This window comes from Oryza glaberrima, chromosome 8, assembly GCF_000147395.1.
Source record: "Oryza glaberrima chromosome 8, OglaRS2, whole genome shotgun sequence".
NCBI classification, from domain to species: Eukaryota; Viridiplantae; Streptophyta; class Magnoliopsida; order Poales; family Poaceae; genus Oryza; species Oryza glaberrima.
In genome coordinates this window covers 7,019,392-7,090,378 of record NC_068333.1, presented here as the reverse complement: position 1 = coordinate 7,090,378, position 70,987 = coordinate 7,019,392, and the positions used below count along the sequence as shown (strand labels likewise).

General features: G+C 39.1%; 5 protein-coding genes and 1 non-coding gene across 8 annotated transcripts; 3 read left to right on the top strand and 3 right to left on the bottom strand.

The window, feature by feature from the left end:
- Positions 1–1,378: 1,378 nt before the first annotated feature.
- Positions 1,379–6,498, bottom strand: LOC127782460 (NADPH--cytochrome P450 reductase 2). Its single transcript, XM_052309652.1, has 17 exons — positions 5,983–6,498; positions 5,169–5,228; positions 4,973–5,049; positions 4,601–4,742; positions 4,451–4,487; positions 4,302–4,371; positions 4,011–4,202; positions 3,812–3,904; positions 3,452–3,680; positions 3,281–3,364; positions 3,033–3,184; positions 2,850–2,946; positions 2,500–2,649; positions 2,334–2,411; positions 2,120–2,242; positions 1,909–2,022; positions 1,379–1,806 (listed from the first exon to the last, which is right to left on the bottom strand). Exons 1-17 carry the CDS (start codon positions 6,361–6,363, stop codon positions 1,726–1,728), a joined length of 2,160 nt encoding a protein of 719 aa, XP_052165612.1. The 5' UTR covers positions 6,364–6,498; the 3' UTR covers positions 1,379–1,725.
- A 6,220-nt stretch (positions 6,499–12,718) lies between these two features.
- On the top strand, positions 12,719–12,825 carry LOC127783409 (small nucleolar RNA R71). Its single transcript, XR_008019313.1, has one exon. It is a non-coding gene; the product is annotated as a small nucleolar RNA R71 (small nucleolar RNA).
- Positions 12,826–32,193: 19,368 nt separating this feature from the next.
- Positions 32,194–37,743, bottom strand: LOC127782634 (uncharacterized). Of its 2 annotated transcripts, XM_052309903.1 has the most exons (8): positions 37,508–37,743; positions 36,932–37,107; positions 35,306–35,370; positions 35,116–35,217; positions 34,855–35,010; positions 33,411–33,509; positions 32,954–33,074; positions 32,194–32,852 (listed from the first exon to the last, which is right to left on the bottom strand). In XM_052309903.1, exons 1-8 carry the CDS (start codon positions 37,636–37,638, stop codon positions 32,746–32,748), a joined length of 957 nt encoding a protein of 318 aa, XP_052165863.1. In that variant the 5' UTR covers positions 37,639–37,743; the 3' UTR covers positions 32,194–32,745. The 2 variants fall into 2 exon arrangements, with proteins under 2 accessions (XP_052165863.1, XP_052165864.1); XM_052309904.1 differs by lacking the exon at positions 37,508–37,743 and having other exon boundaries at positions 35,306–35,375; positions 36,932–37,060.
- Positions 37,744–42,055: 4,312 nt separating this feature from the next.
- LOC127782002 (uncharacterized) lies at positions 42,056–46,958 on the top strand. The gene is made up of 15 exons (XM_052309076.1): positions 42,056–42,186; positions 42,274–42,326; positions 42,464–42,596; positions 43,020–43,117; positions 44,482–44,578; positions 44,653–44,742; positions 44,876–44,938; positions 45,019–45,096; positions 45,195–45,260; positions 45,352–45,429; positions 45,683–45,793; positions 45,969–46,046; positions 46,166–46,285; positions 46,433–46,476; positions 46,549–46,958. Exons 1-15 carry the CDS (start codon positions 42,157–42,159, stop codon positions 46,601–46,603), a joined length of 1,194 nt encoding a protein of 397 aa, XP_052165036.1. The 5' UTR covers positions 42,056–42,156; the 3' UTR covers positions 46,604–46,958.
- Positions 46,959–47,059: 101 nt separating this feature from the next.
- LOC127782001 (RNA polymerase sigma factor sigF, chloroplastic) lies at positions 47,060–50,571 on the bottom strand. The gene is made up of 9 exons (XM_052309075.1): positions 50,281–50,571; positions 50,004–50,185; positions 49,740–49,855; positions 49,442–49,594; positions 49,051–49,330; positions 48,718–48,948; positions 48,491–48,631; positions 48,192–48,389; positions 47,060–47,727 (listed from the first exon to the last, which is right to left on the bottom strand). Exons 1-9 carry the CDS (start codon positions 50,408–50,410, stop codon positions 47,440–47,442), a joined length of 1,719 nt encoding a protein of 572 aa, XP_052165035.1. The 5' UTR covers positions 50,411–50,571; the 3' UTR covers positions 47,060–47,439.
- Positions 50,572–55,531: 4,960 nt separating this feature from the next.
- LOC127782718 (ACT domain-containing protein DS12, chloroplastic) lies at positions 55,532–59,563 on the top strand. 2 transcript variants are annotated; one of them, XM_052309986.1, is made up of 10 exons: positions 55,532–56,024; positions 57,178–57,232; positions 57,301–57,429; positions 57,531–57,625; positions 57,792–57,876; positions 57,964–58,023; positions 58,242–58,297; positions 58,670–58,775; positions 58,857–58,925; positions 59,118–59,563. In XM_052309986.1, the coding sequence occupies exons 1-10, from the start codon at positions 55,888–55,890 to the stop codon at positions 59,178–59,180; spliced, it is 855 nt and encodes a 284-aa protein (XP_052165946.1). In that variant the 5' UTR covers positions 55,532–55,887; the 3' UTR covers positions 59,181–59,563. The 2 variants fall into 2 exon arrangements, with proteins under 2 accessions (XP_052165946.1, XP_052165947.1); XM_052309987.1 differs by having other exon boundaries at positions 55,538–56,024; positions 57,304–57,429.
- Positions 59,564–70,987: the final 11,424 nt, after the last annotated feature.

Below are 70,987 nucleotides of genomic sequence, written 5' to 3'. Positions count from 1 at the left end.
AACCTACCAAACAAGACAATTAATTACTTCCTTCGTCTACAATACTTTATACTAGCATGCATTAAGGTTAGGAAAAAAAACTATAATATTTCTTATTGAATACTCCCTCCTTCCCATATTGATCATCGTATAATGGAATTTAAAATTTCTCAAATTGATCATCATATAATCGCATAGATATAGATTTCATCATAATACAATTATTGCAGCATGGAAGAATGTGTGCATGCTAAGATGTAATTGGCATGGCGTTTTAATCAATACATACATTGTGTGAGAATATGTGCATGATGTCTTGATTGATGTGATTTAGATTATCCTTAGTATTGGTGTATAAACATATGTGATGATCAATTTGAAAAGGAGGGAGTAACAGCATCTCCAACAGCCAATCTATCTCCCTCTCCAAGTTAAAATTTGGCAATTTTGGACGAAAAACACACTCCAACAGACTTGCCAACCGGATGGTCAAGCCATCCGGCTGGCCAAACGCCCCCTCGCGCTAGCCAACTTTGGCCAGCCAAACTTGCCTCTCCAATGGTAGGCCCCACGCCGTTTTACCCTCTCCCGAAGCCGAGATGACATGGACGAGGACGATCTCCGCCGAGCACGACGGGCGCGGCGCCTCTCCGCTCTCATATATAGTTAGATGTAAAGTAACATTTTTTTTGGAATAACTTTTAAATGTTAGAAAAATATGTATTGTGAGACGGATGAAGTATGAGTTGGTTCCGCAGGCTCTGAACTCACAAGTTACTCCTTGCAAGAATTTCTGATGCCTCTTCACGATGTAGGAAGACCTAAAACCGATAAATACAAAAAGAATGACCTGAAACCGAGAAATATAAAAGGATGATGTCTTAAGCTCTTGTCAGCTTAAGGGCTCTTCGGAGCCAAGGATTTTTTTTTTTCGGAATTTTGAAATTCTGTGGAAAATTTTCCTTTGGAGCCATTTGGATTGTAGGAATGTATTCTAAAATTTCTATAGGATTTCTTCCATTTGTCCGCTTTTTGAAGGATTCCAAACATTTGATCAAACCTCATATTTTCAGTTTTCTTTAGTCCAAGACAAATGCTTCATCATCTCTCCTCTTTTATCTATTCTAATCAAGTGTTTCATTTAAAATTCCTATGGAGTAACCAAACACCTCTTTTACTAAATTCATGTGTTCCTATTTCCTATAGAATTGAGCTAGGCATGACACTCTATTCCTGCATTTCTCCTGTTCCCTATGTTTTTAAGATCAAAGGAGCCAAAAGGTCTAGTTGTTTAGCCTTCTCTGGACGATCGAAGTTCAAGTTTAGTTTGTGAAAGTTCGCCTTGGCAAAGAGCCTCCCTAGTTGGGCCTCAAACATTATCATGAACAAGGATATATGATTTCTCATGTATAATTAAATCCCTCTTGGAGACATCATCTACAATTATTAGCATCACACTATCACAGGCTTATTGCCAAAATTGTCCTCATATTATACATATAAATCATACTATAATACACAGTCGAAAAAACCTCTTATGGAACTCAAGAAAGATAAAAGAAAGGGGAAAAAAAAAGAAAAGAGAGAAGAAAAAAAAATGCTGAGCTACTAAAAGCATTTCATCTTGGTCATGTGTCAATATTCTTCCAGCAATATTGCTCCTTGAAGGAACTTCTGTACTACTATATATGAACGAATGTTGTGCCTCATGAATACAGGCGTTTTTGGTGTGCTGAAAATCACCTCTTACCACACATCTCTCAGATACCTACCCTCCGTTTGGAGGCTCTTCACAAAGCTCTCAGCCTTAGAGCTGTCAAGTGATCCCTGTAACGCAAAAAACCGTCATCAATTTATGCCGGAAATATACTGACGGACAGAATGAAACAAATTTTATCAGCAAGTGTGTAATGGCTGTGAGAAAAATACCTGTTCCTGTACAATGGTGTGGAGAACTCTATGTACATCTCTCGCCATGCCTTTGGCATCACCACAGACGTAAATGTAACCACCCTGGGAGATCATGTCCCAGATTTCGGAAGCCTGGACAGACAAAGGTAGGAAATATGAGCAACGCTGAACAAAAACATGAATTTGCAGATCAACAAACATGTATGAAAATGTCAAGTAGTTCAATTACTTTCTGCGACATTTTGTGCTGCACGTATTCCTTCGTAGGGCCCTCACGAGAGAAGGCGAGAACCAGCTCGGACAATGCTCCTTCCTCAAGGAAAGTGTTCAGCTCATCCTCATAGATGAAGTCCTGCAAAGTTTATAATATGTCAGCTACATTAAAGAACCCTCTAGTGTTTTAAGGATATTCATGTTATGCAGAGTGTCTATTTGGTGCGTACCATCTTGCTGTTTCTGCATCCAAAGAAGAATACGGAGCGACCAAGCTCAGCTCCTGATTGTTTTTGAGACAGCCTCTCCTGATATCATGAATGCATTTATATATTAGTTACTTCTCATAATAAATATCAGTAGTGATGTAAAAATTATCATTGAACAGCAAGAAACCTGCAAGAATCCGCGGAAAGGAGCAAGACCAGTTCCTGGGCCAATCATGATAACCGGTACTGAAGGATCAGCAGGCAGTTTGAAGTTTGATTGTCTCACAAAAACTGGAGCCCAGCTGCAGTCCTTTGTCTCTTCTGATGGAATAGCATTCTGCGAAATTGAATAGTGATAGAGAAATATCAGAAGACATGTTTATGGTTTGAGGGATTTACTGTCAACTCAGGTGTTTCAATTCAACGTTGCAGCAAGGGTTCTGTACTTTGCAGGATACTTAGAACTTCAGATGATATATAGGTAAATAATCCGACCTAGAATACTCAATAGGGGTTGATATGACGTTGATTAGTTACCTTAATCCATGTTGAGCAGACTCCCTTATGTACCCTTCCAGCAGGTGTTTTTTCATGGACAAGTGCACATGTAACATGAATTCTGGTAGGTGCCATGCTGATGGAAGAAGGAAATGCATGTCAATAAAAAGGTAAGGAACAATTTTACAATGAGGAAGAAAAAGCATAAGTAGGATATTTTACCTAGGTGAAGATGAAATTGAGTAGTATCTCGGCTGAAGACGAGGAGCAACGGCTGCAAAGAAGACTCCTAGTGGAGGCTTTGCTGAAGGGAACTCTGCCATCACTTCTAATAGACTTCTTTGACTCGCAACAACCCATTGAGCATACTCATCCTGAATCATGAAAAGCATGATATTAAGATTTTCGATTATTGTATTCCATAGGATGATGAAAGCGTGAGCAGATATCTGAAAGAAAAAAGAACTGACCTTTCCAGCAGGAGAGGCCAAGAACCTCAGACGATCAGCTTCAGTAGAATCTGAAGCATAAGTAGCTAATGCAACCAAAGCACTCTGCAAAACATACACACATTAGAAATCAGAGAAACAATAGTCAACAGTTGTGGAACTCGTAGTATATTGAACTACTGAAATGCTCACCTTCTTCGGTGAATTCAGAAGATCCGCATATCTAGCAAGCGCATTCCTCACAGTAATCGGGGAAGGGAATGGAGGAGCCAGAGAACCACCACCTAGTGGTGTACCGTCCTCTTTGTCTGCATGGATGGTGAAAAAAGTCTCTGGGGAGTAGCCTAACAACCTCTCTGCCTCCTCTACAACCTCGAGGCAGTTCTCTGTGTATACACCAACATGGTCACCGGTTTCATACCTGATAAGAAGCATGGAGAAACATGTTAGAATAAATGAAGAAAAGGATATGGACTGGAATTTTGATGTACTTAATTTTGTTGCCAAGGCCTGATATTTGTCAAGGATAATGAATGGAATCAGATGACTTACGTAAGACCAGTGCCAGCAATGTCAAACTCCAAGTGAGTGCATGAACGATCAGAAGCAGGAGTGTGGAGTTCCCGTCGCACAGCCACGTTGGCCCTACAGATTCAAAAGAAATTTGCAGATTGTTAGCTTCGATTCCACCATTACAAATACAGACAACCATACTATTAATGAAAAATGGACTTTATAGCCGCATACTTACCGGCAAGGATGCTGAGCATCATGAACCGCATAACCGTTTGCAAGACTGAAATTTCTCTCCAAATGGGCTGCCTCATCAGGCTTAACAAATTCAACCCGGTATTCAGGAATGGCAGCTGTGTAGGTAGTGCCTGTTGAAACATCATTTTCATCCCGAAGTAACTGATCCAATTCTGGCCAGAGAGTTTCTTTCCTGGTGATATGTATAAGTTCAGAAAGGAATGTAAGTAACACAAGTGCGGAAATGCCTAAAATAACTAAAATAAGCTTGAAAGAGCAAGATAATGCGTACCATGCGTTGAAGTCATCCTCAATGCATTGATCATCATCTCCAAGACCAACCGGAACAAGACGTTTTCCACCTAAACAAACACAAAATGCTTGAGATAAACTGAACAGATATATCAAAAGTCTGTAGGGCAGGGCAGTCATAAGGCACACCTTGCTCAACTAGGAGCTCATCAACAACCTTGGCAACCTGTCATCAGAAGCAAAAAACAAAGCAATCTAATTAATATATAAGAACATGACAAGGTTTTTACAGACTGGCAACAAGGGTTAGGAAATTCAAACAGATGATAAGTGTGGTACCTTGTTGAAATGCTCATACTGCCGATTGCCAAGACCAAAAATAGCATACTGGAAGTCATTCAACCAAACACCCCTCTCATTTCCCTCAGTGAACCATTTATAGAACCTAGCAGCATTGTCAGTCGGTTCACCATCTCCGTACCTGAAATGTCAACCAAAAAATATTACAAAGGTTTCCTAACACAGTATACCAACATAAATAGAAGAAGATTGATGTTCCTTGTATTTCTTTTGACTGAAAGTCTTTGTACTTTCTATCACTTAGGGAAGGGCAACCATTAGCATAAGTTGATTATGTATAATATCTGTGAAGTATATATAATATTCAAAGAAAGTGTATGAAAGATAAGATCCAAAGAACAAGTGTCTTACGTTGCAACGAAGAACAACGATATCTTCTCCTTCTTCAATCTCTCCTCGTACTCCTCATCCTCCATCGCATACTCATCCTATAACAATCATCACATTGTGCATAAGATCATCTGAGATGACACTTCTATCTACTCAATAATACTGGACAGCAGTTCTTGTTTGACTTTTTTTTTCTGAATTGTCAGCTGTATCTTACCAAGTCCACAACTTTGAATATCGCCTTGTCGTATCTTGACTTAGCCTCCTCAGCGAGTGCCTGTAAGTCAGGAGAACAATAAGAACATTATTAGCTACAACAGGGTACCAAAATACAAAAAAGGCAATTGCTTTTCATTTTTTTTCCTTGTCTTCCTTATTCACACGCCATGAGTTTCTGGTGAGACACGATTGCAATCAAAGAAGAAAATGGTAAATGAGTGGTGGAGCCGAAGGCGTTTTAGGCCACCAACCTCCTTGACAGTTGACACTTTGATAACCTATCGTCCTCCCTACCAGACCAGGACGCTTCTAGTGCTTAGTTTTGGTCAACAACTAAAAAAAAATCGCCATCTCAATTCCCACATGTCCTTGACGCTAGCCCATGAGGTTGTACTTTCTCTCTTTTGTACACACATTTTTTTTTCTGGCGCTAAATAAGTGATTAGACGTGGCATAAACCACACCAGAAAATGTGATAAAATCTGTCCTTCTTCCATGGATTCACCACAAACTGGAGAAATATCATCAGAGCAATTTTTCATGGACTCGAGAAATATTACTCCCGCGAAGGTGGTCCCCGCGTAGGAAAACGATTGAAAGATCTTCAAAAGTCTCCATCGATCAAATCAGCAACAACTACGCGTCCCTTACAATAGAATTCGTTTTTTTTATTTTTTATTTTGAAAGGAGTATTTACTTAGAAATTAGAATCATCCCAATATTGTTGGAATTATTTCGAACGCGAACAATTCGAAACAATTCACCATCAATTCATCATCATCATGATGGGGAAGCAATCGATGGATGGATACCTTGGCGAAGCCCTCGGCGGTGCCGGTCTGCGTGCCGAAGAAGACGGTGACCCGCTTCCTCCCGTCGGCGCCGCCGGCGTCCTCCCCGGCCGCCGCGGAGGCATTCTTCCCGCCCTTCCCCACCCCAGCCACGGCCGCCGCCGACCTCTCCGCCTCCTCCCTCTTCCGCTTCCGCCCCGCCGAGACCCGCCTCCATAACACCAAGAACGCGCACCCGAGCAGCGCGGCGGCCACCGTGGCCACCGCGGCCCTCGCCTCAGCCGCGCCACCGGCGGCGGCCTCCCCTCCCCCGGACGACAGCTGCAGCAGCTGCTCCGCCCGCGGCGTCAGCCCCCGCAGCAGCGCCGCCACCAGCTCCATCGGCCCCGCCGACGACTCCATATCAAATCCCTCTCTCCCTCCTCGGTGGATGGGGTAGGTGGGAAGCTAGCGAGCTTGCGAAGGAAGGAGTAGTAAATTGGGCGCGCGACGCGGCAATGGCGGACACGGCTTCGGCTCCTCCTACCTGAGAGGGGGGGTGGGTGGGGTGGAGGAGGGGTTTATATAGGGGGGGGAGGTGGTGAGGTTGGCGCACCCAACCTCCTTCGGGGAGGCGAGGTCAAAGCACCTACCACCGCGGCGAGGGGTGGAAGGCGGCGTGGTCGCGTGGAGACGAAGGTGGAAATTACGGGGATGCCCCTCCGATTCCGAGCGGGAAGGGTAGTGGATGGTGGTAGGTTTGCGTGGTTAATGAGGGGGGAACGTCGCGTTGGGCTGGGCTGGGCTGGGGATGGGCCCCACCTGTCTATTGTACAGTATATCCGTTCCGGTGTACTACTGCTATTTTAGTCCTACTCGGGGTTTACTATTCCAGTGGAATTCGCTTTCAGACCGAGTCGACAACTCAAACAAATTGTTTTTTTTACATAAAGTTATTTTAAAATATTAAACGGAATTTTAAAATTTGGATAAAATTATTCAGATTTTATCAGTTTTTATTGGTTTATCAAAATGGATTACGCAAAATCTAATGATACCAATCATGAGCGGATTGCAATTCGGTGTTGGAATTGTGAATCCTATTACTTTTTATCATGCATATTATTCACATTCCGACTTGATTTAGCTTTTTCTACAAAGAAGTAGGTCATGTTTGTCACAAGTCTACATAAAGAAGTAGGTCGTTTTTTGACGCGTGTGTTGTATTTAAGTTTGTAAGTTAAATTATAATAGTTAAAAACTTTATATTTTATCTAAAATGTGAACAAAATGATTCATTCAAATATTGTCAACCTAGTAGATTTTGGTTCATGGATTTATGGATATCTATAATTAATTAAAATATTTACTTATCTTTTATAGGATTTTTAGAGTGTAAAGATAACCACTGTGTGTCTCTTTTCAAACAGTGGAATTTACATAATGTTTTTTTTTTTTGGAATTTAACTTCAAATGAGCCCATGCATAGACATCTAACTTATGAATCTACCATGGGACTTGAACCTCCGCTACTAATGTGAGAATCATGGAAGCCCCCCACTAAAAATTTTTTTTGTCATACAAAGATGAGAAGAGTGGTTGTAGCTTTGTGTAATTTGTTCAGACCCCTACTATTTTTTCCTGATCCACCACTGCTAACTTACATTATATAGGGCATAGGGCATAGTAAACCATTATAATGACTTGTATATACTTTGATTTCTAGTGGCTATCACAGATCAGCTATTCTATTCAGTGGAAGCTAGCTTACTTTGTTATCATATGAATTTTTGCATATCTAGCATGTCAAGAAAGACTAGAATTAATAATTAGCTAGTCTCCACTTCCAAATTGACAAATTGTATTTTATTCAAATTATTTCAAAGTAGACAGTTTTGTATCAATTCTTAATAAACTAGGAAGCCCACACAGATGCGGCAGGCATCTTATTATTGTTTTATAAAATAATACTAAAACAATTAGTTTTTGACTGGTTACAAACTTTGTAATCTTTTAGTGTTTTCCCTGTAACCTTGTACATATTTTCTCTCCTTAATGAAATTACACTACTAAGCAAAGCCCTGGTAGTCTTCCCGGTCAAAAATAATAATACTAAAAGAAGTCATATCTCATCATTTCTATGCCATGAGATAAACCGTAGATTTTTATATACTTAAATGATAAGAATGTCTTCTACATTTTTTAAAAAATCACTGTCTCAGTTACACGTATAAATTCCCCTATTGTCACCACAATTTATTATTACTATTCTAAAAGCTAGCTGAGTACCTATTAATAGATGAAACCGTATATACCACTAAAACAAACATAATACATCATTGATATACTAAAATATCCACTACTTACCTAAGTATTCATGTCTCACTTATTTCCAAATCCATATATAAATATTAAAAAAATACCACCTCTACCAATTAATGGGATAACATCATTAAAGTTAGACATAAATGCTCTTCCAACGGATAAAGTTGATCGTAGCCACCAAGATTTTCTTTCTCTGCTGCGTTGAAAGATAAGTCCCTCCTTGATATAGCCATGCCTCTCAGGAGTAGCCTAGAGCACAATTTTAATCTCTAATTTACTATCACACTCTTATGGAGTATTGCATTGGTACACTAGGGCCACCTCAACTCAGCCATGAGTATGCCCTTGCTATACTTACGGCAGTGTCGCAAATTTCGTTGCTCATGCTTGGTGCCTTTAGGAAAGGAAAAAGAGAAGATAAAGGTGATCAAAATAGATTTTTTAAGAGTAAATACAATTTGTTTATGGTGTTAATCGTATTCACTCTCTTTTGAAAAAAAAAGAATGAGCGAGATTCATCATTAAGTGGTACTTAAAAAAAATATACCTAAAGAGACATACCACCACGATAATATCCATAGCACTATATTATTATTTATATTTTGATAAATATCTATAGTTTAATGCCTGCTTTGTTTTCAACACCTATTGTTGATACTTAGATGAGACATCTTTACTAATTTGGAATGTATTTATTTTTCCAAACTTATTTACAATAACTAATTTGTGGGAGTGCACTTATAATCATGTTTGTGGAGTGTTCGGCATACATCTATCAATTATGCCTAACATGTTGAAATTCCTTGGAGATATTTCATGTGTAGTTTATTGTGCATGGTACTTGATTGTTCATTTGTTGTTAAAACTATTTGGCAAAGAAAAAACATACATATAAGACCTAAATCTAATGATGGATAAAGGGGTTGTATTATAGCAAAGATCGTTGGCAAATATTTTTTTTCACATCCATGTACCATGTATGTTGCTCACTACTTAAATACCAATCAAATAGTTATTAAAATTTTAAATAAAATCTTTCGACTTTAAAAAATTAAAATTAAATCAGATTTACTTTAAAACATAATTAAATTATTATATTTTCATTTTATATTTAAATTAATGTTGTATATTTATCAAGTGATATTTGACACTCTAAAATATGATGTGAAATTATTTAAAATTATCAACATTAATTATTATATTTCGATCCCATGGGTAGTGATGTATTTAGGACCATAGTATAACTTTTATAAGACATAAATATTTCATTTAATTAAAGGAGTACAATGGATCACAAAGTGGATATAAATATAATTTAAAAGATGAATGTTTAAAGACCGTTGATTTAATATTTGATATTTATTTTATAAATCTAGTTTATATTTGCTTATATTTATGGAGTAGTATATTTTATTTTTAAAGACCAGTGATTTTTTTTACTACTGATGTATGTTTTTTTTTTGGCTTTATTTTTTTATCGTACCTACATGCGTACTATCTTTTTTCTTCCTGCGAAAGTTTCAACAGTATGTCTTTGCGTATGTGCTTATATATGCTTTTAGCAACAATTAAGTACATATAGATATGATCTAATGATCTAAAATAATAGATCACTCCTATTGTAAATTCCTAGTGCTTTCCATGAATTAGTTATTGTAAAAACAAATATAATAGATTAATAATTTAGGATAACAAGTTATGATGGGAAATGCCCCGGATCAGTTGCTCAGGGAGAGGGATAAATATCGGGCGCTCCCTCACCCCCCGCCCCCACGACGCGCGCTGCCTGCCCCTGGGCCCCACCACGTCTCTGCCCTCACCTGCCACTTATCTCCACCATATACTCCATTGCAATAAATCACCCACATATTTTGAAAACCCTCTATTAAGGGAATTTGGTTTATTTTTTGTTCCACCAAAAATGTTTCATCTAGTGCACCCACAATGTTTCACTATGTATAGATCTAGTGTTGCAGTGAACTGAAATACTCCATTGCAACAAATCATCCACATATTTTGGAAACCCTCTGTTAAAGGAATTCGTTTTATTTTTTGTTCCACCTAGTGTACTCACAATGTTTCACTATATATAGATCTAATGTTACAGCGAACTGAAATATACTTTCCCTATTTGCTGAAACATTGTTTTTATAGAAGGTGAAACAACACCTGATTTAAACGACTGAAACATTTTCGATCTACTTAGTGAAACAATTCCAATATACTTGGTGGAACATCATGCAACATTTAAAAAAAATTCAATAATAAGCTATTTTTTTCGTCAGAATATATCCATGTGTGGTCTAGTTTTGAAGATTTAATTACAATGAATTTAATGGTACAATCGGATCATGATTTGGATAAGTAATTTAAGAGAAAAACCAGTTTAAAGTAGTGTTGGTATTTCTTAACGACATTAATAGAAATATAATTCCCAGCAATGACCCCTTGAACAGACGAGACAGTCGCCTCCTCATTCTGCACAATGGAGCAAGAACGGACTAACTCGGCGGGGGTTAGGAACAACAAGACTTTCACCCGCCGGTTAGTTTCACCAAAGCAACTTGTGTATATGCAACTAAGTGTTTGAATTTGAGGAAAACTATCAAAGCTTGAATGAACTTGAGAGCAAACGAGAGAATGAAAATGTGTTGAAATGGGGTGGAGTTCCCTCTCCCGGCTGGTTGGCTTAAGTAGTGCACCCACAATGGTCAAAACTGACCTGTGGGGCCCATTAGCCGTTGCCTCAAAAAGAGAGGCAGCCGACCGTTCGCCTAGCCGGTTCGGCCGAACCCCTGGTGGGCCCAACCGGCCCCACTTTCGGCCGTTGGATTCCAACGGTCAGTGTGGTCGTGGCACAACAAATTTTCGTTGAAAATTTTATTTTGGTTTGCTCTTAAAAAGTTCATTTGAAAATTTTCCTCAAAATTCAAAAATCCTTGATGCAATTTTGAAATTCAAACGTGTGATGATGCAAAAAAAATTCAAATTGTTGAAAGCAAATATGCGTCCTGTTAGCGAAGGTCACGTCATTTAAAGTCCGACGTGTAAGACTGTACCTCCTTCCGATTTAGTTCGCGGATTTTCCACCCGTCTCCGGAGGTGATGGAGCGGGCGTCTTTGGCTTCTCCCTCCACACCTTCTTTGGTTTTGGTGCGGACGGCGGCTTCTTCTGAGCCAGCTGCTCTAGCTTCTTGGCCGATATGGGTGGTTTTACCGGCGTCTTCCAATAACGGTTCCTGAGCATCGTTGTTTCCTTCTCCTGGAAATTATGAATGAATTTCACCAGGCTGTCCGTTTGGGTGGCTCTACTTCGACCACTTGAATATTCTGTGGGTTCGTCCCGTACTTGATTTTGACCATGGAGCATTGCTCCGTCCTCGGTTGAAACTCAAACATTTCTTCCTTGCCGTTGATGTGGAAACGGATACTCCCCATTCCCACGTTAATGTTGGCTCTGCGGTGCTAAGGAATGGACGCCCCAGGATGAGTGGCGTCTCCTTCCCCATATCCATGTCCAGCACCACGAAGTCAACCGGGATGAAGAAATCCCGTATCTTGACTGGCACATCCTCCGCTATCCCTGCCGGGTAACGGACTGACGAATCAGCCAGCTGAAGGAGCATCGGTGTTGGTGTCAACACCGTGAAGTTAAGCTTGTCGAAAACGTCTTTTGGCATGACGCTAACACTAGCTCCAAGGTCACACAAGGCCTGGTCGAATTGTTATGCCCCGATCGAGCAGGTGATCGTAGGACACCCCAGATCTTTCTTCTTTTCCGGGAGCTTGTGGAGTATCAGGTTGCTACATTGTTCCGTCAGCTTGACCACCTCCGTTGTTGGGAGCGGTCTCTTGTTGTTTCGTCAGCAAAGCCATATAATTTGACATTTATGTTTCCTAGGAACTTGTCATTGGCCGCAAGCTTTTTGCTTAATGCATCAATGGTTTTAGCTTGCGCAAAAACAAGATCCTTCAAGGAGGGCTGGTTAGAAAAATTACCGTTGTTGTTACCTGCTTGATAATATGGGCGTGGTTGGTTCCACTCCTAACCTCCTTGTGGACGATACCCATTGTAGTTTCCCATGTACATCGCCTCCTCATGGGTTTCCGGGCAGTTATTCCCAGCATGACCCGTGTTGCCGCAGACTTCACACATAATGTGTGAGTCCAAGGCCTTGACGGTGCCTTGTGGCCGTTTCTCATGGTCGTCCAACCTCTTCATGAGGTGGTCCAGCTTGGCAGCAAGTAACTCCGTTTCCTTGACAGTGTGCATGCCTCGCTGACGGGTCTGGAGTCGTTCCTCGCTCCAACCCATGTTGAAATCTTCTCTATTAAATCAACGGCTCCTTGTACCGTTTTAGAGAAGAAAGCTCCTCCAGCTGCCGCGTCAAGGTGATCGTGGGACATCGGGGTGAGTCCATTGTAAAAGTTCTAAAGGATCAGCCAGTCGTCCATCCCATGATGAGGACAGGCGGCCACGTATTCCTGAAGACGTTCCCATGCTTCAGGAATGGACTCATCTCTTGTCTGCTGGAAACTGGAAATCTGTCCACGAAGGGCATTGGTTTTGGCCATCAGGAAGAATTTCGAGAGGAATGCTGTAGAGCACTTGTCCCAGGTGTTGACAGCAGCACGGTTGGCATATAACCACTGCTTCGCTCTCCCAAGAAGGGAGAATGGAAACAGTCGTAGCCTGACGGCGTCGGGACTAACGCCCTTGATGTTGTACGTGCTACAGATCTCCAGGAACTGTTGCAGATGAGCATTGGCATCCTCATTAGGCTTGCCACAAAACGGGCTAGCCTGCGCCATCGTGATGAGGCTGGATTTCAAGTTGAAATCCACGTCCCCTATGTTGACCTGCGGCCCAATGGCCACATTGTCAGCGGAGGGAGCAGCGAACTCGCGGAGAGTCTTGTTAGCCATAGTCTTGAAGGTCGGTGGCGCTGGTACGGCTGGTTTCTCTGTCGGTAGAGTTCTTTGCGGAGCAGCGCCTCATGGCCTGACGCTCCGGAAGAAAGCTTCTGGATTTTCTTTGAAGTTTTTCGGCAAGTTGAAACCAGTCATGCACTACCCTGTTTTCACAACAAAAGTGAAAACAACCAAGGTTAGCCTGCAAAGAAAAATGATTATACAGAGGTAAATATAAAGTATTAGTTAAAGTAATCTCTATTATGAATCTTCCCCGGCAACGGCGCCAGAAATGTTTGTTGGTATTTCTTAACGACATTACTAGAAATATAATTCCTAGCAATAGCGCAGAAATACTTCTGCTATATTATGGTTACAGAGTTTATCCGTAAGCGCACGGATATACCATTGTAGCATTTCACCCGAGAGTATTCTAAGGGTATTGTATTTATTTTATCCCGTAGGAAGATCATATAGAGAGAACATTGACTAATAATTTATATATTACTTGTGATAATCATATTCTAAGCAGGGGTTAAGATAATCCAAGGGTAAAGTGACACACAAGTATTACTACTCATTCTCATAATATATTATCTAGGCTAAGTGGAAAGAAAAGAGAAAGAAAATCTATTCATATACTTCTAGTATACATACATTCTAGTTAACCAATATACTAGCTAATACCCTCTATCCGATACCCTCCTGGTACTTCGAGAAGCCACCCCTGACTGTCGAGTTCCTTACGACAGCCCGTCATGACCATATAACCGGGGCTAAATACGGAGGAATACCCTCCCCAGGGAATTAACTTAGGATTACATACCGGCGCGAAGTAGTACCCGTACTGAGCTGTCACCATCAGCGGCCCACCTCTCATCCACAATATATAACCCCAAATAATGATATCCCGTAATCTAGACATCATGCCTAAACTACCAGATACTACTCTAATATCATCGTCATGACATAGAGTAATTGCATACGCAATCATTATACCCGCACAACATGAACATAATGTAAAATAGGCATTCATATACTCGGAAAGTATTTCAATGCCATAAATGTATAAAGAAGAGTATTCTAATAAAAGTACAAAGCTTACAAAAGAGAAGAGAAAAGCTACTAGAGCCATACCCGAACTCTTCGGAAGGCTTCCGGACTCCTCATTTCTACTCTATTCCTATTCCACCAGCTAGATACTACTAAACTAAACTTGAGAGAAATGAGAGAGCTATTGCTTGAGGTGTGTGAGTGAAGTGAGAAGAGGAACTCCTTAAATAGGCTGCCAATGACGGTTGTGGCAGTTGGAATGGTCGGAATTGCCCTCCAACCGTCATTGGGGAGTGATCCACGCCGTCCAGCCAAAACCTGGATCCAACGGCGCCAGGGGAGGTCAACCTGGCCCATATTCGGCAGGTAGCCTCCTTTGTTGTTCCTTTATGTAGACTTGTGAATTTTGGCCCAATGTGTCGTGTTATTTCTGAGTTCTTGGCCCATTCATACATAAGTCTCGTCCGATTGATTTATCGTCTGAGTTGATGTCAATTCTCCTCCACTTTATTGTCATTTTCTGCAAAAGGTTAGTATACCTAATACTAGTGAAATATTATTATTCTAACATATTTATGCATTGCAAGTATCACTAGTTCTCCTCTATTTTAATAATATTGACGGTCGAAACTGATCGATAACGACCGTCAACAATTAGTTTTACACACAAATTGGGCGTTTGATGTCAGCGCCCGATTTTAACCCCCTTCTATCAGGCGCCCGAGCCGGAGTCTCTTCCAGTTATGACCTAGATGTATAATGTAATTAGAAAAAAAAAAGAAGAGAGGGAATCAGAAGCTGGATGGCATCAATCGACCACGCGGAGACGTACGGTACATGTGGGTCCGGAAGGGAATGCTGACGGGTGATTTAGTTTTGATCCATTGGTTAATATTATTGGGCCCACCACTTTAAATAAAAACTAACTTTTAGTTGTTTTTCTTTTTTCTAAGAATTTAAATTATTAGAGTGTCACGTGGCGGCTTAGTAGCGTTTGTATGAGTTCCGTACAATGACTCGAGAGCGTTTGTATGAAGTTTAATGGATTTTTAATATATAACAGATATATAGATATATAGATTGCACTACATACGACCATGCACCGGCAAGAACATCACGTTCACAAGATTTTTCATGGCACGCGAGGGACTTTGAAAGCTCATGCGCATGCTTGCAATAGCTTGACTTCAATAATTCTCAAAGACTGTCGTCATATGCTCACATACATATGACGATTATGGACTTATTATGGACACAAACGATTTACCAGTCGATCGAATGCAAACATTTCCACAAAACACACGCATGATGTTTAGTTACCCAAGTACACAGGGACTAAACTAAATGAGAGGTAGCTAGGCACCCACGAAGCTTCATCATATATAAACAACGAAAATCAAAATGCATGCAACGACTAGAGAAATTAAATCAATGGTATGTGTGTTGCCGTCGTACATTGACTTACTTTGCAACAGTACTTATGCCTTGTTTAGTTTTCAAAATTTTTTTCCAAAAAATGTCACATCGAATCTTTAGACACATGCATAGAGTATTAAATATAGATTAAATGAAAAACTAATTGCACAATTTGCATGAAAATTGCGAGATAATATTTTGAGCCTAATTAGTCCATAATTAGCCATAAGTGCTACAGTAACCTACATGTGCTAATGACGGATTAATCAGGCTTAATAAATGGGCCAATTCTCTACATGCCCATGTAATTTCACCCAATCCCTTCTACGCCCCTGAAATTTGTTTGATCTCTTATATACCTCTGAGTTTTTATTTGGATCCCTTACATACCCATTCCGTTAGTTGACCATTAGTTTGACCGTTAGTTATTGTAGAAATTACTTTCTTGTCCTTGGTATATTGTTAAAAGCTAGAAATTTTTTTATGTGTAAATTATTTGAGTTGTGAAAACCAATAAGGAATAAATTACTAAATATTTGTTATGAATTTTTAAAAATAAAACATTATTTCATTAAAATAAAAAATATTTATTGTCAAAAAAGTTCTGCACAAAATTTGAAAATTACTTTTCAACAAATATTTAGTGAAAAAAGATTCGTTGTGAAAAAATAAAGGGATGTAATTAGTTTATCACAAATTAGAAAATAAATTTAAAATTTTTAAATAAATTTCAAATCAAATTTGATGAATTTCGTATATCTTCCCAAAAATTTAAACCTAAATAACATTTAGTTTTTGCTCTTAATTTTCTGGTGAAACTAATGTATGGATTTAATCATAATTTTTTAAAAATAAAAAATAATAAGTTTTATTTTTTAAGTTGGGCATTAAATGATTATATTGCTTGTATTTTGTATAAGTTATTTTTTTCATATGAAAATTTATTGGGTAGGTACCACATATGTATAGGATGGGTAATATAGTCATTTTAAAATATTTAATGGTCAACTAACGGAGATAGGTACAGAGGAGATCAAAATAAAAACTCAGGGGTATATAAGGGATGATGTCAAATTCAGGGGTATTGAAGGGATTGAGTAAATTTTCAGGGGTATATAGGGAATTTTCTCTTAATAAATTCATCTCGCGGTTTCCAGGCGAGTTATGAAACTAGTTTTTCATTCGTGTCCGAAAACCCCTTCCAATATATATCCGGTTAAACGTTCGATGTGATATCCAAAAATTTTCTTTCCGCGAACTAAACAAAGCCTAATGGAGTAGGATATTTTGGCTAGCTAGAGGTATTATATATAACTCATGCATGCTTTTGCTTAGGGAGTTGTCCAAATTTCAGGTGACTAAAATTCCTACAGATTTCAGTTATTCTTTTGTGCAATAGTTCGATCCATTTACTTATTTAAACATGGCCTCTTCTTTCTTAGATAACAAAATTGAACAGTACATTATTATAACCTAGAAAAATTATAAATTTACATAAAAAAATTCAAATTTTGATAAACAAATAGAAAAAAAATTGAATAAACAAGCAAATTTGCAGTTAAAAAGAACTAAAATTGTACACATTGCATGCATATATACCACTGAAAATTTAGGCTGATGAATATGCAATTTTAGGTGACTAAAATTTACAAATTTTTAAGTTCCTAAAATCTAGCAATACTCGTTAGCTTAAAATTAATATGATGCGGATCGAGCAACGGTTGGTGGCGACAATCGTGTGTATGGTTGATCGATCTGACCCCTTGTTTTGTTCCCTGTTCGACAAATCCAAGGGGAGAAAACCTAGAGTTGTTATCGCCACCACACCCATCCTCCCTTGCATCTACTATTGTAGTCACCATCGATGGAGGCGGAGTCTCTCCCTTCCCCAAATATGTCCTCAGCAAACCGCCATAGCTAGTACAAGCTCTCGATTGTTGCTGGCCAATGCTATCCGTCCAATAGCCTCATGAGAGCATAAGGAAATTAGTGAGAGGCAAAGTGGCACAATCAACAAAGGAAGGGGAGTGCAGGCCGATCAAGCCATCAAGCAGCCGCCTAAGGCTTCTAGGAGGATTTCCTCCATTGCTTGCCTTTTCCGATCCCAAGGCAAACCAAAGGGGGATTGGATCTAGCTGAGGGTGATGTTCCACCCCCTCCATCTCGATCCTTGACGGTTGAGGATCAGTGACGAGCAGTGATAGTTCACTAAGGTTGTACGTTGGTCTTTGATGTCATGCCCCTTCTATCCGTCCAACGGCGGATATACATTAGTGGCTATCTTCGCCAGATGGTTGTTGAATATGCTGGAGTATATATGATGTCGATGGCAATCATTAAGCAACTATGTGGTGTCGACGTTTGATGTCGCGACTACGGTATTTGAATAGTATGGGGATCGTTGGCGCTAGGGTATACGCGAGACTGAGGTAAAAGAGATGGAGACAGGGATTTTTATACAGGTTCGAGCCCCTGAATTGTTAGGTAATAACCCTACATCCTGTTGGCCGAAGCCGGTATTATTCTTATTCACCATAATCACACCAGTACAATATTTGGGGTAGCCTATCTAACTGGTGTCGACATGGCAGTCTGAAGGTCTGACTCGTAGTCGACAACAGGGTAGCCTTCCTCCTCGAATCCGTGCCCGGCGAGATCAGAGACAGCGCTTTCATCTCTCCTGACATTATCCAGAGACACCGTAGGAGACTAGCCGTGCCTATCAATGAAGTCGATATCCGGCGTCTTGTCTTGGCGTATGTTGGCTTGTATGTTGATCTTCTGTCTTGATCTATTGCTGTGTAGATTGTGGTGGGTGTGTATTGATTGTCCTCCCTCTCCTCCTAGGGGGGCTTGTATTTATACCCATAGATATCTCCTTGTCCAAGTAGAACTAGGGAAACCAATATGGATACAATCCGAGTAGTCCTTGTCGTTTCCATGTAGAACTCTGGTTGTCTTTCCTTATCCGGAACTCCTCCTATATCTGCATATTGTTTCCGCATAGGACATGGTATGTGGTGGGTCCTACCGAGATTTAGTCAACTACTATTAGGTATGTGGTATCTATAACCCTGACACGTGGGTGGTCATCTCTATTTTAATCAAGAAGATAGTTGATCGGCGGTCTAATGGCCACGATGCAGTTCTTCTTCGATTGATTTTGGTGGGTGGCAAAAGTTGGGGCAATCGTTGCATCCAGCAAGTTCTCAATGAAATAGATGGAGGCAAGAAGTCTTCGGGTGAAAACTCTAATATTGTTAATTTCCCAGATTTGTTTGTTGACTCTTATTGAAGGTATTGTCTTAGATCAATTTCTAGATTGAAATATGGAATTGACTTAAGTCATCTACCATTTATCTGTAAGAGGTGCATTGGTAATTAAAAAAAACTCAGTGTTAACATTTAAGTACTTGTTTATCAAATTCAGTCTACATTATATTTCTTTCAATGGCATATTATTTCTATATGAGTGGTACAACTTATATAATATATTTTAAATACTATAAATATAACAAGGTTAAGTATAAATTAGTCAAATGTGTATCATAATATAACTAATACTCCCTCCATCTCTAAATATTTGACGCCGTTGACTTTTTTAAATATGTTTGACCGTTCGTCTTATTGAAAAAATTTATGAAATATGTAAAACTATATGTATACATAAAAGTATATTTAACAATAAATCAAATGATAGGAAAATAATTAATAATTACTTTTTTTTAATAAGACGAACGGTCAAATATGTTTAAAAAAGTCAACGGTGTCAAATATTTAAGGACAGAGGGAGTAACATATTAATGGATATATGCATTGGATTATGGGTTTTTTTTGTGTGTTCCTGGAACAAGTTAAATTAATACTATCTTCGTCCTAATATATAAGGGATTTTAAAAATATGTATGAATAATTATTTGTCTAAATTCATCCCTAAAATCTCTTAAATTTTTGGATGAATGTAGTAGGACTGTAGGAGTACTAGCTTGAAGGCTTGAAGGTTAAGCTTCTCACATGAGTGCGTACGCTGCCACAGATTCGAGCACGCACGCTGGAGTGAGCATCCTAGCTATAAAGCTCGTTCAACACGTGCATACGTCATACGAGCATCATATAAAGCTAATTCAACACGTGCGCACGTATACCGATCCAACGAATGAATTGGTGGTAGCTATACCGATCCCTCCGGTTCCATATTAATTGACGTTTTGAACAAGATTAAGGTCAAACTTTTATAATTTTAACCATCAATAACTTTAAAAATATTTAGTTTAAAAGAACTAGAATAACACCTATAGATTTGTCTTTTAAAGCGCTATAATAAAAGTAAATATGTATTTATTTATTATATATATTATAATAGAAAAATAATATCAAAGATATATCTTTTACACTGTGTCATTGTCTAAAACGTCAATTAAAATAAAACTGGAGGAAGTAAGCTAATACTAGTGGGTTGTTGGCTAAAGTTCAGCAACGTTCAGACAAGGAGTCAAAAGTCAAAACGTTATTACGAACTCCTTGACGCATCTCAAGAAATTAAAATAAATAAACAATGATCGTTAACAGGTCGACGACGCGGCTAATTGTTTCATCTCATTAAATTAATTCAGCATCTACTTTTCGGCAAAGAAAAAAAAGAATCTAATTAATTAATTGTTTTTTTCTCTTTTTCAGATGAAAATTAATACTAATGCTTGAGCCAGGACTCGGTCGATGGATTTGTTGATCAGATTCGGGAGCTGCCAAGTGAATTAAAGACCTGGTCGATGGAGACCTAGCTAGCTAGCTTGGATCGAGCTAGAATATAAACTTTTAGAAAATTTAGGTAACGTTTTCATACCATGAGAATAATTTATTCAAAATTCAATAGGCCGGCAGTGCTAATTAATTTGGACATATATTCCCTCCGTACTCACAAAGGAAGTCGTTTTGGACAGCGACACGGTATTCAAAACATAACTTTGACTTCTTGTTTCTATAAAAATATTTATTGAAAAGTGATATATATATATATATATATATATATTTATAAAAGTATTTTTCAAGACAAAACTATTCATGTAATTTTTACATTTTCAAACTCAACAATTTGAGAGTTATTCATAATTTATATTCCCAATGTTTGATTTAAACATTGTCCTAAACGACTTCCTTTATGATAAACGACTTCCTTTATAAGTACGGAGAGAGTATAATGCGGATGCCAGATCGAAATATGACAAAAAAAAAAGATTGCCTATGTGTGTGTCCATGTTTATTGAGACATCAGGGCGTGCATAAATGGAGACCGCATCTCGACATTATTTCTCACTTCGCCGCAGCACTGTCACTACCAAGAATATTATTTAATTGTTCCCCGAAACAGAAAATATGAAAAAAAAAATATTAGTGTAATTCATAGAAATTATTATTATTATTATTAAATACTACCAAAAAATACTCATGCTTGCTATGGGTAAAAAATATATTATAATATGCCATATACAAAAATATTTTTTATCAAATATGCTTGTATCACTTGTTTACTTAATTATTATGTGGTATTTACTTGTTTAAAACAAATATTGGACTGTTTCGTAATATAAGAAAATATCATGGACTAATTTGTAAAAATTGTAAAAAGAATAGTGAGAAGACAATGGGCATATTCGCTACCATCACCACTTGTGTTTTAAAGGAAATATTGGTTTAAGTTTGTTGGTTTTTTTTATTGCATGGAATATGCATATTATACGTACACGTATCAATACATGAGCACGAATGTATCGACGAGGAATATATACTTGAATGTTAAGCTGAAGCATATGTTAATCCGATGAAGCCCTAAATAACATAACACAACTAATTTGTTCTGTACAAATACTTTTATATATCCTAAATCAGCGATCGGTTGTGTTCGGTCCCGCCCACACAAACGGAATGACGCATTTTCTTATGATTAATTAGGTATTTATTATTATTTTTAAAAAATAGATTAATATAAATTTTTTAAAGTAACTTTCTTATAATTTTTTTAAAAAAACATACCGTTTACTAGTTTAAAAAACGTGCACGTGGAAAATGAGAAAGATGAGTTGAAAAAGTTAGGGGAAAGAACTCAGCCTTAGTTATTTCTTTTAGTTGAGACTTGTTCGGTTAATCCTCACGAGGAAGAGATTAGGGAGGAGTAAACGAGATTAATTCGATCAACACCTCAATATGTGTGGAACAAGGCCTTAACGTTCTTGACATCAACACAACTTTAACCCCATACGTTCCTTCGCCACATTTCGGCCGTAGACTATTTTCCATAATTTTGATCAACTTTCATTAACATGAAAAATTTATAAGCCAATGATAAATGGGTGAGCTACAGTACAACCATTGAGATCAGCCGATCCCCATAACCTGCGGTAATTTTTTTTCGTGAACGCACAAAAAGATTGCACGTCAATATATTAGAACAAGAGAGCAGAGTTTAGTTATATAGTGCAAACGATCAGAAGGCCGTTGCCAAAGGTCAAGGAAAAAAGAACAAATACAAAAAAGATAAGCTACTAAGAAAAAAAAAACTCCTATCGCAATGGAGGGTGGGGTAGGGGTCCCACTATACTTCGGCCTGCACCGGAGGCAGGGAGCTGGAGAAGAGCGAAGACAGGACTATGGGCCTATGGCATGGTCCTCAGAGAGAGGCTGGGAGAAGAGGGCGTTGTACGCCGCAACTGCCTCAGCCGACATAGGACCCTTCTCACGCACAAACACAAGCTTGCGTTTCAAATTGTGCTACGCGCGTGAAGTCGTGTCACTCGAGCCGACGAGTGCGAGCTTAGCCGCAATCCTCTTGCTACGTTTCGGCACCACCCACATGGTGGCGATGGCAAGCGCTAGAGACGAGGACAGCAGGAGCAGTGTTGGGGAAGAGACCTAGAGCAGTTGGCGAGGAAGGCGCGCAATGCTGCGCTCTCGGCGACCGAAAGCGGGAGCTACGCCATCGGTCGGTCATCAAGAATGAGGGTGACCATCAGAACATCGAATTGAACCCCATCCCCTGCGACTAAGGGAATAGCTAGAGGTAGGGACAAGGTCGACAGAGGCGGAGAGCAGCGGGCCAGTGGGGGGAGGGAGCCGGAGGTGTCGAGGAGGCACTGGCACTGCCAGAGAAGAGACCTACCATCCTGCCAGCGTCGCTGAAAGAAGAGAGGGGTGGCGGGGCCTGTGCGTGATGCGAGGTTGGCGTGCGAGAGCGATTGGGGCAACGGGGAGGAGACGCGCGTGATGGCGCCAGGTGGCACCACCGGAGAGGCCTCCGGTGTGATCAACACCAGACGAGGCCCTACGTCCGACACCGGCGAAGCAACAAGGGTCGTTGGGGAGGGAGAACCTCCGATAAAATTTATAATTAAATAGTTTAAACAATAAAGATGACACTAGAAAATTAAGCACGGTTGTATCCTTAAACCAGGACTTGTATAGGACATAATCCAGATTCGTTGTACTAGATTATGTCCCATCCAAATTCTAAATTGGGTTTTTTTTTAAGGACGGGGAATATATACGAACCAATTTTCTTACACCGATGATAAAATTATGCCCATGCATCTTTAATTTATGGCCTTCTAGAATCTAGCTGAGCTTCACACTACGATCATTGCATCTATCTGTCGTCGTCCCTCTTGGTAGGAGTACATCGCAAGCTACTCCTACAAAAGTGGGTGGTCACACTGCCTTTTTAATGGCGGATGATGACGTCACGTCACAGCGAAGCATCATCGGTGACTATGGACACGTGGCGGGGCACCTATGGACAGCGATCAGAGAGGGGTCACTGTCCACGTCATCCGAGGGGTGGGGCCCACGAGGCAGTGGCCAACTGAGCTACGGATGGCTCTCCCAGCTGGCTGGCTGCCACGTGGAAGTACGTACGTCAAGTACTGGAATACTGTGTGTCCATCCGTCCTGTGATAAAGGGAATTAATTAATTAAATTGACAAGGCCGGTCGGTTTTGTTTGTTGGGCTGCGCCGCCAATGCAGGGTTTTATAAATGCGTGGTTTTTTTTTCAGAGGTACAGTACTAGTAGTACTAAACTCATGTGCAATCGTCTTTGATACTTCATAATATTATCTTTAATGTTGTTTGGAGCGGAGTATTAACAAAATCCACTTATACACTACCGAGGTCTCACCGAAACTGGTTTTAAAAACGGTCCTAATGATTTAATGATCCTCTCACGGTGTCGGTTAAAGAGCCGGCACCGAAGATTTTTCTTTTTAAGAAGTGATTGCATGCACACGCATGAGGTATTTACGGTGATTAATCGATCTTCGATCTATACATTGCCACTATTCTATCCCATACTTCTTCTCCGCACTTAGGCTGTGTTCTTCCCCCTATTTTTCTAACCCACCTCTTTCGCTTTCCGCACGCACGCTTTTCAAACTGCTAAACGGTATGATTTATTCAAAAAAAACTTATATGAAAGTTGTTTAAAAAATCATATTAATCCATTTTTTAAAAAAATTAGTTAATACTTAATTAATCATGCAATAAAACAAACTTCGTTTTGCGTGCCAGGGAGGAGGCAACCCCTCCTCCAAACCCAGCCTTAGGGCCGGTTTAGTTCGCGAAATGAAAATTTTTGGGTGTCACATCAGACGTTTGACCGGATATCGGAAGGGGTTATCAGACACAAATGAAAAAACTAATTTCATGACTCGCCTGGAAACCGCGAGACGAATCTTCTGAGCCTAATTAATCTGTCATTAGCACATGTGGATTACTGTAGCACTTTATGGCTAATCGTGGACTAATTAGGCTCAAAAGATTCGTCTCGCGATTTCTTCCTTAACTGTGCAATTAGTTTTTCTTTTAATCTATATTTAATGCTCCATGTATATATCCAAATATTCGATGTGATGTTTTTGGGAACTAAACGGGGCCTTATATTAGACAATACACATGCTAATTTTGTGTCTCTTGTGCCTCTCCATTCTAAATATATTTTCTCTATTTTTTAAATATATAGAATTGTTCGTTTTTAAACATATGTTTAATCATCCATTTTATTACTATGTAATATCATTTATTTTATTGGGACTTATTTTATTATTAAAAGGTAATTTAAGTCTAACTTATACTCCTTCTGTCTCAAAATATGATGGATTTTGGTTGGATCGAACGCATCCTCATAGTACTAGCATGTGTCTTATACAACTAGAAACCCGTATATTTGGGATGTATGGAGTATTTTTTTTATGTGTATTGCAGTTTTAATAAAATGATTATGTCTAGTGGTTAACAGCATCATATATTTGAAAACAAAGGTATACGTGGTTAAACTATACGTTAACGATATGTATATGTACGGAGACATTGGAAAAAGGGGGATGACATACAAAGCTCTGTGTACTATTGTAGTAAGTACTCCCTCCGTATTTTAATGTATGACGCCGTTGATTTTTCGATCAACGTTTGACCATTCGTTTTATTCAAAATTTTTGTACAAATATGAAAATATTTATGTCATGCTTAAAGAACATTTGATGATAAATTAAGTCATAATAAAATAAATAATAATTACATAAATTTTTTTAATAAGACAAATAGTCAAACGTTGGATAAAAATCAACGGCGTCATACATTAAAATATAGAGGTAGTAACATTTTGTTATGGCGCTATGGTCTTTGGCGTGACCAGACTAGTGGGATACATTATTCAGACAAGTGCTAGATGTCAAATTTACTTTCTGAAGATCGTGTCCTCGTACAAAACGACAATTATTCGGAGGGAGTAATTGCTAACGGCATGTTCTCACTAGAGATAATTAATCACATGATATCTATTTAATTAGAATACTTTCGGATATAATTTTTTTCTTAATATATCCAGTCAACAACAACCTTCTGGTCAATCTCACGAACCCGTACAAATATGGTTGTTGAGTGCTGATAAGAAATAGTGTTAGTAAACCTTTGAAAATATGTGTCCTGTAGAAAACGGTGACAATGTGCTTTGGACCAAATGTTAGCTGTGCAGATCTCCTGGAGAAAAATCGTCAGGACGCTCTCAAAATTTGACGGCTGCTATTTAGTCGCATCGATCGTTTCTTGATTCGTCGGAAAATATTGGACACTCGAAACGTTGATCATCGATGATGCTGACAAGCTAGAGAAGAAACAACAAAACCGGATGGTTTCTGAATATGTGAGTACGTCGTTGTTCAGTTGATCAGTTCTAAGACTACAGGTCAAAGTGGGGCTAGTTCGGTCTTTTGAATTTTTGACAAGGTAGCAAATCAAGGCTGTGTTTAGATTCAAAGTTTGGATCCAAACTTCAGTCCTTTTCCATCACATCAACCTGTCATACACACACAACTTTTCAGTCACATCATTTCCAATTTTAACTAAAATCCAAACTTTGCGCTGAACTATAAACACAGCCCAAGTGGTCTACCAAAATCGTCCTACCGTGTACGACGTCATTTATACGTGATTTTTCAACATTTATTTGTGATGACCTTGACATATGTAATTCTCACGTGATAGCTTAATTTTAACACCAAATGAACATCATCACCCTTCTAAAATAAATCATACTAAGGTCTTGTCATTTTTTTCAACTCCAAACTTTAACTTACCTGTTTTCTGTTAGCACGTTTTTTAAACTTGTTATATGATTCCTTTTATAAAAAAATGTTATAGGGTTGGTTTGGTTTGTGGCCTAAATAGACCTTGCCAAATTTTATCAGTGCCAAATTTTAGCATGACTAATTTTGATAAGGTAAAATTGTGTTTGGATTAAAGTCAAAATAATCTAAGTTCACTATTGAAATGGCCAATTTTCTTAGGCATGCCAAAATTTGGCTTCAAATCAAATAGACACTAAACACTATTGAAATTGCCAAATATTGGTAAGCCTAATTTAGGCCTCAAACCAAACCAGCCCATATATAGAAGTTGTTTAAAAAAATAAGTAAATTCATTTTTCAAGTTTGTAATAGCTAAAAGTTAATTAATCATGTGCTAATGATTTTTCTCGTTTCGTGTGCACTAAAAATCTCTCTCAAAACTCATGAAACGAATGTAGCCTAACACGAAATATATAATCTGGTCTCCAAATAGCATGACATATAGATACATTAGACGAAAGCCGGTTTTCTTTTTTAGAAAAGAAGAAAATTAATTATTGAAACAACATACAGGTCTGATGGTATCCACATCAGACTCTAACACTGTAACACACAGAAACACCCATTAAAAGTTTGAGCAAAAATCGGAGAGTACCACATATGCCAGCTACCATCGACCGACCCATGCAAGTACCCAACCGTGTGGGTTCACGGTGGCCATCCATTTTTACCCAACAACCTCAGCTTGCCTGCCTTCAATTCGATCCCTCTATCCAGGTGCGGCCCACCGTTTCGTGTCCCCAGAAACCATGGGTCGTGGGGCCCACATGGCCGGGCCGGCCTGGGCCCACGCAGCAGGACACAGCTGGATCGAAGAAGGTTCCAGCTGTTCGAGTAGCAGACTTAAGTCACTCCAGTAATTTTAATTTTAACCTCTCTTATTTATTCTAAAATAGATTTATTTTTAGTTATCATTGTATCGGAATTTATAAAAGTAGGATATAAGTTTATTATGAGTAGATAAATAGAGTAATAACTTATTAGGAATTGATAAATTGATGGTTTTAAAGATTTTGATTTTGTATTGGTATGTGTGGACTGGAATAAGTGAAAAGTAAATTTATTTTGAGATAAATAGGGCAGCTAATTTATTGTTCCGCAGTCGAAACTGTAGAACTGTTGCCATAAGAAAATATGTAGTACTACTACCATATGCTTGTAATTTTTTCTTCAAATTTCCAAAAAAAAAAAGATCTCTTCAAATTTGGCGCTCTAATCGATGGATTTCATATATGTTGTGCTGAAATTTGTGTAATTTACAAACACTTTTATATGTAGCAAAAGTCCATGTACGGTTTCTTGGTTGAAATTGCACACCTTACACACGTACGAAAAGGAGACAGAAATATTTGTTGTGTTGGGGGATATACAAGCGTAGTCAATCACATGACCACTCGGTGACTCGGAGCGTGTTTTATCTGGTTTATTCCTTGCATTGTAAAATGGATTATTTACTTTATATTTTTTATTTTTTAAAAAATTCTACTACCTTATAACTTAGATCACTTGTTTTAAAATATTTATTAAATTATTTTTTGAAAAATCTCAATAATCTAAAACGAAAGTGCCGAAGTTACTGTTGACAAATAATTTGCATAAAAATCCACATGTTTGTTAGTAATAGTGCAGTAGGAGTATTTAGGATCCTATCCTCGACAATACTGCAGCGAAGTGATGAAGCTATATATATATATATCCGCTACAAGTAATTAATGCAATCAATCTTGCAGAATTATTGTAGCTACAATATTTAGTTATGACACTGATCTGAATGGTCAATTGTACTGTAGCATAGGTACTACGGTAGATGATACATTGCAAATCAAACAGTGTAGAGGATGGCTGTGTTGTGATGCACTGTTGCCCTCAACCCCATTTAGCTACTGCCTATTAATTGGAGTACGAATTGCTTATGTTACCAATATGAAAAATAATCTATACACCTACTAGTAGTCAACAAAATTAACCACTCAGTTTCATGGGTTTTTTGGCTGCTCTCTTCATGCTCGCTTTACAAAGTGCAACCAAGGTTGTGTTTAGTTCCTTCAAACTTTTAAAAATTCCGTCACATCAGATGTTTGGACACATGTATGAAGCATTAAATATGGAAAAAAAATCAATTACACAGTTTGTATGTAAATTGCGAGACAAATCTTTTGAGTCTAAATACGCCATGATGTAGTGCTACAGTAAACATTTGCTAATAACGGATTAATTAGGCTTAATAGATTCATCTCGCAGTTTACAGGCGGAATCTGTAATTTGTTTTGTTATTAGTCTACGTTTAATATTTTAAATGTGTGTCCATATACGTCAAAAAAAATTTGGCCAACCAACTAAACACGGCCCAAGTTCAATAAATTATTTATAGTAATTCATAACCTATGATGGTTTTCATCTAGAGCAAATTTGGAAAATATCAAATATGAGTTACAAAATGCTATCATATATTAGAATGATATATTGGACATGAACCCACGTATCAATGACATATACGATGGTACTTTCCAATATTGTGATTTTTAATGGGTAACCAGCAAACTGCCAATCTAGATTCATATCCAAAACACAAAAGAAGAGGAGAAATATCTGACTGTTGATGGGATACCTGGAATGCAGTCAGCCACGTGATCACCCCAGTCATTAGTGTTGACAAATAATTTGCGCAGAAGTCCAACACATGTTAGTAATTAATATTCTCTATGTTCTAAAATTTAAGCTTCGATCAACAATTGTTACGTTAGGATATCATTTATTTGATACAAAAGGATAATGATAAATAATTTGTTTTGAATAGGAAGCTAGTAAATTCAATTTTATGTTAAAAAAATGCTCTATCAAGGTAAATGTTGGTCAAAGTCTTATCTCTACAAAACAAAATATGCCTCCCTTTTGCGATGTTTTTTTTCTCTTCTGCCTTAGTGCGTATATAACACTCCTTGGAATCAAAATCACAAGTACAACTGAAATTATATATGATGTTGCGTTGGGTTTTGCTCCTTGCGTACTCTAACCCTCTTAAGAGTTTTGATTTAACTTGTCGTAATTAAGCTGCCATAATGGCCTGTCATCCATGACAAGAATGGCTCACGTACTCCTTTGTTTTTAATTAACTTTGGTGCGATCTCCTGATAGAGATGGTGCAATAATTGGCAACCAAAATGTTTCTTGGCTAGAAATTGCTCAAAATCTCCCCATTTTTCTCTGGTGGTGTTGAGACTGCATGGGAGATCTGAAAATGTAGTAGCCAGCTGCCATGACCATTTCCATGCTGCTGGAATTAAGGACCACACATGTCCACATCTACAATAGGGATCTCCATCACTCTCTATGAGTTATGATCATCTCCCAACTGAACACTTTGCACATTTAGGGTCCCTTTAATCATATGAATGAAAAAACGGAGAAATAAAAAAAACATAGGATTCTAACAGAAATACAAGTGTAAAATAGATATTGTAAAACACAATAATAATATAGGAATGACCGTTTGATTGGACCATAGGAGAAGAGATAAAGACTCAATGGATTGTTAAAGTTCCTTCAAAACTTGTATAGGATGAGGCATTCCATAGGAATTTCATAGGATTTCATAAGATTCATTCATTTGATTCAAAGGGCTATATAGGAAAAATTCCTATATGAATGAAATCCTATAAAATTCCTATGAATTTTGTTTGAATCAAAGGAGGCCTTAATCATTTTTTCACTTAAAAAAACAAGAAATCAATTTACATTTTTCATGTAACTCCTTAATTAACTTTTTTATAATAAATATTTGAGTAAAATGCACCGGTCATATCACAACTTGCGAGGTGGGTGCAGTTTAGTCATTCATCCTGCAAATTGCTCAAATAAGTCACTCATCTTGCTTCGATGGTTCAAATTTTACTAAATACATTGTCATATGGATTATTTGTTTTCAAATTGGAGGTCGCATTGACCTAACATTATGCATTTCTTAGCCATGTGGGCAGAGCAAGCATTAAAATTACAAATTAACACTCACATTTTTCATGTATATGCTTACTCCTGCTTTCAATGAACACGACTATATTGTGCTTGGCAATCAATAACAAAATTTAACTTTAATTGGATTTTACTACCGGTAGTATTGCACGTTGGCTTATTTATGGATCAAATGACCATGTTTGCAAAATAAATTAACATAGCATATAACTTCATTGCGAACACCCGACACGACACATGTTTTATGTGATTTGCACCCCTAGAACAAGATGAGTGATTTGTTTGATTATTTTACAAGATGAGCGACTAACTTGCACCCACCTTGCAAGTTATGGTATTAGTGGTGTTTTTTACTTAAATATTTTATTAAGTAATGAAATTACATCCGGCCTCTGCACTGACCAGGGATGCGGACCGTCCACTTTAGTTAACTTCCAAAAGGAAAGAGACCAGAGAACAGTGAGAATTGCACGTGTAAAAGACTTGTAATCCCTACACATATATAGAAGGCTATAGCTGCAGAAAGAAAAGGATAAAAAGGACATGTTTAACAAATTCCATGAAAGTCAAGTCCATTTAATCTAATTTGGCATGTGAATTGGAGAGAGAGAGACTTGGTTGGTGGTGACAGATGAACAATTGCTTCAGGTTCTTGCCTGTCAGCTTGTGGGTTGTTCAATTGCAGGAAAGCTCATTTATGCTTCTGTGCTTCTGCTGCCTGCATGCTTGCACCGGAGTATCAGTTTGTTTAAATATCCCTAGTTAATGTTGGACCAAACTTGTCTGAAAGGCTTGCGGCTGATCAACTACTTGCTAACTAAAGCAATTGCAACTCATCATTCCATGATAGTACAGTGCAAGGTAATGCAAGAGTGATTGGTGTAACAAAGGCCCTGTTTAGATCCGAAGGGCTATTAATAGCTCTCCGGAATCTTGCTATTTAGGAGTATTACGTAGATTACTGACAAAACCCATTCCATAACCCCTAGGCTATTTTGCGAGACGAATCTAACGAGGTATATTAATCCATGATTTGCTACAGTGATGCTACAGTAATCAGCCGCTAATCATGTATTAATATACATCATTAGATTCGTCTCGCAAAATAGCCTAGGGATTATGGAATAGATTTTGTCGGTAATCTACGTTTAATACTTCTGAATAGCAAGATTTCGGAGGGCTATTTAATAGCTCGGAAGATCCAAGCAAGGCCAAAGCTGGCCATGGCCAAAGGTACACGCATGCTGTGGTGAGTCATGTTTGGTGTATTGCTCGTCTGCTCGAATCGCTGCTTGTTTAGTTTAGTACCATACCATAGTGACGAAACCTGAACAAGTATTGGTAGTTGGTACCAACAATTCTTCGATCGATAAGGTAAAGTTGTATTCAGTTTGATACCAAATTTTAGTCAAAACTTTGATTAAAATCTAGAAAGTGCCAAATTGAATATTGGCACTGCCAGTAATTTGGCTTTAAAATAAACCATGTCCATTATTGAAACTATCAAAATTTTGATAGGGCATGTTTTGGCTTCAAGCTATCTAAATGTTTTGAAACTATCAAAATGTTTTGTATCATTTACATTCTTGATCTTGGATACAAACTATCTCGGTACTCAGTACAACAAATAGAAGAGCAGAACACCTGCAAGACTAGAATGGAGGAGAAGGTTTGACATTGTTCATTGGAGAAAGTGATTTCTGCTTACAAAGTTTCAAGTGACTTGTTTCAAAAAAATAAGTTGTAAAAGCCTGAAGATCAGTACTTCATATCTTAAAACGTTTTGCTCACAAACATGAAGCAGCTTTGGACACAATCACGGGGAAATATTGATCCAGCGTGTAACCGGATTGACAAAGGTAAATGGTTCCTTTGTTTGGCTCACAAATTTTGTAACAGGAAAATGGAAATAATCGATCACTCAAGAAAATTAAACTTATCAGTGCATCAGTTCAAACAGCACATGAATTCTAACTGCTACCTCAAACCAAGCCAACATAATAAACTTGGCAGGAGCACATCTTATTCCAATCCAATGTAATAACACAAAACACAGAGCACTCCTATTCCTATTCTCTAAGCTCTAATAGTGACAAATACAAACAACTCTTTAACCCGGAATGCAATCGTGTTTGCAAAGTGGGGCTTCAATCTTGCGAGTAGATGGTGAAATTTCTAGCTTTCAACATGCCAGCTTGTACTAGTGTTGACATCCTTCCAATCAGTAAAAATGATGGTTGTTCCTTCGGAAAACATGTTTATGCGGCAGGCTGGGAAGTGGGAACTAATAACCGAAGTATGAATCTGGAGAAAACGGTGTTGCATTTCCCAGGTCCTCCCGAGCACGCAATGTCAGGCATTACTAATAACGATCGAAGAATACTAGAGTTTCCTCTCTAGGTCCAATATCCATGTTGTCATATGACGAATTCACATGATAAATGGTAGATTCTTATATGTAGTCACGTAATAAGTTTTACGGCATCTGTTCCAGAAACAAGTGTATCTTCTATGAATGGAACGGTCTTCCATACTTTCAATCCTAGTGGTACTGAACCATTTTCAGAACCTGCAACATAAAACAATAAATAATGCAGTGATTGTAAGAACAAGAGAGAAAAAAAGTTCTGCACAAATCTCTCCTACTTATGGAAAACAAAAAGTACAAACCTCTTGAGTTGTCCTCTATACAAACCGCCATATAATAAGAACTGTTTAGCTCTGTAAGTGCAAACCGCCAGTTCTCAGAAAGATAATCACCAGAATCAGAATCATTACACACTTTTGGTGCCTGGAGGAATTCAATGGATATCAAGTCAGATTAATCGCTATGTTCAAGTGTTTGCTTCGTTGGTATAAAATGATCTATTATAAGTTGAAGAAACAGAGCAATAAAAACCTAAGACAATTTTCCAGATGAAATTTGCTAGAGATCCAGGATGAAATTTTCCAGATGAAATTTTCCAGCTGACAGTTAAGCCATAACATATGCTAGAGATCCAGGAGTGTCATACAACAGTGTGCTAAGATAATTCATGTTATATTTTATCCATTTGCACAATCCTGGTTCTCAACTTCACATTGGTGTACATGAGATAACAAGAAAGAAGAAAGTACAGTTACATACCTTAGTAATCTGAATTCGGCTATTTGTTTTCAATTGGATTGAAAACCTATTAAAAGGAGCACCTGAAAACCCCCTTCCAAGAGCCTTAACATATGCTTCCTAAAAGTTCAAGGCATAAGAAATAAGTAATCCATGTAATCATATCTTCTGCAACATCATATCGCCAAATCAGTGTTAATAACCTCTCTATGTTCTACATGGATCGATTTTATATCCAGAAATTTATGTGAACCCATTTTGATTTGTGCACTTTAAAATATTTTCACCAAATTCATATTTCTTGTTGCTACCTCTCCATGTTAACTGTTCTACGATATTCCAATTAACTAAATTCAAATGGTGAGAAGGCGTCCTCAACAATTTAGTGTTCCACAGAGGAATTGTTCATAAAACCACTACCTCCCCTGTCAATCATCATTTAAAACACATCCAACGGTGTTAGCATCTAAGGGCCCCTTTGAATCGTAGGAATGAAAAAACAGAGGAATAGGAAAAACACAGGATTCTGACAGGAATACAATTGTAAAACAGAGGATTGCAAAACACAGGAAAAACACAGGAATGGCCGTTTGATTGGACCACAGGAAAAACGCAGGAATCAGATGAGAGAGATAGACTCAGAGGAAATGTTCCAAGAGGTTAGACCTCTTGCTAACTTTCCTCCAAAATGTGCATAGGATTACCCATTCCATAGGAATTTTAAAGGATTGGATAGGATTCAATCCTTTGTTTCAAAGGCCTTCATAGGATTTTTTTTCATAGGATTGAAATCCTCCAAAATTCCTACATTTTTCCTACAAATCAAAGGGGCTCTAAACTGTTTGCCCTAGGTATGATATATTTACCAACTTGTCTATTGCATAAAACCAGCACAGTAAGTTACAGTGTACTTTGCGGCTGTATAAGATTAAGCGATCTTGTCAGTTGATCTCTAGCATACAACTAGAAAGAAGAACAAATCAGTCTGTTTAAACCAGGTAGTTGACACCCTCATCTCATCTGTCAACAACTCATTCACCCCAAGGCTTGTTTATTAGATGTTTGCCATCCAGATGGTGCCAGCATCTCATCTCACACATAACAGATCTAACTTCCCAAAGAAAACACTTCAAGCAGCTCATGGCCGCTGAAAGATGAAGTTGCACCGCAGTCCAGTCATGTGCTGGCTGATATCATGTCAAAGTGATGAAAACAACTAATAAACCAACCTAGTGGCAGTTTTGATAGTTCAGGAGTGTTGGATAGGATACCCACTTTTGGAGCTCAGGGGTTGAAACTTGAAAACTAAACTACAGCAATAGTTGAGTGAGATCCAATGGACTGGTTCCAAAGTAGAGGACAATAAATACCATTACCACTCAATGTTCTAGAAAGAGATTGATCAGCACTATCAATGACTGCAAAAGAAATAATAATAAATGAGGACAACGAGAGACTCGCATACTTTTAGGGTCCATAGTTTTATGAATTCCTTTTGCTGAGCATCAGAATCAGCAATTTTAGCTAGAGAATCAACTTCTGAAGTGGTAAAGTAACGGCGAGCAAGAGATAAAATACTCTTGGTTGTCTTTCTCTTCTTTTCTTCAACATCAATGCCAATCTGAAATTGATAAGAGCAACAATTAAAAAACTATTTTCACGTGAACAAAAGTACAAAGATTTCCTTTTCTCCCTTTTTTAGTGGTCATATGGAAAAGGAGCATACAGGAGCATCCATCGCAATGCCGCAGGCAATCAGAGAAGATGTGTGTGAAATATTGAAATGCAAAGGCCACTCCATATTGCTATCATCAGACCGCCACAATATCTGATTAAACAAGGAAAAATAATCTAAGACAAAAATTTTCGAAGTTTTGATCTCTAAAATCGAAACATTGTAAAGAGCAACTTCTTACCTCAGGCTTACCAAATTTATTCTTCTTAAACTCAAATGATCTTGGATCAATTTTAGAATTTGTATCTAGTCTAGTCCAAACAAACAAGCAGTAATAATATCAGTAATCTTGTAGTGCTATCCCCATGATATGTTTGAAGCTAACTAATAACAAGAAAGTATGCTTTTTGTAGACAAGATAGTGCATAAATTCAAACAGAAATTTTCATATGGCAGGTTGAATAAATGATGATTCTCATTGTCCTATTTCAATATCCCATCTGTTCCCGAATACATGTCAATCTAGCTTTCAAATTTTTCCTGCATATGTGTTACTCTACAATTTCAAACTTCAAGATGACTTCTCACAATTTAGCTGTTATATACCCCTTGCTTTTTAGTGACAAGTTTTATTTACATGGTCATTTACTACTCTAAACAAGAGCAATATACACAATTCCAAGAGCAACAACTGGTAAATAAAGGCTTTATGCTAAAAAAAAGGTAAATAAAGGCTTTGAATGAGGGCAGCACGCTATTTGCTAGGTGCTCCTAGTTATTGGTTATTGTATAAAACACCTAATTGGGATCAGGGGAGTGCTAGTATCATTTCATATCTTTCATTTATAAATGGGATTAGCTCAGTCCCATCGCAAACAGTTGTAAATCAAACATACAATGCGCAAATCAAATTTGGGGCCCAAGGGAAAATTGTCAATAACACATGGGGCAATGTCACTACCCGAGGCCATGACGGGATAACCACCACCAGGAGGATAACCGGGCGGCCTCGGCTCCTGGAGAAGGGATGTAGATTTAGGCTAGGGAGAAGAACATTATTAGGAGGGAGATATTAGACTAATTGATATTCATTACTTAATTGATAATAGCCACAATCACATCCTTATATAGATGGTATAACTTAACCCCTAAGTAAGGAATTAATCTTATCACTAACTAACTAATAATCTTATCTCTAACTTAACTGGTATGGGCTGCCTATGGGCCTTGGCCTTACGGCCCAATGCTCGGTATATCCCAATTTGTGATCTTCCAATGATATTGAGCAACATTGACACTTTATCGTGTTTATATCATATCATGTTCCATATGCATCAGTATTTAGGGCCTTTGCAAGTTGAGGCCACTGGATCATGAGTATTTGACTATAGCCAGCAGGCCCTAGGTTGTTACTTAAGCAATGAAGCTATATAAGTTGACACGAGAGGGCGAAATCTACACGATTGATCCTGAATATGAATTTGGGAATATAACAGACATGAATACACAATGAAAGGTGCAGGCTAATAGTCCAGTTTTCAAGCAAAGTTTGCATGAAACAATTGATTGCATCTAAACTGTAGTGTATAAAACAGCTCAATTTTCGTGTTAGAAGCACAATTTTTGCTCCAAATAGGCCTAATTCTTGCCATCATTAGTAAGGATTAAGAAAGTGTTGTCCCATAATCAGACACAGGGTTACTACAGGAACAAGTCTTATGTAAAATCTGGCATAATCAGTCAATAATTTCTGAATTGAAGAATTCTAAACACCAAAATGCTTTATTAAATGATAAGAACATGCATGAAAACAAAAATGAAAGATATGCACTCATCGAGACTCGAGAGACAGTTGATAGTTACATACATCTTGAGAGGGTAGTGCGCAGCAATGCACGCGACAACATAGCATCTTTCTGCAGCCTCGGCCCGTTCATAGACAGCGCGTTCTTCCTTTCGGAGGGAGAAAGGAGTTCCATGTACATATCCAGGTGGGAGTGATCATTCAGCTCATCAGGGCAAACATACCAAACATGCACCTCCCTGCAACATGCCCATTCCCACATGTAAAAAAGAAAAGGCACAGGTCATTCTCTCACCAAAATCACATCCTTCCCCCAACAGAAGGGAAAAAAAATACACTAAGTGGTACTACATCTTCAGCCTGTTTCTTGAGTTGTTGATGACTGTTCATGCCCTCAAAAAAAAAATCAAAATAGCAGCAATTCAATAACCCACAATCAAAATAGTTAGGTAGTACTAGTAGCAAGCTAATCATCATTGCGCCTGAAGACAGCATCTGGGGAGCGCAGCAAATGAAGGAGATTAAGCTCTAAGCCTCCCCAAGATTCTCCCACTCCCGACCTGCATCCCACCAGATCTACCACCACCACCAGAGAGAAGGGCAGTGCTTCCCCTCACAAAGGAGAAGCAGGGAGGGCACCTGCGTGACTGGAGAGGCGGCGGGGGAGGGAGGGAGGCGAAGGGGCGCGCGACCCCCGGCGGCGGCGTCCGCGGGGGCAGCGGCGGGGGGACGGGCATCGCGCCGCGGCGGAGGAGGAGGCGGTGGTGCATTCGTCGGGCGGGGGCGGGGCGGACGGTGGTTTATACGCGGGCCGGCGGCGGCGGCGGCGGCGGGGCCATCGGAATTAAAAAGCGAAGGACGGCTGGTTGGTTGGTTTTTGCTGACCGCCCGACAAGCTGACCTTGGGATCTCCGCCTCTAGTAGTATAGGGGGGCTCAGACACGTGGCAAGGCAGGAGGTTTTTTCTTTTTTTTTGGAAAAATAGATTACCTGAACACCTTCAAATTAAGGGAAATTCAATTTGGTTTACTTGTAATTTCTTCTAGGAGAAATTGTAACTTGGAGCCTGAGAAGTATCAAGAGAGACTATGGACATGTTCGGTATAGCAAAAGGGCATCCCAACGGGGCTGGTATTGATCGCCCGACAACTTACTCTTGGGATGTACTCCACTCTAACGTGTAATTGTAGTGTGCATATGGATTTGATAATTAGAACTGAGGAACGTGGTTAGAGGGGGGATTTTGAAAGAAAAAAGAGAAAGAACTCCTTTGCCACTGATTATCTGGACAACACGTTCAAAATTAGAAGTAATTAAACTTGGTTTAAAAATCTTGTAAGTTCCGACTTGGAAAAATTCCAAATCGGATCTAAGATATCTGAAGCCAAATTATAACTTTATTTGTAAGAAATTACATGTCATTCTAGCTTTCAAAATTTGTGTCAAAATATTTGTCATTCTCACATTTCTTTTCCTTCTTATCCTGCATCCATACTGGTAGTGATACTCGCATGAGAAAATCTAATACTCCTTTATTTGGGGGAAAATGATTCCCGTGGTGAATTGTTTTCAGATATGATTGTACATATAGCAAGCCATTTACTTTCTAGTTATAAAGCAACACATCGTCTCTATAATCATCTATTAGTACAGTGGTGAAGACGTAGGGCTACTACACCATCCATAAGGGTTCGAATCTTCGATGTGCCTAGATAGGGTACGGTTGGATCCCATATGGATGGAGGTGTAACCCGATGCCTTTTACAAATAGATGGTTATTTTTTTATGCATCCACTCCTTTTGTTTTTCTTTTCTTCCCACCATGACAGTCGATTGGCAAGTTCCCAATCTATGTCTCAACTGCTAAACGATACTTTTTTTAAAAAAATATATATACATAAAAGTTACTTTAAAAATCGTATTAATCTAATGTTTAAGTCTTTATTAGTTAATACTTAATTAATCATGAATTAATGAGTCGCTCTGTATTCCATGACCATAGGTTCAAACTCACCCTTACAGTGTTATGCTACAAGTTCGTTTTCATGTTCGCGCTCCTGTATTCATAGAGGCCAACTACCTTTTCATTTTTCTAGAAGTATAAGACCATTATAATGGTCAATCTTTTGAAGAAAGCCAAGCAGGACATAACCCGGGTTCACATACTCAATCGCTCGAAATTCCTAGCTTACGATAGTGTTCAACAATTTTCCATCTCTTCTAAGGAACACATGCTACTACTTCACAACAACATCTACAAAACAAAACACCGGCAAACCAACCATCTAAATTAAAAATCAGCTCATGAGAGATGGAGTTGAAGCTGCAGCTCTGTCAAATAGGTTGTACAACAGAAAAACTATTGAAATAAAAAGAACACATATCATCAGGTGGTCTGTCCATTGGCTTCCATTCCCTCATCTTCATTATCACCCTATCATACCAACTTTGTAGCCTGCCCTTCACCTCCTCTCTTTACAAGCTTTTCCATTTTAGTATTAACACCAACAATTTATACAACACATGAAAAGGAGACTTTATGATTACATTGTTAAAAATAGTAAAATTACACTGGCAATACATGAACTTGCAAGGTGAGTGCAGTTTAATGCATAACCTTACAAAATGCACATTGCACCGAATGAACTTATGGAGTATGTGCGTACATACAAAGGGCAAAGCTGTAGATGGCTACTCTGTGGAGTTAGACGCTGACTAGGATGCCATAGATACAATATATAAAATGGATGACACGTAGGCATATATGTGTTCACTCCAACTGTATAATAATACATTATAACCGTACAATACAATAAAATACATTGTATGGAAATATATGAAGAAAACACATGATAGACATGGATAAATGAAAAAAACACTAAATACACGAAGTAATTCAATATAAAATGTAATATACGCACTTTGGATGTGTGTATTCTCCTAATCAATGACCACTCCATCGAGATTGGCTATGGTATGCCTTTCTATCCTTTCTTCTCACGCACTATACAAGTTTATTATATGCTCTAATAGGTATTTTGTAAGTTTGTGTATTAGATTACACCCACCTCACAAATTCATGTATAACCAGCACAATTTACTCTTATTAAAAATATAGCCATTCGTAACCAGCCACATGAACCAGCACCTAGCAGCTAAAGTAACATTCCAAAACCCCTTTTCCTCTTACTCTCCCTCTCATTTATTTTTTTTATAGCTCTTGGAAATACCTAGGCATAGGCTAAAACCTCTCTAATTGTACACCGGACAAATCTAGCTAAGTAGCAATGAAACATGATGATCCTGTGTTCCACACACATCTTTTTAAGCTCTCCAACTCATCATATTTTTTTTCCTTATTCCTTAATCCTTACCAATAAAATCTTCCTCTCACAACATCCATTTTCTTATGGATAGTGTTTGTCACTTTGTAAAAACGTATGACATACATATTGTATGTGTATAATCCAAGAGGCTAGGATGTGTTCGTTTTCCAGTTTTTTGACCTCTACTAAGTACTCCCTCATTTTCCACAGACACACTTCCCAAACTGCTAAACAATGCATTTTTTTTCCAAAATATCTTCTATAGAAAATTTAAAAATTATATTAATTTATTTTTTTAAAAAATAATACTTTGATGAACCACGGACTCACGGAGGCTATTCCTTGGCTGGGCTGGGCCGGGCCAGGCCCATTATACAGTGAGCATTTTTAGGGCCTTATTACCCATGTTTTGTCCATGGAAAAAGTACACCGAAGGTCCCTCAACTTGTCATCGAATTACAAAATCGTCCCCAAACGTAATACCAGGTATATGACATCCCTCAACTTACAAAACCGTTCAATTTATGTCATTAGGTGGTTTTGACCCTGATTTTGTCCGACGTGGTGGCTAAGTGGGACCAACGTGGGTCCCACATGTCAATATGCCACATCATCACCATCTCTCTTTCCCCTCCTCGGTTCCTCCTCTTTCTCACTCTTCTCTGCCCCTGACTATAGGCCGGCCGATAGGGCAAGGCGGGAGAGGATCGGAGGAAGGTGGCGCCGCGGCGGCCCGACGGAGCTCTGCGACGGCCGAAGATGGGCCTGGGGAGGCGGTAGCGAGGCGGGAACGGCGCGGGCGTGCAACGGTCGTGCACGTGCGTCGTGGGCGAGCGCTGGGTGGCAGAGCTCGAGGAAGGCGAGGGTGTGCCTGCCGCCACCTCGTCGCTCACTGCCGCGTTGCCGGGCGCCAGATGCCCTTTCCCGCCTCGCAGCCGCCGCCGCCGCCTCGTCGCCTGCCGTCGTGCGCTGGATCTCCTCACCAGCCTCGCAGCCACCGCCGCCTCATCGCCCGGCACAGCATCGCCCATCGTCGGAGCAAAGTGACAGGGAGAGAGAGAGGAGGAAGGGAGAGGAGGGGAAGAGATATGGTGATGATGTGGCATATTGACATGTGGGACCTACGTGGGTCCCACGCTGACTCAGCCGCCACGTCGGATAAAACCGTGTTAAAACCACTAAAGGACCTAAATTGAATGGTTTTGTAAGTTGAGAGACGTCATATATCTGGTTTTACGATTGGAGGACGATTTTGTAATTCGATGACAAGTTGAGGGACCTTGGGTGTACTCTTTCCTTTTGTCCATTGTAGTTGTGTAACTTGACTGACATTGTTAACCTCCTCTTAAAAAAAACTTGACATCGTTAACCATGAAAAACTGTACTGTCCTGAAAAAAATACCATGAAAAATTATACGACGCCGTGATGACTTGGAAGTACTTTAGCATTGTCTTATCTCTCTATATATACAATATAGTATGAAAAACTTAGACTATGTTTCGGGCTTTCGGCTCATAGAGTTGGAATTAATCTATCATGCACTCAAAACGACGTGACTTATTAGTACATTCTAGCATTTTGTAATTCGATGACAAGTTGAGGGACCTTCGGTGTACTTTTTCCATGGACAAAACTTGGGTTATAAGGCCCTAAAAATGCTCACTGTATAATGGGCCTGGCCCGGCCCAGCCCAGCCAAGGAATAGCCTCCGTGAGTCCGTGGTCCATCCAAGTCAATGCCGTGCGGGCCCCACAACCCCACCGCCCACACACACCCACACACGTCCCTCCAGATCTCGCACCCCCATCCGTCCCACTGACATCCCGGCCCCACCATACCGTTGCCGGCCTCCTCCTCGTCCTCTCCCCCTTCTTCCTCCTCCTCCCCTCGAAACCATTTCAATTTTTCAAATCAAATCCAATCCTCCTCCTCCAGATCTCTCCACCCCACCTCCGCCTCCCATGTCCGCCTCCTCGCGCTTCGATCTCCGGGTAAACCCTAACCCTAGCCTCCTCGCAGATCCGCGCGCTGCACCCGCTAACGATCGGCCTGTGACTTCCTCCCCCTTGGCAATGCAGGCCTCGTCGCACCCGCACCAGCACGCCATCGGAGGCGGAGGCGGAGGCATGAGGTGAGGCGCGGGCGATCTCGTCTCCTCCGGGGTTTCGGTTTTGTGCTTTTGCACCTTGGGGTTTTTGAGGTTGGGGTTGGGGTGGCGGTGGCTGATTTGGTTGGTTGGTTTGGTGGTGTGTGATGTTTGTGTCGCAGTGACGGTGGCGGTGGCGCGGCGGCGGCGGCGTTCGCGGACGCGGGGAACCTCGAGCACTGCGCCAGGTACCTCAACCAGACGCTCGTCACCTTCGGCTTCCCGGCCTCGCTCGATCTCTTCGCCACCGACCCCGTAGGGTTCCTTTTCTTCCTCCTCTCTCTCCCCTCTCCTGATCTACTTTGCGGATTTTGGTTCTGATTTCCCTAGTGCCGTGAGATTTGTGGGGGTTTATGGCTTCGTTTTTCTCGGCGGTTTGAGTGGCCTCATTTCTCTTCGTTGTAATGGACAATGTGTTGGTTGTTTCTGATATTTCGAGCCCGACTAGTTTTTACTCCACAAGACCCGTTTTCTGTATCGAATTTTACGATTCCCAAACATTTTCTGCTTCTCGTTTAGAAATCTCCGCGGGCTCTCTTCGATTTTCCTGTAAATTTTTGTTTGATAATGTTTCTATTCGGAAATATAACATGTTTTTTGGGTGTTAAGTGAGCCAGTCTTAATGTAAAATCAGCCATGTGCTTGTTTACCCAAACCTTTTTCATTTCTGCACATTAGGTATCGATTGCGAGAACGTGCAACTGCATCTATGCTCTTCTTCAGCAGCGGCAGCGTGATATTGAGTTCCGGGAGTCTACCAATGATCTGCGTCAGCGGTGAGATGTTTCCCCCCTTTACCATTTACTGCGTCCATGTTTAATGGAGTTACTCGAATGTGCTCAGTTATTATTAGTTAAGAACTGCACACCAGATCTGGAGGTTTGCACGGTTTACCAATGCATTAAAGTGCATGATGCCGACTGATAAAGATAGATTGGTAATTGCTAATGGGGGTGAAAGATGATGTTGTTGTTCTTTTTTGGGTTAATTAGCACCAAAGTTTTAAGTCAGTGTTATTAAACCTGAAAAATGCCTAATCGAGGTAAACTGTTTGTGCGCATCTGTTATTTTTGGTGGAGTACAAGGTACTGCAAAACTAAAGTATCTCTTTTCCTTTTTCTATGAGATTTTGTAGTGCTTTCCCCATGTGCCTGTTCGTTTTGTGCATGTTAGCATTGGCTCTAGTAACTTGTTTCCTTGTACTAAACCCCAAAAAATTGCCTGTATCTACTACTCTTAGAATAATGTATGTGAGATTAGGCTTTATCACATCTAATAGTTTGATTTAAGTTAGCACAAGTTTAGTACCTACTGTTCAGCTTTTATAGCTTTGTACTGTCTTTGAATCTTGATTGCTTGCCTGATAAGTTTTGCCTACTGAGTATTTTGTTTTTTGCCTTCAAATTGAAAATACGTCTGACAATAATAAAAGACTGTCCTTGGCAACGTCCCACCCTAAAATTCTTTCCCCTGACAGTGCCACTCTCTGGCATGAACCAATCTTGTCAGCACCTAATATGTAGCCTTTTGGTTCTTTCTCCTTCCAATAATGGTTCCTTTGGCTCTGTAATTTCTTCTTCTCCAGCCTCAACCTGTGTGGATTGTAATTGCAATTACTAGTTTGTCTAATATAACCTGCCGACAATGTGAATTATGCATTAAGATATTGTCATGTAATTAGGTGCACCTAACAACTAAATGTTTTGTCCTTTTGTCATCATTAGTTGCATCTATGTAGTACAATTTGTTCGGATCTATTCCTTCACAGTGTTGATATGATATACCTTATAAGGCATTATTTGCTTGCCATCTGTGTTAGTGTTAGGCTCACGTGAACATATGTCCCCAATCGGTTTGTTCATTCCAATGTATTTACATGTTCAGTTGGTGGAAAAACTAATGAAGTTGATAGCTACATTTTTAAGGCCGTAACTAATTTTTTTTCCCCAGTTTGTTGTCTACATGAACATCAATCCGTTACACTCTGATTCCATAAGTATGATCTCCATCTAGTTGGGTGACATCATTAATGCAATGGATTGTAGCATTTAATAATTTTTAAGGTTCTACCAAGTGTTGCTTACTTAATCACTGAGATATATGTCTAATGGATACATGACTCATAGTTTACAATGTTCAGTATGCAGTCTGATATTTCTAGATTAGAAGCCAAGATTGAAAGAATGGATGCTCAATTAGCTGCAAAAGATCGCGAGCTGGCCACATTGACTAGAACGGTTTGTTCTTCTATCAATTCTTGTTTGTATTCTTTGCCAATCTTGAACTTCTATTTATTTCTTCTGACCACCAGGAGGCCAAAAACACTGCAACTTTGAAGGCTCAGATTGACAAGCTGCAACAGGAACGCGATGAGTTCCAAAAAATGGTTATTGGCAATCAGGTAGAATTGCCATGCCATAGTCTTATTTTTTTAGATCAATCTGTTCATCTTGCTTGCTTACTTTGTTTTCGGAGAAGTTATTAATGTGTATACTGATGGGACCAATATCTTGCTTTCTAATTTTCTTTTTAAGCAAGTACGTACCCAGCAAATTCATGAAATGAAGAAAAAAGAGAAAGAATACATCAAATTGCAGGTATAATTGTTGTCTTTACAAATCTACGTGGTGATTAAATACGAGTTATTTTCATAGATTGACCTTCAGCTCTTTTGCAGGAGAAGTTAAACCAGGTATTAATGGAGAAAAAGAAGGAATCATCACGTTCAGGAATGGAAATAATGAACTTGTTGCAGGTGCTATACTTTTGAATGAGCTCCATATTAATAGTCTTAACTCTGAAGTAACTCTTCTATGGAGGCCTTCTCATTGACCCTTCAGTTTAATTAAACAGAAAGAAGGACGGCAGCGTGGAACTTGGAGTGGAAAAAAGAATGACAATGATTATTACAAAATGATTGTAAGTGACTACGCGTTATGTTATACATCTCTCTGATGCATACCGTGTACCTGATTGAATATATTGTAATGTACCTTGAGTGAACATTCAGGTTGATGCCTATGAGGTAAAGAAGCAAGAGTTGATGCAAGAAAATGCTGATTTGCGAGCACTATTGCGTTCGATGCAGGTAAAACCATAACAGGATGCCACTTCCACATCATATTATTCCTTTCATGCTAGACAAATATATGCTAGCCATTCCTTAGATCTCAGTGGACAATGGGGAAAGACAATTTTATTTTACTACAACAATTCTCTTTTGCACATCCTTTGAAATGCCATTATTTGATAGGTGAAGAAAATGTAGTGATATTTGTGGCAAGCAGCACATAAGGAGTATTGAAAAGGGTACATTTTTGAGTAATAATGTTTTATCTTAGATGGATATGCGCGAGTTCCTCAATGCTCCAAATGGAGTTCCACAGCCAGCTGTTGTGGGCAATGGACGACAGGAGGCAGGATCTCCTCAGTCTCCACTTGGTGGCAAGACGGTATGCATTCTCATTCTTCATTACATAGTTTGCTCTTGGTATCTGTCTTCTTCTAAAAGTCTTGATGATTTTTCTTCATTTATCAAATAATAATAAAAAATTTTGGTGTCGCATGACTTCCCCTCAGTTGGTCACATGATCACCATTTGATTTCTTTGCGGTTCCCTCCTGCCAGGATGTCTTTGATTTGCCCTTTCACATGGCTAGAGACCAGATTGAAGAGAGTTTGCGCACTAAAATGGCTTCCATAAAGGTAGAATGACTGAATAAGACAACTCACCTGACCCCTCATGGTTGATGCTCCAGCATGCAAACTTTCATCATTGATTCACTGTGCTCCTTTCAACTTTGAAAAAACAAATTACTTTGCAGGCCCGAATGACACAACTTCAAGATGCCCAAAAGGGTGCAGAAGTGACATCAGAAGCTACCGAGCGGGAACTTGAACTTGAAGCTCAACTAGTTGAAGCTAGAAGCATTATCCAGGAGCAGGTATGTTGTCTATTAATCTTTCCTTGCATTTTCTGAACGGCAATGATGCTGAACATGGTAATCAGTTTATCACAGTTCCAGTTTATAGTTGACATGCATAAATGGTAGCTGCCTTGACTAACGTACACTTGGGAAATGAATATGCAGGCATCCCTCATGTCCAAGCACTTTACGAAGTCTGATAAACCAAGGTAATCTTGGTATTTACTTTCTTTGATGTACAGACCAAAACTCCAATAATTTCCGGATTCTTACAATAACAGGAGGTTGAGTGGATTGGATGCTGAGCGTGAGGCGGTTGCAGCTCAGGAGGTGTAAATTATGTTTGTGTCGACCTTCACAGGCTTCAGCTATCCAAGGCACGTCACGATGCCAACCTTTCATCGAGGTCTCATGTGTTTAGTAACCACCAAGCTTCCTCCTTGGTAAACCTGTTGTTGCCATGGTAGCATGACTTCTAGGCGTTCTCTGTGTAGTATTATGTGCAGGAGCATCTCCTCCGCTGTTGCTAACTGCCTGCCTCTGACTGTTACATGTATCGCACTTCTACTGTTAGGGAGAACAGATCAATGTAGCTATTATGGCCTACGAAATAGGCATCAATACCTTACTTACAGAATTGTTATTCCCTTCTTTCAAGTGTGGAGCTAGTTGTGGCTGTTGACCTCTGGCATTCGAATTTTTGTGATGAAATGCTGTAATTTTCACCTGTGGCAAGCTTCATTGGGCGCAATTTGTCATAGTGCCAAGTGAAAGGTATTAATGCTACAAGTATGTATCCAGGACCTGTTCCGTTATAATTACAGCGCCTGATCAGCTCAAATTAAGGGTAAAAAAATGTACATGATTATCCTTAATTACAATGAGGGTTGCTTTGCATTGCAGACTTGCAGTATCAGTATAAGCACCAACAGCAGCTTGCTGGGAAATTTACTTACATAAGCAAAAAAGGATGCCATCTGAAACTCTGAATCCGTGTACCACATTTCTTCCTGCAAATCTAGCACTATACTTGTACAGTACGTGTCACTGGGTGTGTAGTATATATGTACAATAGGTCTAGAAAGCTACAGTGTGTATGTGTTTCTGCTGTTTTGTATGGACAACTTGACTGAAAGTTTCTGAAACCAAATGAGCTGCTTGGCCTCTCTTCTTCAGGTTAGCAAATCAAAGTAGACATCAAACCCCTGCAAGGATGCACTCCTCTTGAGCTTCTCCAGCGCCCGGTTCTGCAGCTGCCTGATCCTCTCCTTGGACAGCCCAAACATGTCCCCGATGACATGTAGCGTCTTCGGCTCGCCGTCGTGGATCCCGAATCGGTGCTCGATGATCTCCTTCTCCCTGGGGCTCAGGATCCCCAGGAAGTCCCTCACCTGCTGCCTCATCATCATCCTGTCCACACTCAGGTCAGGTGGCTCCACATTTGGGTCTTCTGTGATCTCCTGCAGTTCCATTTCAGCTCACAGTTTTTCAGATGGTTTAGCGTGTGTTTAGTTCACGAAAAAAAAAATTTTGGGTGTCACATCGGATGTTTGACCGGATGTCAGAAGGGGTTTTTGGATACGAATGAAAAAACTAATTTCGTAACTCACCTGGAAACCGCGAGACGAATCTTTTGAGCCTAATTAAGCCGTCATTAGCACATGTGGATTACTGTAGCACTTATCTACCCTATCATAGACTAATTAGGCTCAAAAGATTCGTCTCGTGATTTCCATACAAACCGTGCAATTAGTTTTTGTTTTTATTTATATTTAATGCTCCATGCATATGTCCAAAGATTTGATGTGATGTTTTTGGGAAAAAAATTTTGGGAACTAAACCAGGCCTCAGTTGTTGCATTGCAAATGCAGTTCTTTGGCAGAATTAAGATGGCAATGGCACGAAGTAAAATGGTAGTTAGTACCTGGAAGGTGACACCCTCATCTGACCAGACATGATCCTGCATCGACCGGGGTTTCCGGGTTTTCGCTCGGAGCTTCGCAAGCTTCTCGATGGTGATGCCGGCGCGCCTCGCTACGTTCGCGTTGGTGGGTTGCTCCCCTTCCATGATGCATTCCATCCTTGCCTTGCCCACCTTTCTCAGAAGCGCATACACACTCTCCTGCAAGCAAAGTGTACATCAGAAAGCACATTCAGAAAAAAAAAAAAAAAAACAGTTCTGAATGTTGGGATGGAGATGTCATGGTAAGTTTCCGTGCTTACCGGTAACCGAATTAGTCTTGAGTTCTTGAAGATTGACTTCTTAATCGATTGGCGTATCCACCAATATGCGTAGGTCGGGAATCGACACCCCTTGCTGGGATTGAACTTCTCAAAGGTCTTCATCAACCCACTGCATCCATCCTACAAGTTAAAGAGACATTTTCAGCATGAAAAAACATCATGGCATAGGTTTTAGAAACATGTAGGTCCAAGAGAATGGATGAAACCTGAACAAGGTCCTGGATGTCAAGACCATATCCTTCATACTTCCTAGCTACATGAATCACAAGCCTGAAGTTCGATCGAGCCATCTTCTCCCGGCACCGTCTTCCGGTGCGAATAGAGGACTGCAGCTCCTTGCTGCTCATCCCTACAGCCTCAGCCCACTCTGCCAATGTCGGCTCACGGCCACATTGAACTTCTAGTTTCCGGTGAGCCTCCTCTATTTTCATAAGAATCTGATGGGATCATCACATCTTTGAATCAGAGATGCTGAATTAATTAATGTTCACCTGAGCAGTTCTGAAAATAAAGATGACAGGGTAAAAGTAAGGCTTTGCCTGTATTTTACTGAACAAATGTCTCTCCTCTTTTGCTGTCAGGAATTCCGTCGTCTCCCGATCTCTTAGGAACAGCTTGAAAGGCTCATCTGGTTCAAGAACTCTGCCATACTTCTTTGATTTCTCTTTCTTCTTCGAATTGTCAGCGCTGCAGGAAACATCAGCGATCGATGCTCGAGGAGCATAACGCCGCTTGGATCTCCTCTCGAGTAACCTCGTCGATCTAACGAACACCTGACCCTTGCTCTGCAGTTCTTCATTTGACTTGCTCGAATCCACACTGATCATAAAACACACGGGCCACGCATTAGAACAAAGAACATGGTAATTCTGCAAGCCAACATAAACTGTCAATGTTGCAAATAGAGTTCCTATAATGAAGGAGGCAAACCTGTAAAGTTGCGATGCTTTCAGTTGGGTTGCTAAAATGTCTGTTTCTTCTGCTAATAATGCCACGTCCTTCGTCAGAACCGCTGAAGCTGTACCAAGATCCGATCTTTCGCTAGACTTTACGGACAATGGTGAAGAACTCACAGATGTAGAGCTGCCAAGAATGACTCATCAGTTGATATCAGAATAAGCAGAGAAAAGGAATTTGCACCTGAACATTAATGAAAAAACAAAACAGATACATCGAAGTTCAAGAACTTCAAAATTACACGGAAGCTAGAGGAAATAGGAACCTGTACCTGAATTCTGGATGGTAAAGGACATGGCTTTTATCATCTCTCAGATAGATGTCGAACTCATTCTCTTCCCTCTCTTCAGCTGGTAGCTTCTTCCCTGGTGCGTGTTGTTCCAAAGCCTTAATTTGAAAGAAGAAAAAAAACAATCAAACACGAAACTAATTAAGCACCGATTAACAACAGGGGGAGCCATTGATCGAAATGCATGCAAAGTAACTAGATGGCTCGTCAGCAAGATTGGAAGCAGCTGTATGATTTGGGACGAACCATGTCGAGGAGCAGCTCCAGCAAGGCCTTCTCGCCCATGAGCGACACGGCGGCGTCGTCGTCGTCGTCCTTGGAGCGGCCGTGGACGTGCTCCTCCGGCTCCGCCGCCACCAGCGACGGCGAGTAGTGGCACGCCGTCGACGACGCTCGCCCGCCGCCGGTGTCGTGCACCATGGGCACCACTGTCGAGAACGAAAACTCGTTTCAGAGCTAAGCCGATCATTCACATCATATCATCACAAATCAAGAGGAAGAGAGTTTAGTATAGTATAGATACCAGTGGCGCGGGAGGAGGGGGACGGGGAGGAAGACGAGGAGCAGGAGGCGGCGGCGGGGCCGCCGCGGAAGGCCGGGGAAGAGCTGGCGAAGAGCGGGGACGAGAGGAGGCTCCGGCCGCCGGAATTCATCAGCTCCGCCGCCGCACCTACGTACGTTCTTGGATGGATGGATCGAGCTCACCGTCACTCACCGAGACGTCGCTGCTGCTTCGTCGCGCGCGCGATGATTTTTTTCACTACCCCACCCAGCCACTCAGCAGCATGCAGCTGAGCTGAGTGGGGCGTGTGAAGTGTGAGGGGGGGATCCGGGGAGGATAAGGCGGGGAACCTGCACCATGAAATCTCCTGACGGGTGGGGCCCACATGCAGCTTGCCCGCCCTTTTTATCACCTGCTAGGCTGCTGCTTCTAGACTCTAGTTCCTTCTGGTTTCGTCTGTTTCTTTTCTTAACATTTTGGTCGATGAAAATTGAAACAAAAAAAGATCGGCTTTTACCAGATATTTGTTACCACTTGTGGTCACCACTAACGGCTTGGATATGTGTGTTTAAATCCTTGACGTCTGCCTTAAAAATAAAAAGGAGTAACTATATTTATGGTGCTATATTTTTCACCAAAAAATAGTTAGCATGTATTTACATTGTAAGTCTATAAATTACATATGTAATTTTAGTGTATTTACAATGTAAGTTCTAAAATTATATATATGTGTAAGTCTCTAAATTACATATGTAATTTTTGTGTATTTACAATATAAGTCCTAAATTATATTTGTAAGTCCTTACATTATATATGTAATTTTTTTTATGAAAACACATGCTGACGAGATGAGAAATTTAAATTTAATTGCTTGGCTTCACGCTGCAACACACAAAGACATTCAATATTACACTGGTATTTTAATCATAGCACGAATCTCAAGGGATATCAATTTGAACAGAAAATCGACTATGATTACCCAGAAAATATGTCGACATAATTATAGCAACACCAAAATAAAAAAAAATCATTGTCGGCATATAAGGCTGTCCACCACTTTATCTTCTCTCGACTTCCCATCTCACACCATTCCTATTTGGCCGAGGAAGTAAACGTGCCCATCTCTATCATCTCCAGCCACCCTCGATCCCTTCCTATTTCCTTTACTCTAGCCATGTAATGACGCCTAAGGTCCTCAAACCCTAGCACCGGCTAGCGGCAGAGTCGCCTTTCAGACGTTGCTCCAGCTACGAAGACTTCGCCGTCAGCCCGTCACAATTTGTCGTATGATGCTTGTGCTAGCCTATCCGCAGCAAGAAACTTCTATGATGGTAGACGGGAAGGCGCCAACAATTGATGTTGAAAAAAAGAGTGATTGTGATATTTAGATAATTAAAAGTTCTATAATTTATTTGAATTGAAAGTTTTTAAAAGAAAGATTATATTGGTTGAGCCCTACTATTAAGCAAGTTATAGCTCTGTCACTAGTCCTTGGTGACTTCGTCAACTTAAAAATATGACGTCCCTTCAGAGGCATTCCTAGTGGTACGGCGAGCGTGTGTGCTTCTTAGAATGAGTTTGTGCGTGTTTATATGAAAGCCAAAATCTATAATGTGTTCGAAAGAAAAAAAAGATATCTATAGTGTAAAACCATTATCTAATATTCATGTCGTTATTCAATTTTCATTAAACTAATAATAAGCTATAAACAAATGAGCTTCACTTGATCTGCCAGCCCGATCTAATAATAAGAAAGAGGTGTGTCCGCTCACGAGTTAGCGTTGGCGAGAAATTGAGGAGTTTGAGATAATCACTAGGGTTGGGCACATTGGGCTCAGGAGTTTGAGATGAGAGGTTAGAAGAAGAAGAAATTGCTCTGATATATGGCCCACGTTTGTCCCACTCGCCACATCAGCCAAAACCGATCACTATATTCCCTAGGACCTCGGTTACGGTTTTATAAGTTGGATGACACATTATCTCTGCTATTGTGGTTTGAGAATGTAATCCAAACTTGCATCAAAATGAGGGACATAAAGTGAACCTATCCCTCCGTGATATATGATATTGGGCCCTGGCCTGGGCCAGCAAACAGATTTGTGGACATCGGCAAGAAGAAAGAAAAAGTGCATTTTCTTTCATAGTATTGTTCTGATCATTTTTTTTTCTCGAAATGAAGTATTGTTCTGATCGTTGCTAGGATGAATGATTCTACAATCTACTTTTAATGGTAGCAGGTATTCATGTCTTATTTTTCTTGCAAATTTTAGTTTGTGCTATTATTTTATTATTAACATAAACTAGCATGCGTATCTTGTCAGTTGTCAACATAGCTGGAGACACAGTTAATCACACGATGGCTTTTCGGACATGAACAGAGCCATTTGTACTAACACATCACACGCATCATTTGATTATTAGCTAAATTGACAGCTAACTGCATTACACATTTCTGACCATCCATTTTTCTTGTGTCTTAATCAGTATACGAAATACAGGTCGGGGCTATTAAATAAGTCTGGATCTCGGCCGTCCATCAACGAATCTACATCAATTTCTTTCTTAAACGTTGGTTCAACCAAAGCCACCAAAATGCAAAAAGCGAGCAAGGAATAAAAAAAAGAGTGACCGATGAACCTTGAGTAGTCTTGGTCAGTACCTGTATTATCAATCAACCTACCCCAAAGTAATCGGCTAAAACTGGAATAAAAACTTCATATTAACATTTCCCTGATTAATGTTGTGATGTGTGTGAATTTTTTTAGATAATTAATGGATAAAAATCTGATCTAGGTAGACATACACACCACCCAAATATTACAAGAATACTTGTACTCTAAGCCCCAGAAATTAGATTAGAAAGTCTGTACCTTTTCAAATTCATGTTAGCAATACACCCCTATTTGATTGGATAAAACATGAAACCGGGTGTAAATTACAGACCTATTTTTTGTTTAGTTTGCGTTCATATATAATGAGTAATTTATGAAATTTGCATTGGTAAATGACGAAAAAAAAATCTTATCCATTAAGACCAGATGGTAGGGCCCTAACATATTCTAAAAAGATTATGCATATCTTCAACAACTTCAACTAAATAGCAGAAAAGAAGTCCAATCATTATGGCTGTTTTCTGCAAGAATATTCTCGTGTCAAAATCAGTGTACATGGTGGATAAATCTGAAAATGATTTTCAGCCAATGCCACTCATGGGGATCTTATCTGAGCCAATAATACCCTCATATAAGTGAGATATGAGTAGCATATTATGAACATTTGATGAACCAGGTGAGTATGAAAATCAGTTTAAAAAACTTGTCAATTGTTTCAAGACCTTTATAATCGTTCTCTTTTCTTGTTTGGCCTGCGTGCTAGGAAGGTGGATGCACGTAATTAGTTCTAATTTTGATTTAGTTGGGGGCAAATTCAAAAGTTCTCCTGAAAAGTTGATCATTGCATTTGTCAGTTACACGCACAATCCGAAAAATCGTTTTGCTTCATTTTAAGGGAGCCATTTTGAGTCAATGATACACATATGGCCACGCTACCATCCGAATATCCATATATTCCATTTATATTATTTCTTTGTTAATATCGGATAAATAATTAACAATGAACAATTGCACAGTAGTAGTTATCGGCTGACATATATCACTAAATTCCTCTTAAAAACCGCATCAGCATGTACGAAATATTTATTTTTTAAAAGGAATGTAGTACGAAATATTTGTGGGCACTAAGAATTAAATTGAGCTCTACACACAGAATCAGAATCATGTACATATGACTCTATCTACACGCTATGGATTCTTCATGTAAGGCTTAACTAAACCAAAACTTACCCACATGACTAAAAAAAAATCAGAAACTACATAGGCAAGCTATGGACAAAACACTATTGGTTATTGAGCAATCCTTCTCAAAATAATACTCCAAATTGTACGTTTAATTTGGAAACTGACATGTACCTGTCATAAAGAATTATAAAACTAATATATTACGAGAAGACTGTAGCCATGTGACACTATAAACGCCATAAGTAGCTTTCTATATGATCACAAGAAAAGTTGAATAGACAAAACCTTACAATGCTGGAAATATTGACAATACATCTTCGAGAATTCCATATATTTTTGTACGGTCATTAGTCGTGCATAGAAGGTATTTTGTTGGCTTTAACTTACAAATTGAAGACATACGACCAAAGCAATGGAATGTAATTTTAGCATAAGATTTTATATATCCACTCTAGTATAAAAGGCAAAGCTTAAAAAACAACACCTAAATCAATTCTAAAATTAAGTTTCAAAACTAGTTGCGGGCCTACGACTTCCTAGACAAACATGCCTACCTTCGTTTTTTAAATGTAGGACACCATTCTCTTTTTTTATTAACGTTTGACCATTCGTCTTATTCAAAATTTTTGTGTAAATATAAAAATATTTAAATCGTGCTTAAGGAACATTTGATTATAATCAAGTTACAATAAAATAAATAATAATTACATAACTTTTTTAAATAAGATAAATGGTCAAATGTATCTCAAAAAATCAACAGCGTCATACATTCAAAATACGGAGGAAATATTTTTTATCTCATGCAGTGTATAAAAGAAGTACTCAACAATCTGTAGCCATAGTTCCTCCACTGTCCTGCAGCTACTAAGGGCCCGTTTAGTTCCTCCAAATTTTTTTCCAAAAACATCACACCGAATCTTTAGATACATGCATGAAGCATTAAATATAGATAAAAAGAAAAACTAATTGCATAGTTATGGAGGAAATCGCGAGACGAATCTTTTAAGCCTAATTAGTCTGTGATTAGCCATAAGTGCTACAGTAACCCACATGTGCTAATGACGGCTTAATTAGTCTCAAAAGATTCGTCTCGCGGTTTCCAGGCGAGTTCTGAAATTAGTTTTACATTCGTGTCCGAAAACCTCTTCCGACATCCGGTCAAACGCTCGATGTGACACCCAAAAATTTCCTTTTCCCCAACTAAACACACCCTAACTCAACAAATTTCTGAATACAATTTCAAATCATAAATTCAAATCCAGAGCATTCCAATCTTTTTATCCATGCAGCCTGCAGGAGTACCAGTGACCAGTGACCAGCTTCAAACCTGTTTACCACTGACATTATCATCACCAAGAAAGCCCCCCCAGGTGGCCAGCCAGCTCACCAACCAATCTTACCTGCATCTGTCCCTTGTTCCTACACCAGAATCCTGTCAATTTTCAGACAAGCTAATCCTCCTCCTCTCCACCAGAAGAAGGGTCAAATAAATCTCTGATCTGATCTCTCCTCACCAGAGAGAAGAGTAGAGAGAGAGAGAGAGAGTGGAGTGGAGGTATATATGAGAGGAGAGGAGAAGAGAAGGGGAGAGCTGAGGGTGAAGCACAAGCTGCCCACCTCCCATTCGCATCTCGCTATCCTATGGATAGAGCCGCCGCGACAGCCATAGATATCGTCGTCATGATCCCGTCCTCGCCTTCGCCTTCGCCTTTGTAGCACCACCTCCATCTCCACCTCCTCCGTGCAGCTGAGACCCAACCAAAAGCTGCTTCCTTTTCTTCTTCTTGGGATTGGGATCCCCCCCCTCCCTTCCTCGGCTCCGTTTCTTGCCATGGCCGAAATGGCAGTCACCGCCGCCCTCCGGCCCTGCTCCGGCGTCTCGCCGGCGGTGTCTGGGACCAGCCACCGCCGCCGCCGCCCCGCCGCGTGGCGGGCTCTCGCGCCGCCGCCGCCGCACGCTGGGCTGAGGTGAGGAGATTGGCCAAGATCCAAGATTTCTTCTTTTTTTTTTTGTCCAAATAATTCTTGTCTTTTTTTTCCCACTCTGGTAACACCTTTTTCTGTTTCATTATGTTATTATTATTGTCACGTTTTTTTTTCTATGAAATGGTAGTGTATGCCGTGATTGGGTTTAGACATGAGCGCGTTTTAGTATCGCGTGCAGCTTACAAAAATTTCGTTTTTATCAGCTGGAAGTATGTACTTTAAAGTGCTAGTAATTGACATTATCGAAGATATTAATCCTCTGATTCTTAGATTCGTATATTCTGTTTGAGTGGCATGATATACAAGTTATTAGTATGCTCAGAAAGGATCAGAGAGGGTGAGATTTTTTTTTATTACCGAAGTTCTTGTTGCTGGTGCCTGGTATGATATTGATGATTTCTGGTTCTAATTTGTGAACCCACATATGCATTTATATTATTAGATAGATTAACTGAACGGGATAATAAGTTCTATGGCGTATCCATAATGGAATGTCTACTCAGAATATTTCACAGTTTCTCCCGTGAGATGGTGTGAAAAATGATATCGGCTGATTCAGCGCTCCCTGGTTGAAATATAAATATCATGTGCTTGTGTTCCTTTTCTTTTTGAAGCCAGTGATATGTTTTTGTTGCAACAAGCTTAGCTGAAAACATGGGTAATAAAACCAGAGGAATTATAGTGGGGATGGGTTGCACTAGATTTGGTAGATATATCTTAGTTGGGAAAATGTTTCGCTCTTAGTCTTCCTAGATCTGTGAGCTCTTGTGAAGCTTTAGGAGAAATTCTTGTTTTAACCATGAAATCAGATTGGAGTGATTGTAGGCCTTTTAAACATGATAAGTACTAGGATTAGTTTCCTAATTGTGTCTTGAGTACGGGACACATGCTGTCACCTGCGGACAAGCCCAAATGGATGCTCTATACTTGCTTTTCGGCAAGCTGATTTGTTTTCTTCTTGTGCAAGAAGACAAGTTAAAACTGCTATGATTAATTTTTTTGGATTTTGTTGCTGCAGATTGCATTTATTATTTATCCTGCGTAACAATAAATTAATAATGTTATATTTATAGCTTCTCTGATATATATCTGTCTTTAATTGTGTAGGGTTAACAATTTGTCTGTCTTTGTGTAGGCTGTCCTCTCCTGCTGTCAGGGTTCCTAGAGCTGCTTCCTCTGCGGCTGTCGAGGTAGATAGCATAGCTTACAGAAAAACATTGGATGAACTTCCATGTTCAACTGCATATACTTTGGTTAGCAGGATGGGAGCTCTAGCAACACTGACACAGTTCCTACCCCGAAAGTTATAATAGATCAAGACTCAGATCCGGATGCGACCATTGTAGAGATAACTTTGGGTGACCGTCTCGGTGATCTTCTTGATACCGTATGCATTTGCGCTGGCCTCACAAATAATTTCACAATTCAATAGCAATAAATCTAATTATCATTTTCATTGTGCTGATTATTTATTTTTCTGTCGTGAAGATGAATGCCCTGAAGAATTTAGGGCTAAATGTTGTGAAAGCTAGCGTCTGCCTCGATTCTACTGGCAAGCATATTAAGTTAGCTATAACAAAATTGTAAGTGAATGTTCTTTTCTAAATATTTCAGATACGTAAATCTTGACATGAGGAATATATACCATAAAAGTTTGATCTTCTACTTACAACAGAATGTGACATCTTTCTTCATTGTACTTTTCTGCACATATCAGTTCTTGCCTAGAGTGACAGGAATACTGTACAGGTCGACTGGTCGCAAAATTGGTGAACCAGAGTTGTTAGAAGCAGTACGGCTGACAATTATAAACAACATGATTCAGTACCACCCAGTAAGTTCCTTATTTATTTCTTATCAACCTGCATCATTATGAAAATGTTTACTAAATGCAACCTGCTGGAAATTTGTTTGACATCAGGAAGCTAGCAGCCAATTGGCTCTGGGTGCAACTTTTGGTCCAGAGCCCCCTACAGAACTGGTACTAGCTTAAACTCATTCATATATAACAAATTACACATCTTTTATGCTCTAGAAGGACCAAAAAATCACTTAATATATCTATGGAGGTCCTGAAACCATCTTATTGTGCATATGCATTACGAAACCATCTTATTCGTGCGTATGTATTCTTATTGGCGAACTTTAGGCTTGTAATCCTTTCCTATACATAAATATTTTCTGCATGTGAATTGTCAGGTTGATGTGGACATAGCAACCCACATAGACATATATGATGATGGCCCTGACAGAAGGTATGACTTGTGTCTTGCCTTATGCTTTATTCCTCAAATTGTTAGGAAAATTCACATTTTTTTTTACCATCAGAACAACATGCTATTAGATTGGAAGATAGACTGCTCCTCTCTGGTTAAGGCTTGTGTCATAAAAAGGGTAGCTGACCCAGGGGGCAGGATTTAGCTGTCGATTAATGTGTTTATTACTGGGGAACTATGCCAAATTTTTCTTTGAAGATTTTTGAGTAACAAAATACAGTGCCTAAATGCCGATGATGTTTTTTTTTCTTAGATCTACTTAATTAAGATGGTCAATGGGATGCTGGATTACTGTATTTGTGATGCCAGTAAAATTTCATTCATTTGTTTCATATATTTGTTCCATTTCAGCTTACTTGTAGTGGAAACAGCTGACCGACCAGGTTTGTTGGTTGACCTTGTTAAGATCATTGATGACATCAACATCACCGTCCAATCTGGAGAATTTGACACTGAGGTAACACTAATCATTTGAGGCCGCCTTTCATAAAAGGGAACCTGTTTCTCCCCAGAGTGCTAAACATTGCATCTCTTATAGGGCCTACTGGCTAAAGCAAAATTCCATGTCAGTTATAGGGGTAAACCATTGATCAAAGCCTTGCAGCAGGTAAAGCTTATCATACCGCTGTATTTTCGCTGTGCTATCTAATTCTCGTGAAACCATGTATATTGATGGAACATAGCCTTTATTCTTCCCAAGAAAAAAAAAATCTAAATATTGATGAAATTTCTTACAAGGTTAGCACTTAGCAGTATGTAATTTGGTATAATTTCTATCTGATATATCTTGTTTCTTCAGGTTCTTGCTAATAGCTTGCGCTATTTCTTGAGGAGGCCGACGACAGAGGAGGGCAGTTACTAGGCAGATAAATACAGGAAGCCCCCCACCTTCAGATACTTTGTGATACATGGATTTGATACCATCATCAAAATTATTCTTGAAATATGCAAACAATATCAAAAGCTTGGAGGTATACTTGATCTTATGGCTTATACAAATTTAAGCTGTTCCTATTTGAAGGTAGGACATCTGCTGTATTAACTGCAGAAGCCTTCCAAGATTACATGCTAGTGCGATTCTCAAGCATGTGACACTTGATAATTTTGGTATTTAGGATGCATGTTTGATGGTAAATAAGAAAGCAAGTTGGGGGGCCATGCATCAACTGTTCTGGTGAAATGTAGCTGTATTGTTCTCTCCATTATCTGATTAATAAAGATTACCAATAAATAAATGTGGTGAAAGATTTGACAATTTATCTGAAAGCATGGTGCAAAATTTTGCTCGGTTCCTAACTGAACTTTAAACAAAACCATTCTGTTTCTGAGATCAAATTGTGAGATTTTTGAAATATTTGAAGTGGCCAAGTTGTGTATTTTTCGAATTTATTTGTGTGCAATTATGTGATAGTGCACCGATTTTTTTATTTTTTGAAATAACTGTAGTGGAGACGTATTTTGAATGAAGATTGTCCTTTTGAAATCTTTCTATTATATACTAAAAGTCCATTAAACTTCCTACAAATGTTCCTAAGTCACCATGTGGCATCCTAGAAACACTCTTAAACCGCCACATGGCACTCTACAAATATCTGCTGATTTTCATTAAATTTGGTGGACCCATTACTCACAACCATTAGATTTATCTTTAAGAAAAAAATTAACTACCCAATGTTGGCCCCACCCAGCATGTACAAACATATGTACGTACGTAGGTATATGTCACGTACAACTAACTATAATATATGAAAAAAAATAATATATCTCATATATTATTATTATTGTTGTTGTGATATGCTACCCGTAACACACATATATATCAAGTGTCTCTCCTCTCTACTTTCTACTTTTAGCTAGCAATTCAAGGTAAACATTATGAGCTAAATTGTCATGATTTAATTTATAATTAAACAAATAATGTAAGATCAATAAAATCCAAATAGTTTCAAGTGAAATGCCAAATATCATATCATTGATTTACACTTAAAACGTTGAATCGATTATTTTCGACGATTAGGTTAGATTTATTAAACTAACTAATCCTTTACTGCTAATCTCTACCGTAATTTGAGATAAAAAAAATTCAAAAAAATCACACCAACAATTTACCCTTAAATCGTTGAACCTATTATTTTTAATCATTATAGATTATTAAAGTAACTAATCCCTCTGTCCTAATCTCATAGGTACTTACATACTTATCATATTTGATTCATATTACACCCCCTCTTCCTAGATTAACTCTTCCTTCTCATATTTTTCTGCTTTGTTAGTTAGAAAGCAAAATCTTCTATTTTATACTAAATTTCCTATAAACACTCATAAATTACCATGCGTCATTATACAAACGCTCCTAAACCGCAACGTGGCAATCTAACAAACCGGTGGACCTACTGTTTGTTTAATAAATCGCTAAATCCACTATTTTCAACTATTATATTTATCATTATAAAAAATATATCCCACAACTCACCCCTTCTCCCAATGGCCCACCCTTTCATCTCTTCACTACTTACGTTATGTACGTACAATGCCACGCTTTCTCCCCTCCTCCAATCCTCCATCTTCATATGTTCTAGCTGAAAATTTTAATGTGAAAAAATATTATGAAAAATAAAACATCTAACCTTAGCTTTTCACTTAAATCGGTGAATCAATTATTTTAACCATTGTCCCTGAAAAGATATTTTAACGATTATTTGAACCGGTTAACCCATTAATCTATATGTAAGAAAAACACTTCCCTAAATTTTACCATAGACCATTGTGCTTTGCATGAAAACCAATTATGAACAAACATTAAAATCCATCAAATTTAAGTGTATAGATGGTTTAAACCGTTGTGCCCATCAAATCTATATATAAGAAAAACATTTTCCTAACTTTGAACATATATCATCTTCGCATGACATCCAAATAAGAACAAAACATTAAAAATGACAATATATATTATAGAGTAAATTTCACACACCTACATAGATATATCTATCTATTATATACTAAAATCTCATTAAACATCCCAAAAGCACTCCTAAACCGCCACGTGAGATTCCTAGAAACACTTCTAAGACGACACACTAAGATGACACTGGACGCTCTAATTAATTCCTAGAAAATCTATATAAAAACGAGAACATCTAGCCATTGGTTTTATTTAATCTGGTGGATCTAATATTTTTTACCACCATATACCGTGAGATTTATGTTTAGAAAAAAACTTAAGATCAATCTGGCGGTACGAGTCTGCCCAACGCACGTACGTGCTTCCATCCACACACATGAGAAGAGTCAGCGTGCTTTTTCCTTGCTCGCCTCCCTTTTTTCTCTAAGGTATTTTTTTTTCTCTAAGGTAATTAAGTTAAGGCTTAAGGGTATCTAATATCTTATATATTAGTAACTTAATTTCATCGTACTCCAAAGACTGCATGCACTTGCAAATATAGACATAGATAATATCTCTCATACATATTGATCTTGGTATGTTCTATAAATATATAAAGAATCTTCAATTGTTGTAAATTTTAAATTATATTCCAATTTATGATGGGTTTGAATCATTGTATTTTTTTAATAAAATCAATAGTTTAAGATCTATACCAACTATATTTAATAGCTAATAAAATTATTATATTTTGGACCCACATCTATAGAAAAAATCCTAAAAGTTCTCATTAAAAAAAATCAAAATATCCACCTTATTTTTTTTAATAAGATCAATGGACCATACCTATAAACCGGTAACCTTCATTATAGTATCAATGGACCTATTGACTCTCAACCAACTTAATTATATCCATCCAAAATACCTATATCACAGAATTATTATTGGGAATGATATCTCACATTGCTCAAATCAAACTAATACACCACGAAAAGAAGGAGAGAGGGGTTCTGTAGAGTTGTTGTTAACGACCAAATTTGGTAAATTATAGATTGGATTTGGAGTCAAAGCCGAAGCAGATTTGGATTAGGACCTGCATTAGAGTAAAGCAAGTCTCTCAGGCCAGTGTGTGTGTGTTTTTTTTGCATCAACAGCTGTCCTTACGAATATTACTTATTTGTACTTATTAAATTATCTAACACTAGAACAAAAGAACATACTGTCCATGGAGTGAACAAATTAGAGGGCTAGCCGGTGTATCCCACTGTGCATGCATGTTGGGTATAGATTTCTTTTTCTCAGATAAAAAGAGGGCTTATTTGTACTTATTAAATTATCTAATCACTAGAACAAAAGAACATATTGTGCATTGAGTGAACAAATTGGAGGGCTAGCCGGTGTATCCCGTTGTGCATGCATGCTGGGTATAGATTTCTTTTTCTCAGATAAAAAGAGAGGCATGAGATAGTTACATGTATTATACATATACATGTAGATGTAGGGCACTTTTTTTCTTCATGGTATGATGATGTGAGCATGCCACCTGAGGCACAAATTAACATGTTCACCGTCCGTGGTGGGGAAGACGAATAATTTGGTTAGTTGGACTGTGCATAATATGTTAGATCATATGAATATCCAATGGTTAGAAATATTGGTCTACCAAATCAAGTAAAAATCAAGGGTGTTCGGTTGACCCTTGGCGGTCAGACCGGCTGGGTGCCGCCGGTCAGACTGCAGGTATTGCGGCGGTCAGACCAGCCAACCCAATGGTCTAACCGCCAAGGGTCAACCGAACTTAATCTCTTCACAAAACCAATTGTCTATAAATCTCCAAAATATCAACAGCAAACCACCAATGTGTTCATCACACAAAATCTAAATCAACTATTTTGTTTTTTCGTCATAATTTCAACTATTTTCTCTAATTTTTATCCCTTTATTGGAAACATATTCATAATTTACTATGAGGAATTATCCGTAGCCATGATCAATTGATGTCTGCCATCAAATAATAAATTAATTATTATTTTTACTACATAAAACGGTAGAGCCATTAATTATATATAGTTGTATATGTTATGTTTTATAACTTAACTTTTCTCTCTTTCCCTATAGAACTTTAAGAGTCATATGTTTGAGGTACCATAAGTTACCAACCCCAATCTCCAGTAGGTAATTTTATATATAAAAAATAAATTCGTCATGCAATACTAACGAAGAAAATTCATGAAAAAAAGCACAGTTTTGAAACGTTGAAAATATTATTTCGCTCGTATATCGCTCTTATAAGTTTCTCAAATTTATCCTATGTATGATACATGTCTGCGCGAATGCGCGGGCTACCTTCCTAGTTATATGTAAAAAATCCAACTTTCTGTCCACGGTACATTGATACTAAGTGTTTCGACACTAGAATTCGTCAAAGCTGTACAATCTTTCAAAATGTGCAAATTATAGTACAATGTATATTGCATCTCTGCAAGGGACAAATGTGTTCAGATTGGCTATTGACGTCTGGGGGAGTAGAATTTAGGCCGAAATTTGTGTACTCATCGGCCGAATATACATGGAATAAGTCCACTTTGACTCTCTTAACTAGTGTCCGAATCTTATTCGTATCCCTAAACCATAATACCAGATATCTCGACTCTCCAACTATTAAAATCAGGATAATTTTACTCTTTTGGCGGTTTTGGGGAACGGTTTCACTGACGTGGCATCCTAGCCATCAAATAGATTAAAAAAATAAAGTAGAGGTCCACCTGTCATCTTCTTCCTCTACCTCTCTCCCCCATCCTCCTCTCTCTCTCTCCTCTTTTTCTTCTCGGCCTGACAGCAACACGGCGCCGGATGACAACGGGGAGCACCGGTGGCGGCGACAACGGCAGGATGGCCGCCGCTCCCCACCGCCGCTCCGGCCAAGGTGAAGAGAAAGAGCGGGGGAGAGAGAGATAAGGGAGAGAGATGGAGGGAGGAGGATAAAGGGAAGGAGATGGAGGATGACATGTGGGTCCTACAATACTTTATTTGTGTGAATGACATATGGGCTCCACATATTTCTTTTCGTTTTTTGTTTTTATTCTAATGCCACAAAGACTCAGTCAAGACCACCACATCATCCAAAACCACCTCCAAAACCACCAGGGGCATTGTTTGCACCGGTTTTGATAGTTGGAGGAGTCGATATACCCGGTTTTGTAGTTGGAGGACATGAATTGTACTTGGGCAATAGTTGAAGGAGTCAAAATATACTTTTTCCTAATGAGCATGATTTCAAATGAAAGACGAGATGGGCTGAAATCATGCTCATTAATGGGCCGAAATCGCGCTCAGCTGTGGGCTTAATTCACGTGCACCAATGGGCAGAGTTCACGAGCACTGACGGGCTGAATTAGCGCACATCTATGGGCCGAATTCATTTTCACTCACGGGCTGAATTCACACGCATTTACGCATCTATGGGCTAAAATCACGATCAACTATGGCCAAAATAGAGATGCCAATGGGGACCTGTGACCTGAAACCCATTCGATTTTTACTATATTAGGAGGTAGATACTGTCCAAATATCATACCCGTGGATCTTTAACAGCGGAAACCTTCACCCATCGGGTATATCGGGTGCGGTTACGTTTCCTTGGCACCCGAACACGTTAACCCATGGGTTAATAAATTGATGGCCCAAGGATCACAACCATCAAAGCCCCCTCAGTGCCAAGACTAACTTCTCCCCTTCTCCCATCCGTATTGCCGCCGCACGCATCATGCGGGAATGCTGATGGGCGATCGATCGCTATGGGGATGGGGTAGCGATCGATCCCCTCCCCCCTCCCTCCCTCCACCCCTCCACATGGTTTCCTTTTTTAGCACCGCATTACTTTCCTATTTTAGTAAATTTATACACTTCAAGTTTACACATCTAAAGTTTAGAGACCAAAAGTTTATAAGTCAAAAGTTTATATATCCGATTCAAATTTGAATTTGAATTCAAATATTTTTATATATATATTATTTCTATACATCTAAAGTTTATAGACCTAAAGTTTATAGGTCAAAAGTTTACATACCCGATTCAAATTTGAATTTGAATTCAAATTCAAATTTAAATTCAAATATTTTCTATATATAGTATTTCTATACAACTAAAAGTTTATACACCTAAAGTTTATAGACCCAAAGTTTATAAGTCAAACGTTTACATACCCGATTCAAATTTGAATTTGAATTCAAATTTTTTATATATAGTATTTCTATACATAAATTTTTCTAACTTTTTGTTTTTTAAAAAAATTTTGTGTGGTATACTGTAATAAGAAGAGAAGAAGGGGAGGAGGAAGGAGGGAGAAGAGGGGAGAGGGGGGGGGGGGGGGGGGGCGAACTGATCGCCCAGCGCGATCGCTGGCGATCGATCGCCCATTAGAAGGGCCCCGCATCATGCACTCAAGCTTGCGGCCGTGGCCTGCATTGCCGCACGCACACGCAGTTGCTGAGGCTGTTGCTCGTTGAGACCGCCACTCGTCGAGGCCCTCATTGCCCTCACCGGTCTCCGCTTGCCAAGGCCGTCGTTGTCTAGCCCCCTCTGACCTCTGCTTGTCGTGGCCATCACCGTCGTCTAGCCACCTCCAGCCTTCGCTCACCAAGGCCGCCACCACTATCGTCTAGCCCCCATTGGCCTCTGCTCGATGACACCGCCACTCCTGAGGTCGTTGCTCGCCACGGTGGCCGCTGCAGGCGTAGAGGCTGGAAGTTGTCTCGCAAGTTACGAGTGCAGGTACCCGTTGGAAACCCACCACCCGTGTGCACTATATATGGGTATGGGTATGGGAAAATTTTGCGACCGCAGGTGTGGGTGTTGTAATGGGCATATTTAATTTTGACGGGTGTGGGTAAAGGGTGAGGAAACCCGACGGGTGTACACTTGTTGCCATCTCTAGGCCAAACTGAGCCAGGTTATGAAGTGAAATTGTGCAAATTTATGGACACAAATTGCACCGACTGAAGGGCCGAAATAGTGCACGTTAAGTGGCCCAAAATCACGCCTGCTGACAGGCCGAATTGCGACCACTGATCGAGTATATACTCCGCCAGATTTCAGGCTCATTTCAAAGCTTAATTAGCATACTCAGTTGTACAATATTTCCGAAATTTCAGGTACACTTGATAGGGTCTCCACCATTTGGTGTAAAACAAATTATGGAGGTTGGGAAACCTGCGTGGTAAATAATACCAAAATATTGTGAAGTGAGCGTAACTAAACTTATGTTAGGTTTTCTTAGTGGAATCTATCCACCTAGATTCAAATTCTAGATTTGACACAGGGTCTGCATATGTGAGTTTGTAGGAATAAATGTACGCCCGTTGTTAGCGTTAATGATTGATCAACTATGTTTCTTTTTTAAAAAAGATCATATCAAAACATTTTCCTGTTTAGTTTGACTCGACAATATTCCTACCATGAGATAATTAATCGTCTTTTCTTTTCTTTTTAAAGGATTAAGTGATCATAATGCATGGATCCACCTTTTGCATTTCTTGAAATAAAAAGCTACAAACTGATCGATGGTAATAAAAATAAATAAATAAATATAAATCGATCTAGGCTGCCATTTAGCCTTAATTTATCTTGTTATTTTAATTAGGTTAATTGTACTTAGCAGCTCTCTTGCATGCGTGCCCTCGTGTGATCTGCTGCAAGAACATGTCCCTAGCTAATCTTCAAAGGAAGGGACAAGATCGAATAAACAGGTGTCCTAAACACAACCAAAAGATTATTGTGGGAAACAGACACAGCAGCAACTCTTTGCTGCATGCATGGACAGCATTCATGATGAGCTTAATCGATCCTTTCCACGTACATCTCCACCAACTAAACACTGAAAGTTGGATTATTTTATGTATAGGAAAAAGAAAATCAAATTAGTTACACTTTCAGCTATAAAGTTTTCACTTGGCTCGATTGAATTAATATATAGTAGTAATCAATTTGTCTACACATAATTAATATAGTTTTTATCTCTCTCTATACCCCCTCGTGCATGTTCTACTTACCGACAACAGTAGCTTTTGGAAGCAGCTAATTAAGCTTAGCTATCGTGGCTAATTGACATGCATCAAACAGGGATTAAAGAGAGATGATAACGACGGCTCCGTGTCACTCCAAAAGCGATCACACATGCTGCTACTGCACACGACAACTACCAAACATAATAAAACTGGCTATTATTAATTATGTATGCTAGCATCACAGGTGTAATTAGGCACAACATTACAAATTTAATTACTAATTTGTACAGTTGGAGTGGTGTTGATTTTTTTTAAAAAAAACCTAGCTAAGGTCATTGATTAAATTGATAGGCATATTTCCTGTTTAATCATGGAAAATATAATGTCATTTATAATTAATTTGTCCACAGCCGTATGTGGGTTAAAAGAGGGAGAAAATAATTAATGTCGTCCTTGATGTTTTATGTAGTTATGATTCGATTTTCGTCATTTTGAATTTTTGATGCAATAGGGCACTATGCTTAAAATCATATCTATTAAAATTATTGGTGAATATTAACTTTAGCTAAACAATTTTAACAAAATTATTATTAAAATATCATGTAAATTTGTCGGAAAACTGCAACTTGACTTTGTGGTCTCTTTCACGTCTTCGATGTAATAAAGAAAATAAAATTTAGTTTTTGCTTGTGCAATCTACTTAATTTCAGCTTAATTAATTGAGACTTGTTCTCTCTTCTTTTAGAGAAATTTACTCATTTTTTTTTTGCACCCAGTTAGTGTGCATAATTTCCATGATTGTCGTCTCTGCGTCTGACTAAATTCAACTGCCATCAGGATATATAAATTATCACTAACTACTTGGGGAGTTTTTTATTTGTAGAATAATTTTATAATATTTTTAGGTGTGTGTTATATCTATTAATATATGTCGTTTAATTTTTACATTATTTTTTTTTGGGATACAATAGACACGACGACAGGTAGATCAGTAGGTACAGGATGATCGTGCTGTTCTTCTCTTTGGACGGTTTGTCCCTCGACAGCGCCACTCATCGCCGCGCAGTCCGGCCGGCCAGATCTCCAAAAAATTTAAGACACAATCTAAGCCTAAACATTGTGATTAGCCAGAGACTAATTACTTAATTAAATAAAATCGAGCCGTGCAAATCCTGTTTATTCAAGGAGAAGCTTGGATGGATTCGATCACACATCTTTCCTCGGCCTGTCTGGTTGAAGTCCAGACTGGCTAATTGACTAGCTAATCATTGCTGATTAGCTACGAGTTCTCCTTCAAATTAGGTTTGGTCTCCATGTATAAATATGAATCTGTGTGTCCATGATAGCTGCATGTGTACGATATATTTTGACTAATTTCTCGATCGTTCACGATGATTATAATATATCTCTGCACACGGGGAGAGAGCTAGCTGTTGGGAATTAATTAATGCACAAAGATTGTAGTATGTTCATGAACTCCGTTTATAGAAATTAGAAACTTCATCTGTTTCAAATTTACTTATCGTTATTGCATCAATTTTTTTTCTATGAGCTACTAGTTATCCTATCTCTTTCTATAAAGTTATAACTCACTAATTCTAAAGCTTAACATACAAACATGTCATCTCATCATCCACTAGCAATAATTACATACAGAACTTACATAAGCATGCAACATCATCTATAATTCATTGAATTCTACAAATCAACATCCAATCATCTTCCTTCACATTATTTTTCACAATATTTTTAACATATATATCCATCATTTTTATAATACTTAACATATATTCATCCAGATAATCAAAGTGTGGGATATCATATTTCATCTACGATCTCATACAGAGTCTACTAAATATATTTCTCTCTTAACATAATTAGACAAACCGGTTTTATTTGTTGTTAGTAACTAATATAATTTTTACTTTTAGCTCGTTTATTAAAAAAATATTAAAAGTTACTTAGTAATTTCCGCAGCAAAGCACGGGGAATCACCTAGTATTGATGTAATAGTAGTACCATCGATCAGGCCCCGACCGTCTATTGTCAGGGTAGGAAGTGAGGGACCCCAAGGGTTTCTAAAAATTATATATGATCCTCACAATTTTCATGTTTCAATTCAAACCAATGCGCTCTAACATGCCTTTAGATCTCTCATTTTATTTTTCAAAAACTATTCTTCTTATACTCTACTAATTTAGCTAGAATGAGTTTGTTTCTTGTGAGTGTAGCTTAACTGGGTTGGATTTCTTGCGGTAAAACATGTTCATCCCCTTTTAAATCCTAGACTTGACACATGTGCTTGTATTTATGGCTAATTATTCTTCTAGTGGTAGGTGATGTACTCGTTGACACCGAGATACCCGTGGTGACTGTCGATCTTAGATGCATCGTCCAGTATTTCGGAGATACTTATAAAGGTAAGGTGTACATGTGTATTTTTAGGGGTGAATGCGCATGTTGTGAGCGCATATCGTATGTTTCTTAAAGAGAAAGAATGATTTTGTTTCATTTGGCTTTGCTAAAGCGTTTGATGATAATTATAGAGTTTATACGATACTACGAACACACCTATCTTAGTCAATAAAGATTCTATTTTTTCGCTTTATTAGGAAAATTGAATCACGGTATTCATGCCGAGGAAACCACCACCATTTAGGCAATCTACTTTTTTAATAATATTTCCTAAATATAAGGTGTTAAGTTTCACACCTGATTCTCACGTTCTTAGTTACGGCTTACCCTCTTCGTTTCATAAAAAATAAACTAGTATGGAATATGATATATCCTATTACGAATCTAGATAGGAAGTTATCCATATTCGTACAGTACTATCAAACATCACAAAAAAGTTGACACGATAGGTACCGGAAATGCTAAAACCGGTACCTATAGACTTTACCCCCTCCGTGGGCTGAAAAAAATATATAACCAACACCTTTGAGTAACTGTATAGGTACTGATTCTAGAGAAAAACTGACACCAATACTATAGGCATCGGATTTTTTTAAAAAACTGACACCTTTAATTTATTATAGGTGCCAGTTAATTAGAAAACAAACACCTATAATATATTATAGGTGTTTTTTTTCTAAAAAATGGTACCGTAAAAACCGAGCCGAGCTGGGCCTTCGTCCTTATCCACTCACGAGCGGACAAGGTGAGCGAGCGGCATTCTCTCTCATCATCCTCTCTCCCTCTCTCCCGCGAGGGGCTCTCTCGTCCTCCTCTCTCTCTCGCGAACAGTGCCTCTCCACCCCACGAGCCGCGCCCTCCCACCCACAAGCGGCGACGCCCTCCCTACCCGTGAGATCCGGTGACGCTTTCCCCATCCGTGAACAGCAACAATGGTGGCGACTACACTGACACCAGATTTGCTAGGCCCGAGCTCGGGGGGCCACCAGATCTAGGCCCTGTCGCTTGTCCCCGAGTAGTCTCCAGCTTCTCGGTCCCTCAACACTGATAACGGTGAGCGGCGGCGTCCGTTCTTGTGTTCTAGTGTGCTTGTTATGTTTGTTGAGGGGAGTTGCTTGATGCATCAAGTCGATTTTTTTTATATATCTCAAAGGTTTCGGTTTCTAAACCAGCACCTATGAGTTTTCCTCAAAGGTATCACCTACGGGGTGTCAGCTGAGAAATCCGGCAACTATTGTCGATTCCTAACTGGTATAATCAACTTTCCATAATAGTGCTAGTACTAGCATATGTCACATCCGATACAGGTTTATTTTTTTTGGGGTGGAAGGAGTTGTTCATACTCCGTAAGTTTATTTTGGGTAGGAC

Excerpts from the sequence above, each read along its gene's own strand:
- LOC127782718 (XM_052309986.1), top strand. The coding sequence starts at position 55,888 with ATGGCCGAAATGGCAGTCACCGCCGCCCTCCGGCCCTGCTCCGGCGTC. Across the intron at positions 57,233-57,300 it reads CTTCCTCTGCGGCTGTCGAG|CAGGATGGGAGCTCTAGCAA; the intron begins GTAGATAGCATA and ends TACTTTGGTTAG. Across the intron at positions 58,024-58,241 it reads CAGAGCCCCCTACAGAACTG|GTTGATGTGGACATAGCAAC; the intron begins GTACTAGCTTAA and ends GTGAATTGTCAG.
- LOC127782634 (XM_052309903.1), bottom strand. The coding sequence starts at position 37,638 with ATGCACCACCGCCTCCTCCTCCGCCGCGGCGCGATGCCCGTCCCCCCG. Across the intron at positions 35,371-36,931 it reads GCGCACTACCCTCTCAAGAT|ATACAAATTCTAAAATTGAT; the intron begins GTATGTAACTAT and ends GGACTAGACTAG. Across the intron at positions 33,075-33,410 it reads GCCGAATTCAGATTACTAAG|GCACCAAAAGTGTGTAATGA; the intron begins GTATGTAACTGT and ends GAATTCCTCCAG.
- LOC127782001 (XM_052309075.1), bottom strand. The coding sequence starts at position 50,410 with ATGAATTCCGGCGGCCGGAGCCTCCTCTCGTCCCCGCTCTTCGCCAGC. Across the intron at positions 49,856-50,003 it reads TGGAGCTGCTCCTCGACATG|GCTTTGGAACAACACGCACC; the intron begins GTTCGTCCCAAA and ends TTTCAAATTAAG. Across the intron at positions 49,595-49,739 it reads CTTTACCATCCAGAATTCAG|CTCTACATCTGTGAGTTCTT; the intron begins GTACAGGTTCCT and ends CATTCTTGGCAG.
- LOC127782002 (XM_052309076.1), top strand. The coding sequence starts at position 42,157 with ATGTCCGCCTCCTCGCGCTTCGATCTCCGG. Across the intron at positions 44,743-44,875 it reads AAATGGTTATTGGCAATCAG|CAAGTACGTACCCAGCAAAT; the intron begins GTAGAATTGCCA and ends TTTCTTTTTAAG. Across the intron at positions 44,939-45,018 it reads AAGAATACATCAAATTGCAG|GAGAAGTTAAACCAGGTATT; the intron begins GTATAATTGTTG and ends GCTCTTTTGCAG.
- LOC127782460 (XM_052309652.1), bottom strand. The coding sequence starts at position 6,363 with ATGGAGTCGTCGGCGGGGCCGATGGAGCTGGTGGCGGCGCTGCTGCGG. Across the intron at positions 5,229-5,982 it reads CCGCCGAGGGCTTCGCCAAG|GCACTCGCTGAGGAGGCTAA; the intron begins GTATCCATCCAT and ends CCTGACTTACAG. Across the intron at positions 2,243-2,333 it reads GATGCAGAAACAGCAAGATG|GACTTCATCTATGAGGATGA; the intron begins GTACGCACCAAA and ends TAAACTTTGCAG.